Source organism: Pipistrellus kuhlii, unplaced genomic scaffold (genome assembly GCF_014108245.1).
Source record: "Pipistrellus kuhlii isolate mPipKuh1 unplaced genomic scaffold, mPipKuh1.p scaffold_m20_p_133, whole genome shotgun sequence".
NCBI lineage: Eukaryota > Metazoa > Chordata > Mammalia > Chiroptera > Vespertilionidae > Pipistrellus > Pipistrellus kuhlii.
The window spans coordinates 34,975-100,006 of NW_023425442.1; the positions used below are offsets into that span (position 1 = coordinate 34,975).

At 58.1% G+C, this 65,032-nt stretch overlaps 7 protein-coding genes across 25 annotated transcripts in view; 3 read left to right on the plus strand and 4 right to left on the minus strand.

The window, feature by feature from the left end:
- LOC118717979 (up-regulator of cell proliferation) overlaps positions 1 to 10,807 on the minus strand; it is a 13,110-nt gene extending 2,303 nt beyond the window's left edge. Inside the window, exons 1-6 of one of the 4 annotated variants that reach the window (XM_036436254.2) lie at positions 10,684 to 10,807; positions 4,314 to 4,340; positions 3,967 to 4,037; positions 2,296 to 2,346; positions 2,055 to 2,093; positions 1 to 834 (exon numbers count right to left, since the gene is read on the minus strand). The exon at positions 1 to 834 is cut by the window's left edge and continues 2,303 nt beyond it. In XM_036436254.2, the coding sequence (XP_036292147.1) occupies positions 1 to 834; positions 2,055 to 2,093; positions 2,296 to 2,346; positions 3,967 to 4,037; positions 4,314 to 4,340; positions 10,684 to 10,697 (1,036 nt within the window). In that variant the 5' untranslated portion in view covers positions 10,698 to 10,807. Of the gene's footprint in view, positions 835 to 2,054; positions 2,094 to 2,295; positions 2,347 to 3,966; positions 4,038 to 4,313; positions 4,341 to 9,576; positions 10,030 to 10,154; positions 10,178 to 10,683 lie in introns of those variants that run through there. The other 3 variants (XM_036436256.2, XM_045581089.1, XM_036436255.2) reach the window with 3 other exon arrangements.
- Positions 10,808 to 13,434: 2,627 nt separating this feature from the next.
- Positions 13,435 to 23,732, plus strand: UBE2D4 (ubiquitin conjugating enzyme E2 D4 (putative)). Of its 6 annotated transcripts, XM_045581105.1 has the most exons (8): positions 13,459 to 13,589; positions 14,786 to 14,899; positions 15,553 to 15,616; positions 15,812 to 15,843; positions 15,932 to 16,009; positions 17,335 to 17,440; positions 18,184 to 18,277; positions 22,968 to 23,732. In XM_045581105.1, the coding sequence occupies exons 1-8, from the start codon at positions 13,566 to 13,568 to the stop codon at positions 23,011 to 23,013; spliced, it is 558 nt and encodes a 185-aa protein (XP_045437061.1). In that variant the 5' UTR covers positions 13,459 to 13,565; the 3' UTR covers positions 23,014 to 23,732. The 6 variants fall into 6 exon arrangements, with proteins under 6 accessions (XP_036292197.1, XP_045437064.1, XP_045437062.1 ...); XM_036436304.2 differs by lacking the exon at positions 14,786 to 14,899 and having other exon boundaries at positions 13,435 to 13,589; XM_045581106.1 differs by lacking the exon at positions 18,184 to 18,277 and having other exon boundaries at positions 13,453 to 13,589.
- A 2,927-nt stretch (positions 23,733 to 26,659) lies between these two features.
- On the plus strand, positions 26,660 to 36,056 carry DBNL (drebrin like). Of its 3 annotated transcripts, none has more exons than XM_036436290.2 (13): positions 26,660 to 26,814; positions 30,236 to 30,291; positions 31,526 to 31,638; positions 32,002 to 32,076; positions 32,866 to 33,012; positions 33,505 to 33,582; positions 33,905 to 34,053; positions 34,125 to 34,173; positions 34,365 to 34,449; positions 34,842 to 34,937; positions 35,025 to 35,137; positions 35,335 to 35,431; positions 35,766 to 36,056. In XM_036436290.2, exons 1-13 carry the CDS (start codon positions 26,732 to 26,734, stop codon positions 35,903 to 35,905), a joined length of 1,281 nt encoding a protein of 426 aa, XP_036292183.1. In that variant the 5' UTR covers positions 26,660 to 26,731; the 3' UTR covers positions 35,906 to 36,056. The 3 variants fall into 3 exon arrangements, with proteins under 3 accessions (XP_036292183.1, XP_036292184.1, XP_036292185.1); XM_036436291.2 differs by having other exon boundaries at positions 34,128 to 34,173; XM_036436292.2 differs by lacking the exon at positions 35,335 to 35,431.
- A 1,001-nt stretch (positions 36,057 to 37,057) lies between these two features.
- PGAM2 (phosphoglycerate mutase 2) lies at positions 37,058 to 39,376 on the minus strand. Its single transcript, XM_036436297.2, has 3 exons — positions 38,908 to 39,376; positions 38,619 to 38,799; positions 37,058 to 37,257 (listed from the first exon to the last, which is right to left on the minus strand). The coding sequence occupies exons 1-3, from the start codon at positions 39,319 to 39,321 to the stop codon at positions 37,091 to 37,093; spliced, it is 762 nt and encodes a 253-aa protein (XP_036292190.1). The 5' UTR covers positions 39,322 to 39,376; the 3' UTR covers positions 37,058 to 37,090.
- Positions 39,377 to 40,990: 1,614 nt separating this feature from the next.
- On the minus strand, positions 40,991 to 46,541 carry POLM (DNA polymerase mu). Of its 6 annotated transcripts, none has more exons than XM_045581095.1 (11): positions 45,849 to 46,139; positions 45,458 to 45,638; positions 45,083 to 45,181; positions 44,755 to 44,925; positions 44,163 to 44,234; positions 42,914 to 43,034; positions 42,401 to 42,533; positions 42,173 to 42,275; positions 41,852 to 42,097; positions 41,666 to 41,749; positions 40,996 to 41,544 (listed from the first exon to the last, which is right to left on the minus strand). In XM_045581095.1, the coding sequence occupies exons 1-11, from the start codon at positions 46,019 to 46,021 to the stop codon at positions 41,185 to 41,187; spliced, it is 1,743 nt and encodes a 580-aa protein (XP_045437051.1). In that variant the 5' UTR covers positions 46,022 to 46,139; the 3' UTR covers positions 40,996 to 41,184. The 6 variants fall into 6 exon arrangements, with proteins under 6 accessions (XP_045437050.1, XP_045437052.1, XP_045437053.1 ...); XM_036436286.2 differs by having other exon boundaries at positions 41,325 to 41,560; XM_045581096.1 differs by lacking the exon at positions 44,755 to 44,925 and having other exon boundaries at positions 40,995 to 41,544.
- Positions 46,542 to 56,894: 10,353 nt separating this feature from the next.
- Positions 56,895 to 65,032, plus strand: part of AEBP1 (AE binding protein 1) — a 9,474-nt gene continuing 1,336 nt past the window's right edge. The window contains exons 1-19 of one of the 4 annotated variants that reach the window (XM_045581093.1): positions 56,895 to 57,408; positions 58,830 to 59,174; positions 59,569 to 59,631; positions 59,727 to 59,810; positions 59,951 to 60,091; positions 60,163 to 60,231; positions 61,132 to 61,209; positions 61,334 to 61,402; positions 61,519 to 61,566; positions 62,051 to 62,160; positions 62,231 to 62,370; positions 62,612 to 62,696; positions 62,774 to 62,918; positions 63,025 to 63,110; positions 63,355 to 63,478; positions 63,660 to 63,856; positions 64,198 to 64,377; positions 64,533 to 64,884; positions 64,970 to 65,032. The exon at positions 64,970 to 65,032 is cut by the window's right edge and continues 77 nt beyond it. In XM_045581093.1, coding sequence (XP_045437049.1) covers positions 57,159 to 57,408; positions 58,830 to 59,174; positions 59,569 to 59,631; positions 59,727 to 59,810; positions 59,951 to 60,091; positions 60,163 to 60,231; positions 61,132 to 61,209; positions 61,334 to 61,402; positions 61,519 to 61,566; positions 62,051 to 62,160; positions 62,231 to 62,370; positions 62,612 to 62,696; positions 62,774 to 62,918; positions 63,025 to 63,110; positions 63,355 to 63,478; positions 63,660 to 63,856; positions 64,198 to 64,377; positions 64,533 to 64,884; positions 64,970 to 65,032 — 2,629 coding nt within the window. In that variant the 5' untranslated portion in view covers positions 56,895 to 57,158. Of the gene's footprint in view, positions 57,409 to 58,829; positions 59,175 to 59,568; positions 59,632 to 59,669; positions 59,811 to 59,950; positions 60,092 to 60,162; positions 60,232 to 61,131; positions 61,210 to 61,333; positions 61,418 to 61,518; positions 61,567 to 62,050; positions 62,161 to 62,230; positions 62,371 to 62,611; positions 62,697 to 62,773; positions 62,919 to 63,024; positions 63,111 to 63,354; positions 63,479 to 63,659; positions 63,857 to 64,197; positions 64,378 to 64,532; positions 64,885 to 64,969 lie in introns of all 4 variants that reach the window. The other 3 variants (XM_045581090.1, XM_045581092.1, XM_045581091.1) reach the window with 3 other exon arrangements.
- Positions 63,136 to 65,032, minus strand: part of LOC118717989 (myosin regulatory light chain 2, atrial isoform) — a 30,682-nt gene continuing 28,785 nt past the window's right edge. The window contains exon 12 of the mRNA XM_036436282.2: positions 63,136 to 63,147. The gene's annotated coding sequence lies outside the window, so the exon portion shown is untranslated. The remainder of the gene's footprint in view (positions 63,148 to 65,032) is intronic.

The window sequence follows — 65,032 nt, forward strand, 5'->3', positions numbered from 1 at the left end:
GCAGCCAGTGAGACCCAATGTCACCTCTGAGGTTCAGAAAGGCCACGGGTTCCGGGCAAAGGTCCAGGTCCTCCCTGCCGCTGGGCAGGAGCCAGGAGACCTCCACCAGCCCGTCCGAGATCTCCCGGGAGCTGGTGCCCAGGCTCAGGTCTCGGTGCCAGAAGCAGTCTCGCTGCCTGTGGCCCGGGCTGAGCACGGCGTTGAGCAGCTGGGACTTGGAGTTGCTGCTGACCTCCATGCGCACGAAGGCGAAGGCGGGTGTCCGGGCCAGGACCACACTGTCCTCCCTGAGGCTGCCCACGCCCCTCGCGGGCTGAGCCCACCACGTCCGCACGACGCCCCGCATGGCCCAGAGCAGGAAGGTGTGGGACTGGTGCTCCGAGTCAGGCAGAACGAGTGGGAGTGCAAACTGGCAGAGAGACATCCTCAGCACGATCTCCTGCTGCAGGAATCCATCGGAGGCGAGCAGCAAGGCACAGAGCAGGTCCAGGGGGTTCACGGGCGTGTCGGGCGTGGGCAGCTCTGAGAAGGAGTAGATGTCCGCAGAGATGTCATCGGCTGTGTCCCAGTAGATGACCTCCTCCTCCATCTGGCCCTCCTTCTCCGTGGGCCGGGCATCCACAGGCGAGGCCAGCACCGTGGTGCTCCGGGCCTCGGCGCTGCGGGCCTGCAGCCTCCTCAGGAAGGCCCAGGGCAGGTCTCTGGGAGCCTGAGGCGCCCAGTTCCTCACACTGTCACTGCTGATTTGCAGGGCGTCCTGCAGGCTCAGTTTCTGGGCCTGGTGTGCCTCCAGTCCCAATAGCGACAGCATTTCCTGCAGCCGGCTCCTCTCCACTGTGGAGGGAAAGGAAGATGTAAGTGCTCGGCCGAGAGGGTGGCGCCCAGAGCAGAGGCAGGAAGGGGAGCCAGCATGGCGGAGGTGGCCCTGCCAAGAGCAGGACGCCCTGGGCCCCTGAGGCGCAGACTCACATGCATCACACCACCCAGTCCCAGCATAGGCAGACACGTGGAACTGGAGGGGTGAGGACAGGCCTCCAAGACCACATGCAGACGTCTATGTAGCTGCTTCTCAGGAACTACAGGCTCAGCAGCACCAAGACCAAAGCAGCCACCTGGGTGAGCGGCTGGATGCCCAGAACGCAGCTCCCTGCACTCAGCAGCAGTGAAGCCCCCACACTGTTGTTGTTTTTTGTTTGTTTTGTGGGGGTTTTTTGTTTTTTTTTTAAATATATTTTATTGATTTTATACAGAGAGGAAGGGAGAGAGATTGAGAGTTAGAAACATCGATGAGAGAGAGTCATCGATCACCTGCCTCTTGCAAACTCCCTACTGGGGATATACCCGCAACCAAGGTACATGCCCTTGACTGGAATCGAACCCGGGACCATTCAGTCCCCAAGCCGACCCTCTATCCATTGAGCCAAACCGGTACCAGCCCTCACACTGTTTTTATTTCTTAAGTAGTGAAGTGTAGCAGGGAAGAGCCAGCACAAACAAGCCTATTTATACGCCCACTCCTGCCCTGTGTGTGGCCCTCTGCCGTCTGTGACTAAAGCAACAGCCACACGAGTGGTGCACAGACTGGCTGGGCTTTAGAGTCCCTTAGAGAACTCGTTAAAAATAACATCCGAGCCGAAACAGGTTTGGCTCAGTGGATAGAGCGTCAGCCTGCAGATGGAAGGTCCCGGGTTCAATTCAGGTCAAGGGCATGTACCTTGGTTGCGGGCACATCCCCAGTAGGGAGTGTGCGAGAGGCAGCTGATCGATGGTTCTCTCTCATCAATGTTTCTAACTCTCTATCCCTCTTTCTCCCTCTCTGTAAAAAGTCAATGAAATATATTTTTTTAAAAAACAAAAACATCCAAAGTGCCAGCTCACTTCGTCCCTGTCTACAGGGACAGATCCCAGGGCTTGTTTCCCGCAGAAGCACACGTGAGTTGATATGAAGGGCTCCTGGGTGGAGTTTGATGCAGCCAGCAGCAGTAATGCTATTTCCTTCCGCGGGAAAGGACGTGGAGCAAAGAGCAGAAACGCCAGATAAAGAAAGCACATACCTGTTGGAAAGTCACTGTCCTGAGCCTCATTCATACCATCTATAAAAGCCAAGGAAAAGGCGTGTCAATCAAACCAGGTGCCAGGACTCACACCAGTCAGTTTAAGCTGCACTCAGAGCCCTGTGTTTCTAAGACGGCAAGTTCTCCCGACTGTTCAACACATAAAATCGCACTTAGGTTTCCCTTTGCCCATTCCCTACCCCTGCCCCCCACACCCATCACCAAACCCCATGGCTTCTACCTCCATACTGAAGCTCGCAGTCATCTCCTTCCATTTCTCTCCATTCCAGATCTGGAAGAAAAACACGTACGCGTTGAGTCTAGGCAGCAAGTCAGAGCGGTCACATGTCCAAGCAGTCCCATGCCAGGGGCACCTCCAGACACTGACACACTGTGCTCTGATATGGTTATTCACAAGAGCTAAGACATAGGAGCAGCCATGTGTCCATCAATGACACACGGATAAACAACATGGGTCTGTATCTACAATGGCAGGTTCTGCAAAATGCTGCAGCATGGAGGAACCTGATGCTGAAGGAAGGAAGCCAGTCAAAACCAGACAAATACTGCTAAGAGTCCCTCACTGGAGGTACCTACAGTACAGACAGAAAGTACAATGGTGGGTGCCAGGGTTGGGGGCCAAGAGGGGGAGTTATGGTTTAATAGGTATAGAATTTCTTATTACAGGGTGAGCAAAGTTATGGGATGGATGGTGCTGATGGGCACAATACAATGTGAACACATATAATGCCATTGAACTGTACACTTAGAAATGGTTAACACGTGTATTTAACAAAAAAGGGAAAACCATTTTACAGTGAATGATTCTGTGGCACTTAGCACAGTCACCTCCACTTCTTGTCTACCATCTCCAAACATTCCCATCCCCTGAAAGGAAGGCTCGGTCCCCATGAAGCAGTTTTCCACATCTCCCCACCCAGCCCCTTGAGCCTGCTTGTATCCACAGCAGCCGCCCCTTTACATTCCCACCATAGGGCGCGAGGGTTCCAGTTGCTCCACATCTTGGCCAACAGTGGTTCTTTTCTGTTTGTTTTTTATAGTTGCCACTCAAGTGGGTGTCAGGTGGTATCTCACTGAATAAATATTGGTTTGAATTTATACAATAAAACAAAACGTGACTGATTCAAACTTATATGCATACTTTGTGGAGTCATTTTTGTGTAACACTATTAATATCCAATAAAACACTAAATCTATGAAAGATACATCCAAAATGAGTTACTAGGAGAAATGAACATGTCTGGAGTGTGGCCACTCCTTAAAGCTTAAGTCACGAGGGGCAGTTACAGCCCACCTGCCCAGGACAGTTCCAAGATATACCTGTGGTCCCAAAAACATACACCTTTCCCCTCATGGACGCCAGCTTAGAGACTGGTCAGTCACTCCAGATGGGTCTCAGGCGGCAGTTATGATGTGGTCACACCAGAGTGAAGGACAGACACATCCTGCTGAACAGCGTGACATCACCTGTTTAAAACTAATCCTGCCCTAACTGGTTTAGCTCAGCGGATAGAGCGTTCACCTGTGGACTGAAGGGTTGCAGATTCGATTCCGGTCAAGGGCATGTACCTTGGTTGTGGGCACATCCCCAGTAGGGGGTATGCAGGAGACAGCTAATAAATGGTTCTCTCTCATGGATATTTCTAACTCTCTATCCCTCCCCTTTACTCTCTGTAAAATAAAGAAATAAATAAAAATAAAACTGAATCCTAGCTTGAATATAAAAGAGAAGTTCAAAGGATTCCTCGATGGAATATTCAGTGAAAGAAAAAACAAAGCCTATGTTTATTTACTTTTTAGGTGCATGACCCCCGCCAGGGCGGCGCTGGGAGAGCATCCCAAAGGGACAGAGGAACACGAATGTCTGCTGCAGGGGGCCGGGCACCCTTACCTGCAATGGCCACGGCTGCTGGTCTCTCAGAGGCTTTTATTTCAGGGGCCACGTCTCCTGAATCTGACTGTCTGAAAGAATTTCAGAAGAGCATCAAAATTAAAGTAGTGAAATATCACACTGGCTGCATATAAAAATCTCTTGGGGAGCCTTTAAAAACAACAAATCCTGATCGCGCCCCAGATTCTCAAAACCAGATTCTCAGAGGCTCTGAGTCTGGGCCAGGCATCGCTGCTTCTGAAAGTGCCCTCGGTAGTTCTGATGTGTAGCCACACCAAGGGACACGGGCCTGGAAAACCAGCCCTCTCAAAAACCAGGAGCCACACAAGACATGAAATCATACATACCCTCTGACCAGTAACTCCACTTCCACCCTAAGGAGATAATTAAGATTTAGTTACAAAGATGTTGATGCCAGCTTTACATATCACAGCAAACAACTGGACACATTTTAAAAGCAAAGTCCAATAACAGGGAGTTTTGTGTACCTCTTATTCTGCTACCACTACAAAGTATTCTATGGATCTCATTTTGTAGACAAAGCCATGTTGAATAAGATGTTATGGAGCCCAGTTGGTGTGGCTCAGTGGTTGAGTGTGGACCTATGAACCAGGAGGTCACAGTTTGATTCTCGGTCAGGGCACATGCCCGGGATGTGGGCTTGATCCCAAGTGTGGGCATGCAGGAGACATTGATCAATGATTCTCTCTCATCATTGATGTTTCTATCGCCCTCTCCCTCTCCCTTCCTCTCTGAAATCAATAAAAAAAATATTAAAAAAAAAAAAAGATGTTGTGGGATGCTGTTGGGGGTAAGTCAGGCGAGAGTGTGCGCAGAGCGACAACAACTTATCTGCAGTGGACACAGGCGAGCAGAGGTTGCCCGCAGTGGACAGGGTAGGCAGGGAGGTTGGTCCTAACTCCTGAGTAGGTGTGAGAAGCACAGTCCACTTCAGAATCCCTACTTCAGGTGTGTCATGGGGATGAGTAAACGTGCTGACTTGGTCAGGAGCCAGGGCCCTCAGCTGAAGACAGACACACAGACGAGGAGTGGAAGAAGTCAGACACAGGATTCACGGAGCCTCGATTGCAGGTCCACGAGTGACCTCGTTATCCCTGCCTACATGCTTGTGTGCACTTATGTTTGTGTGTGCAAACACACGTGTGGATTTCCTAGCTCTATCCACTGACAGGGCCACACAACAATGAGCACACAAGCACACCTCAGTCGTTCTTCACTAACAGGCACCCACTCTCCATGAAGAAATGGTTGGTGCCAGAACTGGGGCAGAGGAAGAACCGAATGAGCCTAAGTACCTAATTTCAGAAAACACAAAGTGCTCAAAATAAATTAATTAATTAACTCTAGGGCATATCACAGGACACAGCAGCCAGCCTGAAGGGGTCCCACTGTGACATCTGGGAAAATCTGAGCACGGACATCATTAAATACGGTAATTAATTAAAACACTGAAGCACGGGAATCGGTGAGTGCACTCAGACAACGGGCAGAGGAGCCCACGGGGACGAGGACACGGGTCACGGCAGGAGGCCCCGCGAGCTGTGGCGGCTGGAAGGGCAGCACCTGCAGGTCACACGCCCGGACACCGAGCCACCCAGTTCGGGAGGAATGTGGCAGGGACGAGGTGTCTGCCAGCCTCGCACCATCTCCTAGACCACATGTGTCAAACACAAGGCCCGCGGGCCAAATCCGTCCCGCCAGGCCTTGCAATGTGGCCCGCACCGCGCTGTCATCACTGCACTCCGCTGCGTTTCCATCACAATGACAGTTTATGACTGTTCAGTAAACCATTCGGCCCGCGATTTAGGCTGGATTTTAGATTTTGGCCCCTTCTCTGATTGAGTTCGACACCCCTAGGTTAAAGAGTTCCTCTGAGGGCAGGTATTTACAGCCAGGGGAGAACAGCAATAAAACCTCACTTTCATCCAGTGCTTTTTGTCAATCCTCACCTGAGGATATTTTCCAAGGATATTCCCCACCCCCACCCCACCCCTGATTATTAGGGAGAGTGGAAAAGAGAGAGAAAGACAGAGAGACACATGGATGTGAGAGAAACATATCCATGGGTTGCCTCCTGCACGATCCCTGACCAGGGCCTGGGCTGGGGAGGAGCCTGCAACAAAGGTATGTGCCCACCCTAACTGGTTTAGCTCAGTGGTTAGAGCGTCGGCCTGCGAAATGAAAGGTCTCTGGTTCAATTCTGATCAAGGGCATGTACCTTGGTTGCAGGTATATCCCAGTAGGAGATGTGCAGGAGGCAGCTGATTGATGTTTCTAACTCTCTATCCCTCACTGTAAAAAAAAAAAAAAATCAATAAAATATATATTTTTAAAAAGGTATGTGCCCTTGACTGGAATCAAACCTGGGCCCTTTGGGCTTCAGGCCAACACTCCATCTACTGAGCCAAACCAGCTAGGGCCATGTAGTGCTTTTCACTGACAACTCTGCTTCCAGTACCTAAGTTGTGTACTGCAAGTCCCCATGCTGGAGCCATAACCCACTGTGACTATTTGGAGAAAGCGGGCATAAGGGGTGCCCTGATCTGACGGGAGTGGTGTTCCCTCGGGCCGCTCTCTGCCTTCGGCTCAGGACAGGCCACAGCAAGGCACCTACAAACCAAACCAGCCTGCAGCGTGATCTGCAAGAGATAACGGTCTGCTGTTCAGCCCCCAGGCCTGGTACTTGGTTGGTCACAGAAACCTTGAGCAGAGAGCGCTCCTCAGGTCGATCACAGATGACCAGACCAAAAAGCAAACAACAGCCCTTCCAACGGCCTCAGTGTGGGCGAGAGGCTTTCAGCACAGCAGTATTTGAAAACCACTAATACTCTCAATATCTGTGCCTGATTCCAAACACGACTACAGAACACAGACGTACAAACAAAGGCCTTTGCTCTTTGAAAAATACTCAACATATTAACCCATCTTCTCCTTTCAATCTAGTCACGTTGCTGCAGGTCATTCCATGAACTGACAATACTCAGGACTAACTCTATGGCTTGTTTCATTGCTTAGAAAGAATAGGAAGGAGGACAAACTCTGCAGCGAGCGACGTGAGACCCAGGCCCCGGCACTGGAGGTGCATAGCTGGTCTGCGAGAGTCTGGCCAATGGAGGGTCTGGTCACAGCACAGCATCTTCTACTCACTCTCTCACAACAGCCTGGAGGAATAAAGGGAATCCCTAATGCTGTGTTCACTAAAGTCAATGCCAAATGAGTCTAAGAGTCAAATTAGAAAATGAAACAAAAAATGCACTGAAAGAAAAGAGTAAAGACTTAAAACCTCAGCCGAAACCGGTTTGGCTCAATGGATAGAGCATTGGCTTGGGGACTGAAAGGTCCCGGGTTCAATTCCGGTCAAGGGCATGTACCTTGGTTGCGGGCATATCCCCAGTAGGGGGTGTGCAAGAGGCAGCTGATCGATGACTCTCTCTCATCGATGTTTCTAACTCTCTATCTCTCTCTCTTCCTCTCTGTACAAAATCAATAAAATATATTTTTTTAAAAATACGTTTAAAAAAAAAAAAGACTTAAAACCTCAGAGTGTGGTGTGCTCAAAAGGCAAATGACAGATGGACAAAAGCATTTGTGACACAAATGACAAAAGGCTCCCATTCTCACCGAAACCGGTTTGGCTCAGTGGATAGAGCATCGGCCTGCGGAGTGAAGGGTCTCGGGTTCAATTCCAGTCAAGGGCATGTACCTTGGTTGTGGGCACATCCCCAGTAGGGGGTGTGCAAGAGGCAGCTGGTCAATGATTCTCTCTCATCGATGTTTCTAACTCTCTATCCCTCTCTCCTTCCTCTCTGTAAAAAATCAGTAAAATAAAATAAAATAATTTTTTTTAAAAAGGCTCCCATTCTCAATGTATAAACATCTATAAATCCAGAAGAGGCAGGGACACTGCATTCTGGCTTAGACCAAGTCTCAGCAAGGAACAGGTGCAGGGGGCCCTGAATTTTCATCTAATTCCCTTCCATACCTTTTGAATAGTGTTCCAGGCACATGTATTACTTAATTTTAAAAATAAGGCAACTATGCCGAGACTGGTTTGGCTCAATGGATAGAGCGTCGGCCTGCAGAGTGAAGAGTCCCAGGTTCGATTCCGGTCAAGGGCATGTACTTTGGTTGTGGGCACATCTCCCAATAGGGGGTGTGCAGGAGGCAGCTGATTGATGATTCTCTCTCATCGATGTTTCCAACTATCTATCCCTCTCTCTTCCTCTATGTTAAAAATCAATAAAATATATATTTTTTAAATAAAATAAAAATAAGGCAACTAGCCCGGCCGGTGTAGCTCAGCAGCTGAGCATTGACCCAGGAACCAGGAGGCCGTCGGTTCGATTCCTGGTCAGGGCACATACCCAGGTTGCGGGCTCCATCCCCTGTGGGGGTGTGCAGGAGGCAGCCAATAGATGATGTTTCTCTCTCATCAGTGTTTCTCTTAATCCCTCTCCCTTTCTGTCTCAATAAAAACATATTTTAAAAAATAAAATTAGGCAACTAACAATTTTATGAAAAGCTACACTATAGCAATAAAAAGAAAAGCTACAATATAACCCTGTCACTGTCTGGGCTAGAGTATCAGCCTCCGCTGCGAAGGCTCTGGGTTCCATTCCCGGCCAAGGGCATGCACCTAGGTTGCAGGTGTCCAATTGTGACCAGTGGGATGTGTGGGGGCAGCAACCAATCTCTGTGTCTCCCTCACATCGATGTTTCTCTCTCTTTCTCCTCTCGCCCCCTTCTACTCTCTCTAAAAATCAATGGGGAAAGAACAAACCAAAAAAGGGCTACAATGTAGAGAATCTACAGAACCACCACATCTGAACCACAACAGGAAAGGCCGTCCTGGGCACGGACACTCAAGGTGGATCTCAGAAAGAACAGCCTTGGTGGGAATCCTTCTTTAAAGGAAATAGCCACTTCTAAGTTACTGCCTTTCAGCCAACTTTTGTAAAGCCATAACGGATGGGACAGCGCTTTTCTCATACAGCTTCTGACACCAACGAAGAGCGAGAACACACCCTCACTTCAGCTTCACCCAGAGCACTCTGGTCAGAACAAAATACAGAGTCCGACCTTTTTGTTGGTGCTTCATTAACCAAATATAAACCAACCTTCCTCAATGTGGTTGTTCTACACCAAGTTTTAACTTAAAATGCTTAGTTAGGCCTCAGGTCCCTAACCTGTATAATGGAGATAAAAACAGGATTAAGGATAGGGTTGTGGTGAAGATTCGGTGACTTAATACATGCAAAAGCACCGCGAAGGGCTTGACAGTTCCTCCATGAACAACCAGCAGAAACCACACTGCCCTTCCCATCCGTGCCCTGGGGCCCTGCACTGCTCCCATAGCACGGACTTCAGGAGACAGAGCGGCTGCTGGTCAGCTGGAGGCAACAGGGCAGAGGATCTGAGGAAGCCACGTCTCCCAGGCTGAACTCTGACTGTCAGCGAAGCCTGCAGAACAGACACCTGGAAGGGTGGACTGCCCCAGACCTGTATACAGCATGAGGGCACAGTTCTCTTTACAAAACGGCATAGCGTGCATTGAAGGTTTTGTGACCCAGGTTTGCAATGGGCACTTACAGATTTGTACCAACTTCAGACTGGCAGGCTCATTCACAAGTAGTTGTAATGCAAACATCAAGTCTGCACTAATGCCACTTTCTACAGGGACACAGCGCAGGACCCACCGCCCCACAGAAGGGCACGCCCGCCTAGCCCTTAGTCCCCTCCTGACCATGCCTGCAAGGAGAGGGCCTAGATGCCAGAGGCACCATCCCTTTCTACCAGGCTTCATGGCTTCCCCACCCAGGCTCAGACACCTGCCGCTGCCCCGCCTGAGGGCTGGCCACAGGGGACCTTGACCCTCCGGGGTGAATCAGCACGGCCTTCTGAGGGATGGGCCCTTGTTTATCTATTTATGAGCTCAAAGTACTGGCCCCTCTGACCACTGCTCCCTAGGCCGAGAGGCAGCGGGTATGGCGGGGAGTGCCGGGACAGCCGGTCAGAGCCTGTCACGGGAAGGGGGGGTGCAGCTCCCCCATCGCTCATCCCCCAGGCCTGGCCCCCACCTCCACCCGCGGGGCAGGCTCGCACCCGCAGCCGCACCTGCACAGGCCCGAGGGGTGAGAGATGCACCACTTGTTCCAGGTCACACGCACCAGGTCTGAACCCCTGGGCAGGTGGGTGACGGTCAAAGGACGACTCTGCCCGCTCCAGCCATGACCTTGAGTCTAGTCTCCCCTCCCGGAGCCGTAGTGCAATGCCTCCGGCTTCCGACTGGATTCCCCATATAAAGTGACCATAACGCATGCATGAGGCTTCATTTGGCAAGGAGGGTTTCCTAAAAACGGCCAACTCTGTCACCATGGCTCCCAGAGGAAAGAACAGTTTGACGCGGAGTGGCAGAGGGAGGGGGGTCAGACGGGGGCGGCCGCCCAGGCCTCGGCGCACCGGTTCCGCTCTGCGCGGGGCCAGGCGGGGCCAGACCGCTGCCCTGGGGCGTCCGGGCCGCTTCCCCGCCGCCCGGAGCGAACCCACCGAGGACACAGCGGGGCGCTCCCCTCCCCCTCGCCCGGCCCCAAGGTCGCTGCGGTCCGCGGGGCCGCGCAGGAGGCCGGGGAGGGAGGCCGCCCCCGCCTCGCCCACCCGCCCGGCGCGGCCCCCGGCCCGGCCCGAGCGCGAACTCACCCCGGTGACGCCATGAGCGCGGCGAGGGCTCCGCCGCCTCCGCTTCCTCCGCGGCGCGGGGAGGGGCCTCGCGGCCACCGGCTGGGCTGTCCGCCGCCGGCGCTCCGGGCGGCGGAGCTTGGGGGGGGGGGGGCGGGAGCCCGGAGCGCGCGGGCCCGGGGGCGGGCGGAGGGGCAGGGCGGGGGGGGGGGGGGGGAGTTGGGGGACGCGGGGGGAGGATGGGCGGGCGGGGGCGGGGTACGAATCCCGGGGACAGGGAAGGAAGGGTCTGGGGAGGGGCAACGGCTGGAGTGAGGGAGGTCGGGTAATTTTTAAGCTGCTGGCCTTAAGAGATTTCTTAAATAATTAGCACAAGTTAATGGAAATAAGTATGTTTCCCAGCGCGAGTTTCAGTGGGTGCGAGGCGTCTCAGCGCTGGGTGGGCATGGCCTTCATCACAAACGGGGCGCACGGGGCACTCCTGCACTTCCATGGAGACCAGCTCCCGGAGGTTGGATTTCTATGTCAGATGATATCAGGGTTTTCAGACTTTCCAGATACCATGTCTCCGTACATACAAACATGAGTACCAGTACATGTATACCTATGTGTAGACGCCACACGCATATACATACTACATGCACACACATACATGCTGCTCCCAGCAGTCACCAACATGGTGACAGGGCCAGTTTCCCAAAACTATAAATTTCCCATGTTTGCTTATCATTGCCAATTTCATAGGTTAAAACCATCCTCCCCACAATGGCAGACTGCAAGCTCCAAGCTCTCTTTCTCCACAGAAACATGAGAACTCACCAGACACTGCCCGCTCGCTTCGCAGGGCTGTGGACTAGTGGGAGTTGTGCACAACCCAGCACAGCTCGGGCCAGGAAAAGCATCTTCACAGGACGGGATCGGTGGCCTTTTCACTTGCTTTGCCCATCCTTCCCCAGGGTCCTGGTGGCCCTGGTCCAGAGACCCCGCTCTCTGCTATCACTAGTTCAAGGGGATTCGGGCTGAAAAGGGGATGGGGAACAGGAATGGGAGCTCCAAAGGGCACGTTCTAAGCAAAGAGCCTGCCCATTGATGTGGCGAGGGGTCAGCACAGGGCTTCCTGGGCAGCAGACCTCCGCTCGGAAAGGGGGTGATGGCGGAGGTCTCAGTAAGCCCAGGTTCTTTGGTTCCCTGTAGCAGTGTTTCCCAAACTTTTGACATATGTGTACCCCTTCTATAATTTTCGTAACACTGAGTACCCCTCATACTCATGAGAATGTAGAATTAGGCGCAGCTAAGCACAGTGCAGTGCATATCCCCACCAAACTCCAGTGCAATGCGTACCCCCACCAAATTCTTCCGGTACCCCTGGGGGTACGCTTACCACACTTTGGGAAACACTGCCCTGTAGGAAAGCCGGGTCCATGGGGAGGGAGGGAAGTCAGCGGGGAGGGAGGGACTTTGGTTCTGGTTGTAAGTGGAAGAACTTTTTCTTCTTAATTGATTGCAGAGAGGAAGGGAGAGGGAGAGAATCATCCATGATGAGAGAGAATCATGGATCGGCTGCCTCCTGCACGCCCGCACACTAGGGATCCAGCCGGCAACCCGGCATATGCACTGACCAGGAATCAAGCCATAACCTCCTGGTTCATAGATTGACATTCAACCTCTGAGTCACATCAGCAGAGCTAGAAGGACATTTTTTAAAAAACAGCAAAATGGCAGTAATTCCTTCTCATCAGTAATTATTTCAATGTAAATGGATTAAACTAATCAAAAGGCAGTGATTGACAGAATGGATTTTAAAAAAATGATTCAAGCCCTAGCTGGTTTGGCTCAATAGGTAGAGCGGCGGCCTGTGGGCTGCAGAGTTCTGGGGTTCAATTCCAGTCCAGGGCACAAGCCCAGGTTGTAGGTTTGGTCCCCATTAGGGGGCGTGCAGCAGACAACCGATCAATGATTCTCTCTCATCAATGATGTTTCTATCTCTCGCTCCCTCTTTCGTTCTCTCTGAAATCAATAAAAAAATATATTTAAAAATAATTTGAACATATACAGTCTACACTCTAAAGAAACTCACTAAAGATCTAATGATAGAAAAAGGTAGGGAGTAAAAGAATGGAAAAAGAGATCCCATGCAAACATTAACCAAAAGGAAGCTATACGAATATGAAGAATAGAGCCACCCAGCAATTCCTCTTCCGGGGATCTAACCAGAAAACGTTGTGAAAACATTTATAAAGATGCATCTCTAGGTTCACTGCAGCGTTAGTCACAATGGCCAGGGCCTGGGCAGCACCTAAGTATCCTTCACCTGATGACTGGATGAAGACGTGGTGCCATGGACTACACCCCTTAGCATAAAAAAGATGGGATCCTGCCATTTGTGACAACAGGGCTAGATCGTGAGTATCAAGCTACGTAAGTGAAATAAGTCAGAACGAAAGGATGATTTCACTCATATGCGGGATATCAAAAACAAACAACCCTGACTGACTGGCTCAGCTGGAGCTCATCTCAGCGCCGCGGCCCCGCTGCCGTGCCGGTGTCCCGGGGAAAGGCGGTGAAGCCCTGCCGCCCACACGGAGGTGGAATACTTACAGACACGTTCCCAGCGGGGCTGAGAGCCGCTAGCGGCCGCCGGGGAGGCGCCCGGAAGCCGCGCGGGGCCGCGAGCCAGGCTGCGCGCTCGCTGCTGGCCTGGAGCGCCCCCTCCCGGCGACATCCGGGCCTCCGGACCGCGCCGCTCGCTCCCCGCGCCGCCGCACGCCGGCCCACAGTGCCCCGCGGCGCGCACGCGCAGGCGGCCGTTCCCCTAGCGGCGCTGCGCGGCGGCGGAGCCGGCAGCGGGCAGCCTCTGGCCGCCCTGGACCGGCAGCAGCCTGGTCCCCAGCAGCGGGGAGAGGATGGCTCTGAAGCGGATCAAGAAGGTAAGGAGCCCTTTGGTCCTCGGGCTCCTTGCGAGTCCCAAGCGCCCACTCGCCCGCGGGTCGTTGGTCCGAGTGGACGGGTCGGAAGGGCACCGAGCGCGGTGACACCTGCCCGGAGGGAGCGAACCGCCGCCTGGGCGGCGCGCGCAGGCCGGGCCGGTAGCGCCGTTGGTGCGAGGTCCCCGGGCGCCTCGATTGCGGTTGGAGCCGCTCAGGGCACGTACATACCAACCAGCAGCGCACAGATCAGCGGACGACAACCCCACGTTCCCTTCCTTCTCCTCTCTCCTTCTCCATCAATGAATTTTAAAAATAAGGGCGGGCATGGCGCGTGGGGCCGAACCAAACAAGGCCGGCCCGCACCTGTTAGGGAAGCGCGGGAACGTGAGGGATTGTTTTTCTGAAATCACATTGTTCTTCCTTTAAATGCCAGTTAGCAGCTGACGCTCCTCGATGCTGTTGGACTTCATCAAGACTCGTGGTCTTGCCCTGGCTGGTGTGGCTCCGTGGCTAGAGCCTAGGCCTGCGGACGAAAGGGTCCCGGGTTGCATACCAAAGGAACATGCTCGGGTTGTGGGCGCGATCCCCAGTAGGGGTCGTGCAGGAGGCAGCCAGTCAACGATTCTCTCATCATTGATGTTTCAATCTCTTCATCTTCCTTCGTCTCTGAAATCAATATATTATAATTAAAAAAAAAAAAAAGACGCGGTCTTTAAAGAATCATTAGGTCCCAGTAACTGTTACCCACACCACCAGAGAGGGTCTGCATTCTCGGGGGACGTGGCGAGGTGGGGGGATAGGAAGCTGGGCCTGCGTTCGGCCCTTCCCTGGTCTCTCCAGGGTTGTCCTCTGACAGCCAGCTTCTCTCTCCTTGGCAGTGGCGGTGTGGGCGCTGAGCGTGCTGTAAGCTTGAGAGCCGGGATGTGTTTACAACCAACCCTCTAGGATGAAGTGTGGCTGGATGGTGTAGTGCTTGCTGGTCACTGTGGTGTAAACACTCCTGTGTAGCCAGTATAGGAAGGGCGGAGGAGTAGACACAGGTGGCAGGAGAGCCAGAGTGTGGAGTGGGGGGACTAGAATGGTCAGCATGCCCCAGACATCAGGAGTCAGGAGGGTCTTGGTGTTTGGGCTTATTTTTAGGCTTGTTCAGGTAGGAGTGTCACCAATCAGGTGCGAGCTTTGTGCATGTTCTCCAGACCTGGGGTGTCCCCTTGCAACCTGCTGGACCTGGGTCTCTGCCTTCCTGGGCGTTAGAGCCTACTGGAAACTCCTCGGATCGCCCAGATCTGGAACCTGGGAGGACAGAGAAGGTTAGGACACGTGCACGGACATGCAAGCTCAGTTTGAGAATCACTGTCCAGAAGCTTGGGCTTTGATGCTCATGCTAGGCCAGGAAAACGGGATTGTTAATCTAGCTGTCGTGTAACTCCCAATTCTCTGCAGGTACACGGGCGGCTGCATCAGTCAGACTGACTCGTGGTCTTAGTCTCTCACCAGAGCCTTGAGCCTTGCCATACCCCATGGTGGGTCAGGTGGGAGGGGAGCCAGATGGAAGTGCAGGAGCCCAGTCCTTCACTGAGCATCTCCTCTGGGCTGAAGGCTTCTGTGCATTACCTTGGGAGCTCAGAGCTAAAACCCTGCCTTCACCTGCACGTGAGCGAGGGTAGGCTTGAGGGTGAGGCACACACACACAGCTCCTTGCGCTGCCCTCTCAGCTCGGTGATCTTGGTAGGCAGCTTAGCTTCTTCATATTTGTTTCCAACTTACAAAATGGAAAATGCTGACACACACTTGACAAGTGTCTTCACAACCACAAGCAGACCTTTCGGTCTCTTGTTCTCATTGCCAGGTCAATCGTTCCCGGGGCCTGGACGTCCTTCCCCTGGAGGAGGCACTGCTGGCCCAGGGATGTGGGTGCAGACAGCCCCCCGCACACAGCTCTGAGCCGCTCCTTGTGTTCTAGGAATTGAGTGACCTGCAGAGGGATCCTCCTGCCCAGTGGTCCGCAAGACCTGTGGGAGATGATTGTGAGTATTCCTTTCCAGCTCTGGGTCACAGGAGCCTTGCCATGTGGGCAGTCCATTTATCAGTCGTGGTCACTGATAAGCTTCCCTGGTGATAACCACTAACTGTGAACACAGAGCTCCTGGGAATCTGGGGGCCCCTGGGGTCGAGTAAACACTTTGGGGGGGTCTCTGACATCCACTTCTTTTTCTTGGCAGGGTTCTGCTGGCAGGCCACCATCACCGGCCCGGTAGGTAGTTGCTGCTGAGCGCCACCTCTATGCTTCCTCCCTTGCCGCTTGCTTCTGTGCGCACTAACTGCCTGTCTCATCTTTCCAGAATGACAGTCCTTACCAAGGAGGCATTTTCTTCCTGAACATCCACTTTCCCACAGATTATCCGTTCAAACCCCCAAAGGTGAGGCTGGGTCAGAGTGTAATGAAGGGGCCCTTCTGGTCAGTGGTGCAGCAAGCTGCACAGTCACAGCCCAAACCTGAGACCCTGGACCATGGGGGCAGTGCTCTGTCTGATTGTAGCTACATCTGGCCCTTCTCTGCAGTCCCTCTCAATCTCAGCCAGGAGTCCTCAGCCCTGCCCCAGGGACAGTGGACACAGAGCTGGGATGTTTGGGCTGTGAAAACGGGTCAGGCGGGGAAGGGGGTTGCTACTGGTTTCTGTAGGGGAGCCCAAGAATGCTGCTCATACTCTGTGGGCTCAGACCTGAGTGTCAGTGGGCCAGGAAGTCACCTCCCTGCACACACACCATCCCAGCCACGAGGCCTCGGAGGGAGGACCGCGCCACCAGCCAGAGGGAGAAGGCGGGAGGGTCCTCTCCACACCCTGGCCCAGTAGGGGAGCTCATTACTCACCAGGTAGAGCCCAACTCAGAGGAGCCCTGCCTCTTACGGGAACAGTCCTGTCTGGTGGCCAGTGCCAAGAAGCTCGTCCTGAGCAGGTCAGGGGCCACAGGGTGGGGAGGCGGCCAGAAGGGCCCAAGGAGTTGTTCGCTGAGGTGGAGGCCAATGGGGTGGAGGCAATGGCAGTGGGCACATGAATCTGGGGAGAAGAGGTGCGTTTTGGGTGCTCATGGTAGAGCCACCAGGACAGGGGCAGTCACAGCAATGTGTGTGGGTTCACATTATAGATTGTTTATGTTTCTGACTGCACAGCTGGTAGATTGATTATTTTAAAATTAGAACCTTGGTGCCATAGCCGGTTTGGCTCAATGGATAGAGCATCAGTTCGAAGACTGAAGGGTGCCAGCCTTGATTCTGTTCAAGGGCACAAACCTCAGTTGCAGGCTCCATACCCAGTCCTGGTCAGGGTGTGTGCAGGAGGCAACCAGTCGATCTTTCTCACATCAATGCCTCTCTCTTTCTCTCTCTTCCTCCCCTCCCTTTCTAAAAATCAATAAAAGCATATCATCTTGTAAGGATTAAAAGAACTGGTGCCTAAGCCCCTTACCTAGGAAACTTCTAGTGTGGCTGCCATCCTTCTTGTCGCTCCTCAGAGCCCACTCACTGCTTTGGGGGAAGTGGGTCAGTCCCCAAATCAAAATGAATGAGTTAGGACTTCCTTCGGCTGTCCCACCTGAGTCCTGTCAGGGTTCAAGGTGGGGACCCAGCTCACCCAGGACCGTGTAGCCAGCATCGGCTTCTTCTTCCTGCCTCGGTCCATGTTCCAGACAGACGCTGTCTAGAGCATTCCTGTGGCCTGTCTCACTTGAGGTCTTGTCTCTGCAGGTTGCTTTCACGACCAAAATTTACCACCCCAACATCCACAGCAACGGCAGCATCTGTCTCGACGTCCTGCAGTCCCACTGGTCTCCATCACTGACAGTGTCGGAAGGTAACCTCACAGGTCCTGTCCCACGCTTGTGGCTCTCACAGCAGCCCTTCCGCCCCCACATCCCTGGGTTGAGACTGAGGCTCAGAGACAGCAGGCAGCTTCCCACAGCTCCTAGTGGAGGAATTGGGAGATGCAGTTCCCACCCCGACCAAGTCCACAGAGTTCAGTTGCCTACATGAGGTTATAGAAACCAGTCTACAGGGGGCTTCAGAAATGCAGATATTCCTTCGGAACCTGAATGTAAACGATATGAGTGTCCTATCACTGGAGTGGGTGGGATGGTAAAAAAAAAAAAAATCAGACAGAGAGAAACAGGGTCCCAGAGCCCAAGAAATAAGCTGAGGGGTGTGAGGCAAAGAGGGCAGCAGAGCCTGACAGGCAGCTGAAGGGAGGGGAGGGGAGGCATGGGCAGCTGGAGGGCCAGGTTTTCAAGCTGAATGGTGAATACAGAAGGAAATCTGCCACCCCACTCCCATTCCAGAATGTTCCGAGTTCCCATATCCTGATTAGCAAACAGGCCCCTGGGAATACACACCAAAAATCTGTGGCAACTGGGCCCTCCCTGGAGCAGCTGTGTCTGGGACAGCTCGGTTCAGCTGATAGATGAGCAGAGCAAATCCTTTCATGACTTTTGGGGTGCCAAGCAGAATAATTCAGACGGAAGAAAGTTTGAGTTGGGGGGCTCACCAGATCCAGGCAACCAGGCAGCCTCAAGGCTGACCCAGCTCCTCTTCTCTTCCCAGTGCTCTTATCCATCTGCTCCCTGCTCTGCGAGCCCAACCCTGACGACCCTCTGGTGCCAGAGATAGCTCACACCTACAAGGCCAACCGAGAGAAGTACGCGTCCTCTTCGGGCTCCTTTGGGCCTCAGCGGTACCCACCATGACCTGGTGCCTCCTAGCAGACCAGGTTCCCTCAGACGTCTTTCTGCCCTGCCCAGGGCATGTGGGGGTGCAGGGGGTGTCCCTTTGCTCAGACTCCTGACTCTCTCATGAACATTCCGTTTGGCTCTGAGAAAAGGGAGGAGATAAAAGCAGGTCACCCTCCTTGGTAGCTCATCAGCTGCTGCCACAACACCCTAAACTTTTTTTTTTTTTAAGAGGTTTTAAAGCTAACACTTTAATTTTAATGGAGAAAGGGGAGGACATGCCCTTCCCACCCAGAACAGGTCCACCCTAAACTCTTGATGCCCAGCCTGTCCTTGAGGTCAGCCGAGTCATGGTCAGCCAAGAATGATCTCAGAAGAATCTGACAAGAAAATGCTGGATTGCATTCTAAACTTGATAGCATAGGACAGTGGCTTCTCAGATATGCCAGGGTAAGGTGGAGGCGTTCTGATTGAGGCTCAGTAGTCAGCAGTGTGTCACCCTCATGGCCAGCCCTATTTCATTTTTTTTTTTTTTTAGATTCCTCTTATAACTGAGATTATTTGGAATTTGTCTTTCTTTGACTTATTCACTTAGTGTAATACCCTCCAGGTCCATCCATGTTGTCACAAATGGCTAGATTTCATTATTTTTTATGGATGAGTAATATTTCCTTATACGTACCACACCTTCTTTATCCAGGCATCTATTGATGGATACTTAGGTTGCTTCCATATCTTGCTCTAATAACTAAATAGAGGCCCAGTGCACAAATTCGTGCATGGGTAGGGTCAGCTGGCCTGGTCCAGATCAGGGCAGATCGGGGCTGGGCCTGTTGGGAGGAGGAGATGGTAGGAGGTTAGCTGGCCAGTCTGTCCCAATCTGGGCTTAATCAGGGGCTGCAGGAGATTGACCCCTGACCCCACACTATCAGGCTGGGTTCACGGGCCACCATGGGTATCATAGTAATTGGTCATTGCAGTCATTACAGCATTCAGTTGCTGGATTTTCTATATATATAGATGCTACCGTGAGCATAGAGATGCAAATCTCTTATTTATTTATTTATTTATTTATTTAAAATATATTTTATTGAATTTTTTTTGTTTTACAGAGAGGAAGAGGAAGGGATAGAGAGTTAGAAACATCGATGAGAGAGAATCATTGATCAGCTGCCTCTTGCACACTCCCCACTGGGGATGTGCCCACAACCAAGATACATGCCCTTGACTGGAATTGAACCCAGGACCTTTCAGTCCACAGGCCGATGCTCTATCCACTGAGCTAAACCGGTTTAGGCCAAATCTCCTCTTGAGTTGGTATTTTCAATACTAATACACAGAAGTGGAATTGCTGGATCATATGGTAGCTCTATGTTTATAGTTTTGAGGAACCTCATGCTCTTCCATAGTGGCTGCACCAATCTGCAGTCCTACCAACGATGCATGAGGGTTCCCTTTCCCCACATCCTTGCCAGCCCTTTTTATTGATTATTATTGGTAGCCATTCTGACAGGTGTGAGCCAAAATTTTATTGTGGTTTTAGTTTGTATTTCCCTGGTGATTAGTGATGTTGAGCATTTTTTCATGTCTATTGGCCATCTGAATTCCTCTTTGGAGAATGTCTATTCAGGGCTTCTGAATAAGTCCATTTTTGAATTAGATTGTTTGGTGTCTTGGTGTTAAGTTGTCCCAGTTCCTTATTTTAATGTAGCATTAGCAAATATCTTCTCCCATTCAGTAGGTTACTTTTTTGTTTTGTTGATGGTTTCCTTCACTGATATACTCCCATTTGTTTTCTTCTTGGAGTTTTATAGTTTTAGTCTAACATTTAAGTCTTTAATCTATTTTGAGTTTATTTTTGTATATTGTATAAGAAAGTGGTCTAGTTTCATGGGGTTTTTTTGCATGTATCTGTCCATTTTTGCCAAAACCACTTCTGGAAGAGACTGTTGTGGGGTAACCCCCAAGAGATGACCACCAGAGACAGATATCAAAATTTACGAGCCTTTATTAAGCTGGACAACGCCTCCAGTTGCAGGACTTCACCGTGGCAAAGGCTGAACTGCAGTGCAGACGACAGGTGTTACAGCAAATTTATACTCAGAATCCACAAAAGGGAGTTAGGACAGTTACAATGACAATCCAAAGATTACAAAAACTAGTTCAGCGGTTTCCAAGAAACTTGGGGCACAGGTGCAACGCCTGGACACACTTGGCCGGAGTGTGAACCACCACCTCCCTCCAACTCCAACCGACCCATTGTTTGGTGACCTACTCTACCTCCCTCTGTCCCAAGGCATCTTGCCTCCAGGCAGCGGAGAAGCTGTGCAAGGTTTGCAGCCCAGAACATGACAGTCTTTACTCCACTGTATATCCTTGCCTTCTCAACTCTGTTTAAGCACTGATGACCAAACCCAGAGTTGTAGAACTGCACCCATTAGACTAGCGTAATCAAGTGCACTGTAGTCTGGGAGGTGTCTTTGAGGGAAGCAGATAGAGGAAAGGACTGGGCCCTCACGTCCCCATGGGAAAACCTCTGGCATTGACAGTCTGCTGAGAAAGGGCCAGCCTGGTGAGGCCCTGGCCTTAGGAGCCTGGCCTGTGAGCAGTGCACGGTGTGAAGGTAGGAGGGTGGGATGATTGCTGGCTCTTTTTAAAAATGTCTCCAGTGAGTCTTTATCAGTTCTGAAGAGATTAGAATGGAATGTGATTTCTTTCAACTTACATTAATCTTGAAAGCTTTATATTAGGTCTAGTAATAATTAATGTCGTTTTCTAGTACTTTTTAAAATCAAATTTATTTAAACAATACAACAAAACTTAATCAACAATATAGTTGCCGTTGTTTTCTACTACTTGTGCCCAACGCTCAGGAAGCATTTTAATCCCTCTGTTGTAAAATTCTTGTGATTTTGATGCAAAAAATTTGGTCAATGCATTTTTGAGGCATTCTTCATTATTAAATTTTTTTCCAAGAAGACAGTTTTGCAAAGAACGAAACAAATGGTAATCAGAAGGGGCAATATCAGGAGAATATGCAGGTTGAGGGAGAACTTCCCATTCCAACTGGCGCAGTTTTTCAGCAGTGATTCTTGCAGTATGCGGTCGTGCGTTATCGTGGTGAAGAATTACGCCCTTCCGATTAATCAGCGCGGGTTCTTTTTCTCTTAAAGCTTGGGCTAACCTTTCCAATTGGGCACTATACACTGCACTTGTAATGGTTTGGTTAGATGGTAAAAGTTCATAATGAAGAATTCCTTTAAAATTCCACCAAACACACAACATCACTTTTTTCGCATGCAAGTCAGGTTTTGGCGTGGGCTGCGGAGCCTCATTTTTGTCCAACCATTGAGGCCGTCTTTTCAAATTAACATACAGCACCCATTTTTCATCTCTGGTAACAATTTGCTCTAAAAATGGCAAACGGTTTTGACGAGAGAGGAGCGAACTGCAAATTGTGACTCTTTGATTACGGTTGTTGTCGGTCAACTCATGAGGAACCCATTTTCCAAACTTTTGGACTTTGCCAAGTGCACGCAATTGATTGGAAATTGTTTTTTGTGAACAATTTAAAGTTGTCGCAGGCTCTTGTTGGGTAATTTGAGGATTTTGCACCAAAAGAGCTTGAAGAGCTTCTTGATCAAAATTGGACACACGGCCTCGACCACTCTTGTCATCTAACTAAAAATTTCTCAAACCAACGCTGGCATTTTCTGGCGCTAACTTCGCGAAATCTCTCAAACCAACGCTGGCATTTTCTGGCGCTAACTGCATCTTGACCAAGAGCACTACAGATGTTTTTTGCAGCCTCACTTGCTTTTCTTCCTAATTGGAACTCGTGAAGCATGCAGTGCCGAATATGCTCTTCATCCGCCATCTTCTTAGCCCTAGTTTTGCAACAAAAACCAAACCAAACACAAACTTTTTCAAGCAAAACTTGTTAATTGCACTTCACACGTTCTGTAGATACCACGTGTTTGAAGGTTATGTCAATACAAGTCAACGCCAAGCAAGATTTTAAACGAATGTTTAAAAACGACATTAATTATTACTAGACCCGATAGATATCATTATTTCCCTCATTAAGTTTTCCAGAATTACAAAGACATTTTTAATTGACTAGATTACAAACTGCATTTACTTATTTTAACACTTATGAGATACTTTAGAAATACCAAAAGTGGTTTTTTTTTCATTGCCCTCTAAAAATCTGTCTTACAACCCCAAGGCACTAGATCTCATAATGATTATGAGAATAAACGTACATGCCATGTACTTACATATCCTTCCATGGGCACCAAGCCTGCAGTATGGCAGGCACGACTCACTCTCTGGTGGCCAGGCTCCAAGGCCTGCCTCCTGCACTCTGACCGGGCAGCCCCTTTCCTGATCCTCCTCATCGGGTTGTGGGACAGGAGAGAGGAAGAGAGATGGCCGGTGCATTGCCACATCTTCCACAACAGGCGGTTATGGAGAGCATCAGGACTCCCCACGTGAGGAGGCTCTATGCCATAGCCTCGTTCCAGGCAGCTTTGTTCCACTCCATAGTCCTCCATGTTTGCCAGCAGCAGTGCCCTGCATTAGTTCTGTTCTCTCCTCGACATTGAATGAAGTGGCCATTTTGAATAAGCACATCATTCCTCTGCTTTTTTCTTCCAGATACAACAAACTGGCGAGAGAGTGGACACAAAAATACGCTATGTGAGTGCCTTGGAGGTTGCACAGGGGACACTGCTCAAGAGAAGCTGAGCCCCTGGCTGAGCCTCCCATAGGGTGCCATCTCTTCCCCGAGCAAAAGGGTCCCACCCTCTCCAGGCGCAGCATGTTGCTGCCACTCAGTTATCGTGGCTTTGACACCGTCTCATCCATCCTGATGCTAAAGCAGTCGTCACCGTTAGATCTGCAGCCTCCTCGCTACCTGGAATCAGTCCCTCCACCTGACTCACTGCTGGACTCCTGGGGGACAGTGTGCTGTTACCTCCCTACTCTGCCCACTCATGGTGGCATCATGGGCCATGGCACCACACAGCCTGGCCCTGACCTTCCGGACTCAGTGCCAACCTGGGCATCCAGGCCAGAGTGGGCAGGCTTTCCTCACAACCTGTCTGCCATAGACAACATCCCAAGGAGTCTCAGCTCATCCCTGAGGCTCCAGGGAATTGGGAATTGTCCCTCACACCGAGAAGCAGCAAACAATGTCGGGGTAGGAAGCACAGAACACCCAGATGACTGTCTTCAGAAGTAAGACCTAGAGAGACTGGGGTTTCGCCTTTCCATGGGAAGAGGTTTTTCACCACCTCCCTCCCTCCATGGAGCCTACACTAAGTCCAGTGTGTGCCACCCACAGACCAGAGCACAGGGGCAGGAAGAGACTTTTAAATGTAAATAAAATGTAATTCATGCATAACCCGAAATGATAACTGACAGTTGAACCTACCTTTTTTTCCAGGCAAAACATAAAATATGGAAACTTGTAGCAGGTTCTTTGGAACTTTGAATTACAGCAGCCTGTTGAGTGGCTGAACACCTCATAGTTTCTGGGGTAACACATTTTAAGGGTTCTGTTAGAGTTCAGAGCTTTGAGATTAGATAGAAGGGCAGGTGGAGTGTTCTAATTAAACCTCCTGAGAAGAGAGGAAATTTGAAGGGTTTCAAATTTCTAAAATCAAATCTGACCTAGTATTTTCTAAGTGGTCCCGTCCAGGACAGCCATAGAAGTACCTTGGGTGAGTAGAAGCAGGGGATGAAGCATGAAATTCCGCCCCCAAATGGCCAGGTGGGGCCTCTGCAGGCTGGTGGGATGGAGGAAAGGTGACGGCAGGAGGTGAGCCTGCTCCAGGAGCTCCCCAGTTGTCACACAGCTTCATTGCTGAGGCTCCCTGAGCAGCAATCTGGGCCCTTCTGCATTTCCTTTAGGGGGGGTCACCATTCAGAACCACATCTGATACCATAAGCTACTTTGGGGGGACCAGGGCCCTGTAACCATGGTGAAGATTGCCTTTTTAATTTTTGTCTCTGCCACCCCTTTGGTCTTTGCTTAAAACAAAATGTTAAATCTACCGAAATCGGTCTGGCTCAGTGGATAGAGCGTCAGCCTGCAGACTGAAGGGTCCCAGGTTCAATTCCAGTCAAGGGCACACACCTTGGTTGCGGACACATCCCCAGTGGGGGGTGTGCAGGAGGCAGCCGATCAATGTTTCTCATCAGTGTTTCTAACTCTCCCTCTCCTTTCCTCTATGTAAAAAATATATTTTAAAAAATGTAAAATCTTCATAGACAGGAAAATGAAATTAGCATGACCCCAGAGAAGGCTATCAGACAGTGGTCACTGCACCTTAGCCAAGTGTCATAAGCACAGGAAGTGGGGCAGGTGCATGTTTCAGAAGTCAGGATCAGAGGGGAAATCCCAGCCCGATCTGGTGTTGAGACTGGGGGTCCATGCTGATCTTGAGGCTTCCTTGCCTCCCTTTGGGTACCACAGACAGACCTCAGGCCCGGAGTTCTGCAGGCATGTAACAGTGTAATAGGACTCCCAGAAGCTGGTGAATTTCCTGAGTCCCTTCAAAATTCCCCTCACCTGCTGTCTCCATTGGAGACATGGTGGAGAAAGTGAAATCAGCCCTTTAGGATCCCAAGTGCAAATTGCTGCTGTGGAGCTCCCATGTAACCCCTGTGTGCAGACATCCCATTTCCAAGGTGTGATCCAGGTAGGCAACTGGACAGCAGATCCAGAAAGCCAACTGGGAGGTAATGTAGCTTTTTTTCCTCTGTGGACCAGAGACATCAGGGAGATACATGACCTTAAGCAATCAATCCACCGTGAACAAGTGACTATTAACTATGGCTGGAAGCACCTCGGTTTGGGGGATAGCGCTGAGATTGTGATCCTCTGTCAGGCTCCAGGAACTCAAAAGAATATGGCAAAAGGTCACAACCTCCTGACCAGGGATAAAGTGTTGATGCAAACATCCCCGGCCTCACAGCTCAGAGCTGAAACTGTCCCACCACCTCACTGCAGATGTTTAAGGGGGCAGGTTTCTGTCTGTGAAATTCAAGAAAGAGTTTCCTTAAGTAGGCCTCCTGGCCGGAGGTCTGCCTGTGGTACCCAAAGGGAGGCAAGGAAGCCTCAAGATCAGCATGGACCCCCTGGTCTCTCCTGCCCCCAGACCCTCCTTCCTGTGCCTTTTATCACTGTAGCACACACTTCCTCCCCAGCGGTGCTGGACAAGGCTGGGCCTGGATTAGACCTAGTCATGAATGCGGATCCTCTGGAAGTGGAGGGAAGGCAGCCAGCGCCCATGACGGCAGGAGTGCTGGCCTCGCTGTCCCTACCACCCAGGTTTCTCCCTGTTGACAGGCTTTTAATAATAAAATCATAGAACTATAAAGAATCTGCAAAATCTATCAGACTATATAGCAGCTTCTTAAGTCTTCTTAAAATGTCCCCTTCCTTTCACCCCTTCTCCCAGACCTCCACTCCCCACCTTCTTCAGGGCAAGGGTTTGTGTGGCCATTTCTGCATCCGAGTCAGGTGCCCAGCAGTGAAGGCCTTCATTCTGAAGCAGGAAGGACTGATAGTTTGCTGACATTTTGGGGTTAAAATGGCAGCAAAGTTGTGATTTCCCCCACTGCCTGTATGTCCTGTTCCTCCTTGTGGTTTCTGCTGGCTCCTGGGAGCCCACACTTGACAGCAGGAAGCTGGTCTGAGGCTTCAGGCAAGACCTGAGAAGCAAGAGACCCTCAAGGCAAGAGGGTAGGTGGTGGGAGGGCCTTCACCCTCCTATGAGCCATCTTGTCCTGGATGGTGGCTGCACTCAGCCCTAAAAGAGGAGGCCCTGCAGCCACTGCCCCCAGAAGGCCTGAGTCCCAGACCAAGGCCAGGTCTGCAGTTTGCCCTCCTCCTGCCTCTGTTCAAACCCACAGGGACTCAGTGAGGTTTTCTTCATCTCTCAAGCTGTTAGGCATTTGTTCACTGGCCTCCACTTCCCATGCGGCATAAACTCGGTTTCTTTTTAGGGCAATGGTTCCATTTCTCTAGCTCTGTAGTACTGAGGCCACGTGGGGCCAGAACAGATGCAATCCTGGTGGTTTTAGGAAATGAGTTTCATAGTCACTGTGTTTCTGTGGATGCATACTTTGAACACACAGCTACCCTTTATGATTGGTTGCTTTGGTCTGAATGCCTGTCCCCCCCCCCCCCCCGCCGCCCCCCAAGTGCCCACGTAGAAGTGTTAACACCCCCCCCACCCCCCCCCCCCCCCCCCCACACACACACACGCTGTTAGGAAGTGGGGCCGCGCCCCCAGAGTCGCGCGGCCCCGCCCACTTCCCCGCTGGGGTGGGGCTTTCCAGCGGGATGGGCGGGCTTCCGGCCGCGGGGGCGGGGCGGGCCCGGAAGCGGCGGCGCTGGGACGAGCCGGGCCATGGCTGCGAACCTGAGCCGGAACGGGCCGGCGCTGCAGGAGGCCTACGCGCGCGTGGTCGCCGAGAAGTCCCCGACCGACTGGTGGGCGCAGGGCCGGGCCGGGGCGGGAGCCGGGGCGGAGCCGCGCGGGCGGGAGGGCTCACCTGGGCACCCGCACCTGCGCCGCGCCCGGAGGTGGTCCGGCCCGAGCCCGCTGCGTGCGCCTGGTTCTCCCCAGCCTCCCTCCCCTCCCCTCGGCCTGGCTCTCCGGCCGGACTCCGCGCTGGCTGCGCTCGGGGCTGCGCCGGGTTCTGCTTTGCAGCCGGGACCTCCCAGCCCCTGAGAAAGCGGAAGCCACGCCCGGCTTCTTGCAAATGCTGAGTCCCCGACCGGCCTCCGAGAGCGGCCGGCGGCCCGGCGGGACCGGAGCCCTGCTCGAAGGCGTCAAACAGGGAGGTCGGGGGTTGGGTCCCTGCTCTGTGCACGTAGGTGTCAGCACCGCCCTTTCTGCAAGGAGACCCTTCCTGTGCGAGCCCAGGGGAGAGGACTGCTTGTCGGTGCTGCTGCCACCCTGCTCACCCTCCATCCCCACCCCTCACCCCCCACCCTCCACCTCCGGTGACTTCCTCTGCGAGGCGGCTACTCCTGAGGCTGGGGCTTCATGGCCCCTGGAAGCCTGATCCGAGGCTCTGGGTGACTGGGCAGCCCCCCGGGCTGGTTCTGGGTTGATCCGGTTAGAACGCCAGCTGCGGCGGCTAAGAGGCCCCTCTTCGGGGAGGCCCGCTGGGTGTAGCCGTGCTGCTGGACCGGTCTCCACCTGTCACGTGCTGCTTCCTCCTCGCTGCCCCACCTGGTGCCCAGCAAAGTGGCTTCACACAGCCTGACTGCAGCCCTCGCCGGTCTTCCTGGTTAGGGCTTTGCTCCTTTGCGCTCGGGTGCAGCCCTGTCTCATTTACCTAAAGGACTCTCGGTGTCCTATGGGCCTTCCAAGTCTCTGTCCTCAGTCTTCTCAGCGACTGTCCCTGCTTTGGAGATGATGCAGTTCAGGGATCCCTCTGAACTGCATCATCCCTCCCATGTTTCAGCCTTTCCTTGAGCTTCTTCCCCAAAGCTGCCTGCTACCCCCCTTCCCCACCCCTGAGGGTGCCAAGCTTCCTCTTCTAATCAGTCAGAACCCATCCATCTCGCCAGCCTCCTCACCCCCAACACCCCCCCACCCCCACCCATCGGGCTCCAGTGGCTGCCCCTGGCCTCTGCCCTCATTGTCAACAGATACTGTGTGGCAAGTTCTCACTCGCTGAAGTTGCTTCCCTACAGTGACTTCCGGTTGCTCATTAAATAAAGCCCAGTCTCCAGCCTGGCTGACAGATCCTGACTGCCCAGCTCCTGGCCTCCACTCCCAGGGCCCTTCCGTTGAACACACTATACACCTCTTTTTCTCTTCCTCAGACTTGCAGGCCAGTCCCTCCCCAGAGGCTGCCTCTTCTGCTGGGAGCACCCCCTTCCACATCATCCCAGGGCCCCCCCAAAGTGGTTCTTAGCTCCCCAGTGGCCTTCTTGCAGGGCTTCCTCACTGCCTCTGCCCCGGCTTTGGTCCCATTTTCCCAAATTCTCCAGACCCATCCAGGCATCCTCACTGGTTTTGTGTGGCCTTTCTCTCTTCCAGAAGCGGCAGGTGGGCCCTGACTGTCCTGGGTGCAGGGCTGTGGTGTGATCAGTGCTCGGGAGGAGGGTGGAATGAGGGAGACAGGAAAGTAGTATCCGAGCAAGAAGAGGTGGTCTCCGGCGTGGTTCGCAGACTGGGGGACCCTGGAACAGGCCTGAGGCCTGTGGGGACGTCAGCTCTGCTCCTCGGCTCTCGGTTCTCCCTGGTCGTTCTCCCCAGATCACAGCCTGGATCAGCTCCTGCACTCCTCCTCCTGGCAGTGCCCATGCTGCTGTATGCCCCTCTCGGAGGCTTTCTTGTGGCTCCGTTCCCATACCAGCAGCAGCAGGTCCTATGTGTGTTTGGAAGGAAGGGCTGGGTTATAAGGTGTCAGTGCCCCACGCTTCATGTGCCATGAGCAGGCCGGGAACCCTGTTCATGTTCATCAGAAAGAAGGGGGACCTGATGGGATGAGCCTCTGAACTGGAACATCCGAGAATGGCTAAGGCTGGGGCCCAAGGTGGGAAGCAGTGAGGCCAGAGGACAGGGCGGACACGGAGCCTGGCTCCTGGGAGCTGCTGTCCCTTCTTGGAAGAGCCCGCTGGGCGGCCATTGCTGTCCCTGCTGCTGGTCTGTGCCGCTTACTTCGGTGGCCTTAGGGGGAACGGAGTTCTCCGATGGAGGGGACGTGCTAGACCCTTTGACTTGCTGTTCCACAGCACGGCCTGGAGCTGTGCTACAGAGTTGGTGCTGGTGGCTGCGTGGCCGGGAAGCCGCCTCTTCCAGAATGTTCTCCTGGAGGTCTACCACCTCCCAGGTCTTCTTTGTCTCTGTTTCTCTCCTCCCATATTCTCTCTCCTCTCCTAGGAAGCTTTGTTCCTTCCTGGCAGCCTGTCCTCCCTGTCAACCAGATCCACTGGGCCTGGATCGAATTTCGTTTCCTCCACTTTCTTGGGTTGAGGCAGCTCTGCTCAGTGGTGTTCGCAAGGCTGTGGGGAGCCGAGCGGGAGCTGACTTGGTTCCTTCCCTCAGACTGTTTGCCCTGGCGCACGGTCCATCCAGCTGGCTCCGGAGCCTTCCATAGATTTCCCTCATTGAGTAAAATTTACCCTATATCCTACACTACACACCTCTGAGGCACGTGTTATTAAGCCCAAATCAGGAAGACTCTGGTTGGTCTAGATCACATGTGTCAAACACAAGGCCCGCGGGCCAAATCTGTCCCGCCAGGCCTTGCAATGTGGCCCGCACCGCGCTGTCATCACTGCACTCCGCTGCGTTTCCATCACAATGACAGTTTATGACTGTTCAGTAAACCATTCGACCCGCGATTTAGGCTGGATTTTAGATTTTGGCCCCTTCTCTGATTGAGTTCGACACCCCTAGTCTAGATCTTGCCCCACAAGGAACCTGTCCCCTGAGGACCGGTGCCATGCCGAGTCGTGACCCCTCTGGTTTCTGGTGCTGCACGTTTTTGTGAGGGGAGTCCCGACCCAGACAGACCTGCTGCATCACCCTGCGGGCAGACGTGCCAGTTCTTCCTTCCTGTTTCTCTATGCTTTGGGTTCAGGAATGTGCTGGTGTCTGTCTCTTCAAATTCACACACCTGGCAGCCAGGGGGTACTTCACGCATGCAAGTGTCAGAGGCTGCCATGACACTGTAGCCTCGGCTTCCTCAGGGTGGGTGGATGCTCCCATCTTCCCTGTGGTCAGGCAGGCCAGCGTTGTTGCAGTTCGGAGCTGAGAAGGTGCACTCCGGCAGGCACAGTGGGTCACAGTGGGGCCCGTGCTGGCCCACAGAGACTGTTGTGCTGAGCTGTCGGGGATGAGGGCAGACAGCACCCACGGCTGTCTACAGCGCCCCCTGCTCTGTTTCAGGGCTCTCTTTACCTATGAAGGCAACAGCAATGACATCCGCGTGGCTGGCACCGGGGGTGAGTATGGCCAGGGGGTCCCGGAGGGAGGGTGAGGCGGTGGAGGGAGAGTGGCTGTCAGGGCCCCAGTCCCGATGGTATCTCAGCCCTCCCAGGAGGAGGAGGGCTCGGCAGGCAGTGCTGAGGAGTTCTCTGGCCCCTGATCAGGCAGGATGGGGTTTTTGGGAGTTGCCAAGTGAAAGGAAGCCCTCCTCCACGCTCTCGGCCTGAGGTGCTGGGCAGGGCTGCCCTGTGTTGTAGCTGAGAGAGCTCACAGGGCCAGGGCTGGGGGGAGGGGGAGGCAGACGTACTTTTCCCTCCACCCCATCTGATGGGTCGGGGTGACCTGGAAAAGTGCTGCTGGCATGCGGTAGGTGGGTGGTCTGTAAGGAGGGAGCGGGGCGAGCTGCAGCCCCCGGAGGTGCCAGGATTCGTGTGCCCAAGGCCAGCTCCCCGACCTGGGCCAGGCACAACTTTGCCCCCAGCGGCTGGTTCTGAGGGTTTATTGGTAGAGAGTCCGCTCTCTCTCCAGCACCTTCCCCACGGCCACGGCCTCTTTCTAGAAGGACTGCCACTGTGGTGGCGACCTGCGCTGGGTGCCCATGGCGCTGGGGTGCCACAGGCGACAACTGCAGTTTAGCTGTTGAGCCCCTCTTCACAGTCGGGAGGTGTGCAAGGCGGGTGAGAGCCAAATCCTGGCACATGGTGGGCCTCGGCCTCGAGGTCCAGAGAGAACATCCCGGGCAGCCCTTCCGCCCTGTCACTTCCTGTGAGCATCTCAGAGCGGAGCCTGGAGGGTGGTCTGTCTGCTCACAGCCCTCCAGGTGGCCCTTTGCAGCCTCGTGGGCAGGGCCCTTTGTGAGGTCCAGGAAAGGAGGGAGGTACGGGGAGAAACAGAGAAACCCATCGGTGGGTTGCCTCCTGTACAAACCCAGACCAGGGCTGCAGATTGAACTGCTACACAGGTACATGCCTTTGACCAGGAGTCAGATATGTGACCATTCAGTGCACAGGCTGGCACTCCCAGCTGCTGAGCCACACCAGCCAGGGCTCGTTTCTACTTTACAAAGGGTTGTTTACACTAGTGCGATCAAAGTCACTGGCGTCTCGTCAGCCCAGTCCTGCATCAGCCTGCTGGCCCTTCAGACCAGGATCTCGCTCTGATGCAGGAGGCAGCTTGACCTTCCTTTCCTGGTGGGTGGGTGCTAGGTGGGCGGGGTGCCTGCTGCCTGTGACCCTCCTGTGCCTGCTGCAGAGGGGGGCCTGGAGGAGGTGGTGGAGGAGCTCAGCAGTGGGAAGGTGATGTACGCGTTCTGCAGGGTGAAGGACCCCAACTCTGGACTGCCCAAGTTTGTCCTCATCAACTGGGTATGTGACACCTGGGCTCGGGGCTCGCCTGGGTGTGAGGAGGAAGTGCTCTCCCTCCTGCTCCAAGTGCCTGGAGCAGAGGGTTCACAGCAGAGGGCTAGCTCACTGTGGCCCAGAGGCCCTCACTCCCTCCAGCCCGGAATCGCTCCTGCAGAATGAAGTGCCAGCAGCCCCAGGCACCTGTTCTCTGCCCTGGGAGCTGAGGCTCGGAGAGGCCGGGAGGCTCTGGGAGGGCAGGGCGGGACTTGAGGGGATGAGGATGTTCGGTGCCCCCAGTGGAAGCTGCCCCAAGAGCCCGCCAAGTCCCTAGAGGGCGGTGGCTCTAGGGAACGGGCGGGTCATGCTGGGCGTGTTGTGTTGCAGACGGGCGAAGGTGTGAACGATGTGCGGAAGGGCGTGTGTGCCAACCACGTCAGCACCATGGCCAGCTTCCTGAAGGTGAGCCTGCCACTGCAGGGCCCCTGTTCCTCAGGCCCCAGGTGTGTGGAAGGTGCAATGGGACCCACAGCCAGAGGGAGGTGTGCCCACGTCCTGCTCTGTCTGAGCCTCAGGGTGTGACCGAGGCTGCTCAGCGAGGGCCTGGGGTGTCTTCAGGGGAGGCGGGGCCGAGGACGGCGAGGAGCACTGCGGGGCGGGAGCACCGCGTGGGCGGGAGCTGGTCCTGGCAGGTCTTGCTCCTGCCAGCCTCCTGAGTGCTGTGAATGGGACCTGGCCATGTTGCAGGGATCTGAGGAGGCGGGGATTGCAGTGCCCACACATGTCCCCCATGACTGGTTTCCATCTGTGTCTGTGTGTCAGTCATAAATGGAACCTCTATGGTTTCAAACGCATTTGTTTCTGAGGGTCAGGTGACTGTGTTTCCTTGGTCACTGTCAAGGAGACTGAGACTTTGATTTCCAGTTCTGTCAACACTGCCTCAGCTGTGCCTCCATTTCTCCAGCTAGGAGCTGGAAGAGAGAGTCACTGGGTGTTTGGTGGCAGGCAGAGGCCATAGCCTGGCTCCTCTGTAGTCGGTGGCCATGTAGGAGATGTGTGCTGGTTTCTGCACGTCTATCAGGGCTGGTGTCCCTGATGAGAAAGAACCCTCTGATGTCTGAGCCATCTGCTCAAGGCTGAGCCACAGGACACACTTTGGCCACAAGGGCCTCCCACACGAACAAGACAGGTCCCAGCCTGCAGACAGGCGTGCATTCTGCCCTGGAGCTGCAGCAGCTGTCCTCACTGTAGGGCGCCCACGTGACCATCAATGCGAGGGCCGAGGAGGACGTGGAGCCTGAGTGCATCATGCAGAAGGTGGCCAGGGCCTCGGGCGCCAACTACACATTCCACAAGGAGAGTGGCCGCTTCCAGGACACGGGCCCCCAGGCCCCAGTGGTGAGTTGGGGCAGGGCCGCGGGTGGGGGCATTCCCAGTGACCAGACACTGCCTCGGCCTCAGCACCTGACCCCTCGGGCTGTCTCCTCCTGCCTGCCTGGTCTCAAGGCCACAGCACCAGTGTGCCCCATGTGGTGGCCGCCATGGGGGGAACAAGGGGCAGACAGGGCAGGCCCCTCCTAGTCGGGCAGATGCCTGTGGGCCTGTGGCCTTGGTGCTGGGTGGGGGTCCATGGGGATGTGGTGGGCCCTGCCAAGGTGGTCAGCTATCTGCGCTGGGGAGCCATCCTCCTAGGAATGGTCCCTGGCCAGAGGTAAGCCCTCAACCTACCCTGGTTTCACCCAGAGGGCTGGTGCAGCCAGAGACCCGCCCTGCTGTGTGGCTGCACCTCCTGCTCAGCAGTGTCCAGGCTCCTTCGGGCACTGGGCCAGGGACACTGTGCCTGCCGGGTGCCATCCTGACTGGCCCTGCACTCTGTCCCTGTCCCCACAGGGCTCCGTGTACCAGAAAACCAATGCCGTGTCAGAGATCAAGAGGTTCGGCAAAGACAGCTTCTGGGCCAAAGCGGAGGTGAGTGCTGCCGGCGTGGCGATCGGGGCGTCTGTGGAGCGTCCGGTGTGTGCCAGGCGTGGAGTGAGCACGGCGCGCTCTCCCGGTTTTCTCGTAACAAGCTCCTAGAAGCACGTGGGCCAGGCGTGGTGTGGTGAAGGCCAGGGGGACTGGAGCGCGGGGGACTAAGGGGGCACGTCTGTAATACTTTCAACAATAAAGACAAGTTAAACCAAAAACTGTGCGAAGTTCTTGTCGGTGCCGATGCACAGATGGCCCTGGGGCTAGTGGGTTCGGGAAGGAGGCTAGAGCTGCGCTGGTCGGGCTGACACACTCCCTGCAGGAGGAGGAGGAGCAGCGGCGGGCCCAGGAGAAGCGGCGGGCGGAGCAGGAGCGGCAGCAGCTGGAGCAGGAGCGCCGGGAGCGGGAGCTGCGGGAGGCCGCCCTCCGGGAGCAGCGCTACCAGCAGCAGGGCCAGGAGGCCAGGCAGAGGTGAGCCGCGGGGCGATGGGGCTGCCCGGGGTCAAAGGGCAGAGGCTCAGCGCTGCCCTCTGCCCTCCCAGCAGGAAATATGAGCAGCAGGAAGTGGTTGAGAGGAGCAGAGAGGAGCAGGTGAGGGGTGCTCACACTGAAGGGCCCGTCCCACACTGGGTGGAGGCTGTCCACTGTGAGCTGCCCTGTAGGTGGGATCCTGGGATGTGTGGGCGCACCTCACCCGGTCCTGGGAGGCTGTGAGCCCCAGCGCTGTGGGAGGCGGGCAGGCTCACGGTTCCTGCTCACCCTGGGGCCATGCGTGTCCCCAGGAGCCTGGTCATCAGTCACCTCGGGAGATGTTCATGCAGAAGGAAAGAGCCGTGTCTACCGCACCCACCTCCAGCCCCCAGCCAGGTGAGACTTCTCTGTGCCTGGCCCTGCCCTGCGCAGGGCTAGGCGAGGGCATGCAGGGACAAGTGGGCCAGGAGCGCCTGTGTGTGAGGACAGCGTCTGCCCTGACCTCCTGCAGAGCCAGGCCTGGAGGAGAGGATGGGGAACCCTGGCCCCGTGAGCCCTGGCAGAGGTCACACTGGCTGTCAGCTGGGTCCCAGGGACCCACACAGTCACCTCTCTGGCCCCGAAAGGACACAGGACTAGTCCTCCACTCTGCTCTCCTGTCCCACACTGCACATGCCCCGGGGGCTACTGGGAGAGAGTCCTGTTCACTCCTGGTGGGTGGGCAGGGCTGGGAGAGGGCAGGGTTGTGCTCTCCTCCCGCTGTGAGTCGGTTCACCGTCCATTTGCAGGCAAACTGCGGAGCCCCTTCCTGCAGAGGCAGCTGCCCCAGCCAGAGAGCCCCCCCAGCGGGGAGAGGGCGCAGGCCGCCGCCAGGCCCAGCGCAGGCAAGGCTCTCGCCCACCCGGGGGGGTGGTTGGGGGAGACGGGGTGTCCTCCCTCCCCGGTCCGAGCCGGCTGCACCGCTCTTGCAGGTGTCTGTGAGCCGCTGGCGCCCAGTGCCCCTGCGTGCCCGGGGCAGGCGGAGGAGGAGGCCGTGTACGAGGAGCCACCAGAGCAGGAGACCCTTTACGAGGAGCCCCCCGTGGTGGGTGCCCTGCAGCTGGGTCAGGGCTGCGAGGGCCTGCGCCCTGAGACAGCTTCCCAGCCACACCTGGGGGCTCACCACCTTGTTTAAATGTGGAGCTGCGTGTGCAATAAGTCGTGTGGTGTGTGGCGTGTGGCGTGTGCCGGTGGGGAGCACGTGGGGGAGCCAGGACCCTGACTTCCTTCCGGTCCGTGCAGGGGGAGCAGCAGGACCCTGGCTCTGTGCACCTGGACCACGCCCCAGGGCTGAGCGGGAAGGGGCTGTGTGCCCGGGCTCTGTACGACTACCAGGCAGGTACGTGCCAGACCTACCACCACAGGCTCCTCGGGCAGCCCCGGGGGGGGGATAAAGGAGGGCGCGGAGCAGGCCCCTGGGTCCTGGCAGCTCCTCACCACAGCGTGCTCCCTGTCCAGCTTCGTGGTGGAGCTGAGGGGGTGGCTGAGTGGTGGCTCTGGGGTGGCCTCGGGGAGCGGGCAGATGAGCTGGAGGAAGTGCTATCTCAGCCTTTGGCTGGGACGGGCCGGAGCCAGGCCCCAGGGAAGGTGTGTGGGGAGAGGCCCCTGGCACAGGGTCTGGACGGTGGCTGTGCCTGGGCTCCCAGTGCAGCTCCGGCCTCCCCTCCTTTCAGCCGATGAGACCGAGATCTCCTTCGACCCCGAGAACCTCATCACGGGCATCGAGGTGATCGACGAAGGCTGGTGGCGCGGCTACGGGCCTGACGGCCACTTCGGCATGTTCCCTGCCAACTACGTGGAGCTCATCGAGTGAGGCTGCCTGTGCCTCGTCCCGCCCATGTGGCCTCGCTGCTGGAGGTGGCGGCGTGACACTGCGCCCCCCCTCTTTCCGGCGTGGCCGCAGGTGCAGCAATAACCCGGTGGTTCCCACACGCTTCTGGCCGCCTCGCACAGGGGCCTCTGCCTTTCCTGTTCCCTGCAGCTCGGAGGGGTGGTGGGGGAGCCGTGGACCTCAGTGGCTCATGTCCAGTTGGTCCCGGCAGCTCTGGTGGCGGACGCTGGTCTGGGTCCTGCTCCTCTGTCCCCTGCCTGGCTCTGGGCACAGGGGTGGGACGACAAGGCCCCTGAGTCCCTGGGCGCAGCGGCAAACACATCTGTGCTCAACTCTTGTCTGCTGGCCCTGTGGGGACACCAGCCGTCTCCCCGTCCCAGACACCCCCCCCTATTCGTGGAGTCAGCATTGCCCACCCAGGCCACAGCTCTGATGCCGTGACAGCCTGCCAGCCCCGGGTGAGACCCACCCTCCTGGTGTCTGAGAGTGCGTGTGCACCTCAGGCTGCTGGCTACAGCCACCTGAACGAGGCATAAAGATTAAGATGTGACCGATGTTTCTCTCTCTCTCTCTCTCTTATCAATAAAAAACAAAAAAAGATTAAGGTGTGAGCCTCCTGCACTGTTCACTGGGCGGGTAGAGGCCTGCCTTGTCCCCTCTACAGGCCTGTGCCCAGGTGGGGCTGTGTGTGTACGTGTGCGAGTGTGTGTGTGCAATGAGGCGCCTGGCACCTGGTGACACGGGGAGGGCCTACTTCCGTGTGCCCTGGGTGGAGGCAGGTGGCCGCCCTGTGTGCCTTTGGGCAGGCCAGGCTGCATGCAGGCCTTGATTTCTCTCCCACAAAGATGATTGTGGAGGCCCCGTTAGGTCCCCAATTTTGAGGCCATCTGTGGGCACGTCCCCAACAAGGGGACTCGCAGGCAGGGGGACTTGTGGACCGCAGAGGACAAGCGTCTGAAAGGAGGGGGCCAGGTCACTCAGCCGCCTGGAGCCAAGTGACAAGCGGGTCTTTTGCTTTGGGAGCCCCCACAGGAACTTGTTAGAGCCACCTCCTGGCCAGGGATGGGGGTCAGGTCCCCACACAGCATGTGTGCATTTCGGCCCCGAGTGAGCGCGGGGCACGTGGACACGAGGTGGGGGAGGAGCCTTTATTGCCAGAGCGATGCTTCACTTGGCCTTGCCCTGGGCGGCCACAGCCTCCATGGCCTTGCGAACGGTCTCCTCGTCGCCCAGGAACTTCATGGGCTTGGTGGGCTTCAGGGTGTGGTCCAGCTCGTACACGATGGGAATCCCCGTGGGCAGGTTCAGATCCATGATCGCCTGGTCCGACATCCCTGGACGGGAGGAACCAACGGCCTCAACCCTCCTGGCCTGTCCACCAGCCGCTGACCTTTCTGAGCCAGGGCTGGTCGGCAGACACAGCCTCCCTGCCAACCGCAGGGCTGGAGAATGTGCCTGAGAAGGTCAGAGCAGACCGGAGAAGAGGCTACAGAAATAGCCGGCAAAACCAAGGGCTGTGTCCTGGGCCAGCGCCTGGTCTCAGCCAGTGTGGACTGACCAGACGGCCGATGCTTGGTTCAGTTGGGACATTAGCCATTTGTTTCCGGGGAGTGCTAAGCTGGGGCTTCCCGAGCAGGGGAGCAGTGGTGCTGCTACCCAACAGGGTGGGTGACAGGGTAGGTGAGGAACAGCAGGGGGCACTGGGGCCACAGCGGGCAGAGGTTCTGCCAGGCGGAAGGCTGTGTTTTCTGAGGAAACTCGACCCAACTGCTCCCGCCTGGAATAGCTCGCCCTTTGGTATTTCCACTCCCAGGAAGCGAGGAGCGGGTTCCCGCATGCTGGCACGAGGAGGCACCGTCTGCCTGACTGCTAGGCTCAGTGCCCACTGAGGTGTCTGCCCACCTGACATCCCAGGCAGAACAGGAGCTGGCCAGGCTTCCGGCCGGCCTGTCTGATGGGGCAGCGGCCCACCACCCCACCTGCCTTCCTCTCTTCTTGAGCCCAAACTTGAAGGATCAGAGGCTGACAGACTGTCCCACTGCCTGAAACTCCGGAGGGCCGGGTCCTGTCAGGGCGCCCGGAGGAGCCGCCATGCGCTGCGTCGGGAGCCTGGCTGTGAGCCTGGGGTTTCCAGGCCGTGCACCCCTTCTGAGTGGCCTCACCTCTGCCTGAGTGGGCGGGGCTTTGCCCTGGGCCCTCACGAGCAGCCACAGTGCCAGGTGTTGCCCCAGAGGGTGGCTGAGGCCCAGCAAGTGACACGACTGGACCAGGGACACCCGGCAAAGCAGGGTTTGGAGCCAGAGGGCCCTGCTTTTCCTGGCGTGCGCCTGGGCAAGATGCCACCCCAGCACCCACCTGCCCAGGGCTCATGTCCAGGAAGCTGGGGGCCCGGGGCCTCAGCCCTGTGCAGGGCCTGGCCTGGTCAGAGTGGGAAGCCTTTCCACCTTCAGTCTTCAAAAGGAAATGACACCGTGTCCCAGGACATGCTCAGAAATGAAACCAAAATCCCACAAAGCTGTCTCCTACATGGTGTGTCCAACCCTCCCCGTCCAGCGCCGTTGGAAAACCCCTCCCTGGGCCCTGAGGCCTGAGCGCTCCCAGCCAGGCCGCAGGCACCTGCAGAAACACAAGCTGGGCAGGCTCAGGGCCCGGTGTCACTCTCCCTCCCCCACCCATGCCCCACGTGGGGCCTCACCTTCCAGGTGCTTGACGATGCCCCGCAGGCTGTTCCCGTGAGCTGCAATGAGCACCCTTTTGCCGGCCTTGATCTGGGGGACGATCTCCTCGTTCCAGAAGGGCAGGGCCCGGGCGATGGTGTCCTTGAGGCTCTCACAGGTGGGCAGCTCCCAAGGCTTCAGGCCTGCGTACCGGCGCTCCTGAGGTGTGCAGGGCGCAGCTCACATCCCGGCCGCCGGCCCCCCACCCGCCGCCCCTCCCCAAGGCCCCTGACCCCGGGCCTGCCCTCGGCGCCCCGAGCGGCTGACCTTGCTGATGACGTTGTAGTAGGGGTGCTTCTCGTCCATGGGGGGCGGCGGGATGTCAAAGGAGCGCCTCCAGATCTTCACCTGCTCCTCGCCGTGCTTGGCGGCCGTCTCCGCCTTGTTGAGGCCGGTCAGGCCTCCGTAGTGCCGCTCGTTGAGGCGCCAGGTGCGCACCACGGGCAGCCACATCTGGTCGGTGCCCTCCAGGATGAACCAGAGCGTGCGGATGGCCCGCTTCAGCACGGACGTGTAGCAGATGTCGAACTCCATCTGGGCGTCCTTGACGGCCTGGGCGCCCCGCCGGGCCTCCTCAGCTCCCTTCTCGCTCAGCTCCGCGTCGAACCAGCCGCAGAAGCGGTTCTCCTGGTTCCAGGTGCTCTCGCCGTGCCGGACCATCACCAGGCGGTGGGCGGACATGGCTGCGGAGGTGGGGACTGTGGCAGGCTCCCGAGGAGGACGGCTGCCTCTGCCCCGGCACCGGCTTTATAACAGTCCCTCCCCACCCCCGCCCGGCCAACTGCCAGTCTGCATTCCAGGCCGACAGGCAGCCGCAGGTGGCCAGCAGCAAACTCTCCAGCTCGCAGGGGAGGGTGGGCCAAGATGGACTTAAAATAGTCCCACAGCCACTGGTCCCCGCATGTCTAGAGCCCGGGGAGGAGGGGCCCACTGGGAAGGCTGCTGGGCAGGGCTGGGAGTGGAGGACCGAAGCCCTAGCCTGGACCAGCCTGAGGGGTGGACGCAGCAGAAACAAGGCTCCCCAAGGAGAGCTGGCACATTGGCGCTCCAGCCCCCGTCAACCCTCCCGCCGAGGACACAGGCACACCCCCCCCCCCCCCGGCTTTCTCCTGTCCCTGAGCACAGCTGGGCGCCCACCAGGAAGCACCTGGAGCCAAGGGGGCTGAGCAGGTGTGTGGACGGTACATACGTCCATCTGTGCTGCACACACATCTGTGCTGCTTGTGCCTGCAAGTGCGCATGGGCCTCTGTGTGAATGTGCACGTGTGGACTGTGTTGTTTAAGCCTGAACTTTCCGTATCGTCTGTCTGTTGTGGAGAGGGGGTTCTGAAGTCCTGCTGGTCCGCACCCGTCCTTTCTCCCTCAGGTCTGGTCATGTGTGCTCATCTGTGTCGGCGCTCCCGTGTGTATGTTCTCCTGCTGGATTGGCCCGTTTATTACATAACAACCTCTCTGTCCCCTTAGAGACATTGAATAAAGCCGGTTTTGTCTGATGTAGGTCTAGTCCTGCTTCCTCTTGGTTTCATTTGCATGCAGTATTGTTTCCCTTCCCTTCACTTTCTCAGTGTGTCCTTAAAGCTGAAATGAGTCTCTCAGAGGGAGCACACAGGTGGGACTTGTTTTTATAATCTATTCAGCTACTCTACCATAGATATATATTTTTATTGATTTCAGGGAGGGAGGGAGAGGGAGATAGAAACATCAATGATGAGAATCATTGGTCAGCTGCCTCCTCATGCCCCACACTGGGGATCAAGCCTGCAGCCCCGGCATTTGCCCTGAACCAGGAATCAAACCTTGACCTCCTGGATCATCGGTCAATGGTCTACTGAGCCATGTTGGTCAAGAGACAGTAGGTGGGTCAGAGCAACTAATGTTGCTCATCTTTTTATTAGAGAATTTAGTCCATTTACACTTGAGGTAATTATTGACAGGTGTGAACTGTTGCTATTTTATTAATTTTTCAGCTGCGTTATGATCTATGGGCCACATGGTGCCTGCAGTCCATGGTTGACAGAACTGTCATGTGCGGCCACCCCGGTCCTAACAGTGACAGACTGAATGGGGACACGCTAGTCCTAACAGTGAAATCAGGACATGCAGGGCCTAGCCTCAGCAGTCAGGCAGGAAAGGGAAGGAAAGGGAGAAGCAGAGAACTCTGCCCGATGGCATGGCCTTGGACACAGGAACCATAGGAATCCTCCAAAAGGTGACCTTTTTAGAGGATAAAAAGCTCAAGGTCCCACGATACAAAAATCAACCACATGTCTACACACTAGTGAACAAAATTAATAAAATTCCACTTAAATGACATCAAAAGAATAAAATACTTAGAATAAATTTAATAATTTAATAATTTATTAAAGCTTATAAAATTTTAATACAAATTTATTCTGAAAACAAATTTCAGTTTTAGTTACAGCATCACTAAAACTAAGGGAGATCGAAACAAAAGGAGAGGCTCCTGTGTTTATGGGTTGGAAGGCAGCACTGTTACCAAGGCAACACTCTCCAGATGCCCAGCTCACCCTTCAGGACCCGGGGTCACACGGCCATAGGACCTCCCTCACCCACAGCGGGTGGTGAGGCACCCCGGCCCCCTCCCCTCCTACACAGCACCACTTTCAGAAAACAGCCTGGTCTGCTCCGTGTTCTCACTTCACTGCTTCCTGGGCAGGGTGCATGGGGAGTGGGGGTGCACAAGGGCTCCCCCAGGAGGGTGAGGAGTGCAGCGGCCTCTCTGGCCTGCAGATGGTCAGTGTCCAAGGCATCCACGGTCAGGCTGGCTGAGCAGCCCCCATCCACGGAGTGGCGAGGGCCGCCGCGGAGCGGATCAGGCGTTTCTCTGCTCTGGGGGAAGGTACGCCAGGCCCAGGTGTTTGAAGACATCCTCCTCGGCAGCCGCTTGGAAAAAGGTCTCCTGCAACAGAGTGTGGGCCTCGGTGCTGGGCCCTCCACCACGCAGCTGCCCCCGGGACCCTTCCTGTCGGGCCCGGCCCCCCTGCCTTCTGCCCCGGCCACACACCTGCTCCGGGTCAAACAGCCCGTGGCTGTTCAGCCACAGACCCCGCTCCTTCCGGCTGAATCGGCGAAGCTCCCGCTCAAAGTGCTGGGGAGGTGGGGGGAGGTGTCAGCAGGGCCACAGCCCTGACCTCCCCCGTCCCCCCGTCCCGGCACCCCCCTATCCCCCCGTCCCCCACACACTGCCTACCTTGGAGCCCGTCCAGCCCAGCAGGGCAAAGGGGAACTGGCTGATGGGAGTGACCACCAGGTCCACTCGCACAGCTTTCCAGGAGGGGTGGGGACTCGGGGTGCCCTCCTCGGTGGCCCTCGGGGGCCTCGGCAGACGGAAGATGCAGAAGCTCCGCTCAAAGGTGTCCATGGAGCGGCCCTTCGGGGCCTGGTGGACAGGGTCTCCACTGGGGCGGCGCTGATGCTGCTGATACAGGACGAGGCCCTGGGGGGGGGCAGGAGTGACCCGCTGTCCAGGTGGCAGGAGGAGGGCCCAGCCTGGGGGGCAGGACGCTCTCACCTGCTGCTCCAAGTAGCCCATCACCCTGGGCAGCAGCCCCGCCTCCTGGCCCTCCTCGGGGTGGGTGATGAGGAAGTCCACATCGTGGCCCTGCAGCTTCCCCCTGAGGGTCGGGTCTCATGTCCAGCGGCCAGGGACAGGGCAGCCCAGCTCCCGCGAGACCCCTGGGCGTGGGAAGTCCCACCGCAGGCCGCCCGGAGGGGCCCAGCCTCCGGCACACGGCCTTACCTCCGGAAGCCTCCAGCCAGCGTGACGGTGGCCCGAGGAAGGGCCCGCCCCACAGCCTCCGCCACCACCTGCCGCAGGGCCTCGGCGTCCGGCCGCTGGACGGGGGCGCTCAGGTCCTGGTAGTGCTGGAGGCCTGGGGGCACGGGCGCTGCTCTGACCCACCTACCGCCTCTCTGCCCTCCTCCCCACCACCCTCCTCCCCACCACCCTCCTCGAACAGAAAGCTTCCTTTGAAAGGTGACTGTGTATTCAGGGCAGGTGAAAGAAACCTGAGTCCCCTGGCCCCTCCCGGCTCCCGACCCCAGATCCTACGCTGCAGTGTGCTCAGGTGCTGCGTCGGCGAGGTGGGCCGAGCTGATAAGAGGCACAAGGAAGACGCTCCATCTCTGAGGAGCAAGCACCATCTCACCCGTGCCCCCACGTCCCTCTGCTCTGACCCCACCACGGCCTCGGCACTCGGCGTGGGAAGCTTCAGGCCCAAGTGGGGAGCGGGGGGTGGCGCGGGGCGGTCACCTGCTTTCTGCTGCTGGGTCAGCCTCTGCACCTGTGTCCAGACGTCGTCCAGCGTCCGCAGTCCTTCCCGGTACCACTGGTCAGCAGTCCGCACTCCGACTCCGAAGATCCGGGTGAAGAGCTGTTGAGAGGGTAAGGCAGCCCATCAGGCCTGAGTCTCCTCCCAGCCCGGACCCCTCCAGGAGAGGTCTCGCCCAGAACCAGAACCAGCACCGGCCCTGGCACCAGCCCCCTGGTGGCGGCTGAAACCCATCACTGGGTTCTTCTCCTTCAACAGCCCAAACACAAGGCCGTGGGAGGCAGGGTTGGGGGACGCAGACAGCGTCAGCACAGAATCCAGGCAGCAGGGACAACCCTACCGGAGCCGACCTAGCCCTGACCCCTGACCCCGGCCCAAGAAGTCACTTGTCTCTTACAGCTGCTGGCTGGGTAGGCACTGCCACTCAGAACCCCTCCGGGCATTTCTGGATCTAACCAAGGCCAGGCCCTCACTGGTGGAGCTGTACCGTGGGTGTGAGCACCGGCCCTTGAGGCTGTGCGGACCATCCTCTCCTGATCCCCTAACCAAGGGCTCGCTTGCATACACTGGCTCACGGTCACAACAGAAACCTCACACAATGTTTATAAAAATAACCAATGGTTAGCATGCTTCCCTGCAGGCTCAATGCACCATGGGATGCCCACAGGGAGGCAGATGGCTGTCCTCTGTCCACAAGTCCCCACTCACTAGCTCCTACCTGAGCCCCTCCATCCTTCACACATGCCCCCCTCCTCAAAGCCCCCTGGATCCTCACAGCATCTGGGCAACCCCAGGGCAGCGTTGACCCCGCCTGTCAGGAAGCCCACTGCCCACAGTGGCCCATCTGACAACCTCGGCCACGCAGCAGGAGGACATGGCAGCTCCACCGCAGACCAGAGGTGAGAGGCAAGGGCAGGTGCGCCGTGGACCAGGGGACACACCGGGAAACGCAAGTGTGAGCTCAGGACAGACAGCCCAGTGAGCCCGCGCTCCTTTGTCCCCACGTTCGCGGAGGCTCACAGAGCCGGTCCCGTGCCAGAGGCCGGTCCATCGACAGTCCAACAAGGACAGGCAGGGCTGAGGGACCTAGAACACCCCTGTGCTCAAAACAAGCTTCTCCCTCGGTCTGTTTGGCTGCCTCATGCGAGTCAGACATCAGCTGCCACTTCCTCAGAGGCCCCCTCTGACCTGGGCGGTCCCTGGGGAGAGCAGGGTGTGTCTCTGGTGTACCTTCATGCTCTGGTACCGCTCCGAGCGCTGGACTCGCTCCACCTCCTCACACACGCCGTGTTCCAGCAGCTCCTGCGGCCGAGACAAAGCAAAGCCCGGCCTGACCACCGGGCAGACCCCATGCTCAGCAGCGGCCCCTGCAGGTCGGGATCTGAGGGACTTGCAAACGGAGGCTGTGCCTCAGAGCTGCTCCCTCGGATAAGTCGCAGTGGATAGAGATAAATTACCTTTAACGCATAGGTGATGAGTTCAATGCCACTTCATTTAAAAACTGAATTCAAAAGCATCTCTTGCCATGTCCTCTCATGATGACGTGCACAAAAGCATGGCTTTCCTCAAACACTCTGCCTTTAGAGAGGGGTTCCCACTCTGGCTGCTCTGTCACGTCCTGGACAGCACAGGCCGATGCCAGCAGTGCCCAGACGGCCTGCAGCCGCCCTGCCAGGTGCTGTGGCCCTCATTCCCGAGGTGTCTGGGTGAAGGGGGGCATCCCAGATGGAGCCTGCGGCTCCTCCCCAGCTGGGCTGCACACAGAGCCAGACACTGTCCCCAGGCTCCCCTACCTCCCTTGCTAAGTGCGCTGAGCACCTACCTGGACGACCCTGCAGGAATGCTCTCCGAGATGGGGCAGGCCCTGCAGCTGGCTCAGGGCTGTGACGGGGCAGGGCAGCGCCTTGAGCGTGGAGGCTGCTCTGCAGAAGGAGAGGAGGCGGCCCTCACTGCCGTCAAAGCCCGCTGCTTCTGCCAGCACCTCCAGCGCCTCCTGCAAGGAGGGGCCCTGTGTGAAGGCAGGGCTGGTGGGGAGCCTCACCCATCCCTCCAGCCTCAACGCCCCTGTCCCCAAGGCTGGGACAGAGTGGGGCCTGCTCACAGGAGCAGGTCCGGCCTCAGCTCAGGGAGGCTGGGAACCCCTGGCTTACCGAGAGGCGGGTGTTGTGGTGTGTGAGGGGTGTGGGACGCTGGCAGGCATAGAGTGGCATCCATATTGGGTTTGGCAGTACCTCCCTCGGCACAGCCACCTGGGGACAAGCAATGAACAGGCCATGTGGAAGCGTTAGGACTGGTAGCCACCAGGGCTCTCAGGTACACAGGACAGGAGCCCCCTCTGAGGGGATGAGACTACTGGGGGCTCCAAACAAGTGGGCCCCAAAAGAAGCTGAGAGCAGAAGGTGGGATGGCCTGTCATGGCGATCTGGGCAGAGCCCTCGCTGCCCCCCTCATGTGAACACGCCTGCCCATCACCTGTCCAGCTGAGCTTCCACCTGCTGGGCCTGCTAATCCTCCACCCAGCTCACCTGCAGGCAGTGCCGGCGCTCCACCGGGACCGGCTGCCCAGCTGCCATGCTCTCTGTGAACCAGCTGATGTCCAGCAGGGCTGGGCGGGTGCAACCTGGGGGAGGGGCCGGCCTGCTGTCCTGCCAGCGGACGGCCTCCTCGGCTGAGGTCTGCTCCATCACCACATGAGTCACCTCGGAGCTGGGCAGGAAAGAAGCAGGCCTGCCACCTCCCTGCTTCACGCCAAGCCTGCAAGCCTTTGCTCAGCCAGGGGAGCACTAGTCTTTCTTCAAATGGCCCCTTCTGGTAGCCGGCCCCGCCCCCAGGCAACAAGCCCCGCCCCCAGGCAGCCGGCCCCCGACCCCAGCAGCCGGCCCCGCCCCAGGCGGGTGCCCCGCGGCAGACACGCACCTGTAGGCGTCCAGCACGCAGAAGCCCTTGGACAGCGCCAGGCGCGTGAGGAAGGCCCGGCGGCTGCGGCCCATGCGCGGTTCCGCCAAGTAGATGGCGACGCCGGGGAAGCGCACGACGGAGGAGACAGCGCAGGGGGTTCCGACCCGCGCCTGCCGCCGTCTCGGGAGCATAGGGCCTGGCCTCGGGTGCGGTGGAAGGCAGCGGGCAGCGGGCAGCGGGCAGGCGGCGGGGAGGAAGGAAGGCGGTCGGAACCCACTGGAAGGGGCAGCGGCGCGGGCCTCCACACCGGGGCCGGCTCGGCCTATGCAAATGAAAGCTCAGTGGGGCGCCGGAGGCCCCGCCTGGGTTCAAATAGCACCGGAGGCCCCGCCTGTATGCAAATACGACGTAGGCCACGCCTCTATGCAAATAGAACCAGGGGACACGCCTGTGAGGGGCGGGGCAGGGCCGGTTACCGGGCACCCGGCGGCCGGCGCGGGTCTCGGGAGGCGGGAGGCGCAGCGGAGCCTGGGACGCGCTGGTGCAGCCGCCGGGAGGAGGGTTCAGTGGAAGGGCGTCGAGACCACTGGCAGGCCATCTGGAGGAATGGAAGTCGGGCCCTCCCTCACTAACACCAGAATAAAATCCAGATGGAGCAAAGAAAGAACATTCTGGAAAGGGGATGAATGTTTTCATTGTCTAAGTGTCACAATAAACATGAAACACTGTCCAAAATTCTACAAATTTAGAATTTAAAGTAACCCAGAGGAAAGTGTCTGACACATTTGAAGTTAAGTCTAACTCATGGAATTATGAAGTTGTCCACAGATAAATAAGGAACAATGATCTAATAGAAAAGTTGGCGAGAGCAGCAGTCGGCAGGTCACAGAAGAAACGGTGCTCATAAACGGATGCCACGCCGCCTGAGCTGCCCATCACTGAGAAGAGCGCACACAGGTGAGACAGGTCCGCCTGCTGCATTGCCGCGCGTGTGTAAAGAGTTAGTCACACATGCTGACAATGTGAGGGAACTGGCAATTTGTAGGAAGGTCTTTTGGAAACCAATTCGGCAAACATTTCCAATTTTAAAAATCACAGCCAGCAATTCTTCTTCCAAGACTGGGATTTCGCGGAATCTACAAATCGGGTTGGGAAAGCTGGCGTTGTGGAAACACTGAGCGTTCCTGTGTGCACTGCGTTCTGGAGTCTCTTGGTCAGAGCAGTGTAGCAGACTAGGTGGGACAGGCCAAGTGGGGCCAGTCTCAGCCTTCTCCTCCATCACCTCACATGCAGTGGGCATGGGGCTGAGGGAGGCAGGTGCCGCAGCCCAGGGCTCAGCCTCCCACACCGGCTCCCAGCCTGCCCTCCTGAGCCCCCGAACACACATCCAGGAGACTCTGTAAAGGGTGGGAGCCTTGGTCCCCACCGGTGGGTCCCACCTCTCCTCAGAGAGCAGCCCTCTATCCCTGAGACCATTTCCTTTTCTTCTGATGTCCACTGTCTCTGGCCAGGGCTCCTGGGTTCTGTCCTGGGGGCAGAGGCAGCTTTTAATGACCCATCACACGTGAGTATTTAAAACACTGAGCAACTTGCACAACTGAGGAACACAGTGCTCCCTCAGGTGCCGCGAGGTTTTGTGAGAGCGAGGAGAGCCTCAGTGCCCACTGCGTGGAGGCCTGGCACCAGCAGGCAAGGTCACGGGTGGCATGCTCCTCTCCCTGGACCACCAGGTCACTGTCCAGCCAGATAGGAAGCAAAGACCCTATTTCCAAAAACCGGGCTTGGGATTCCCAAAGGCCTATGGCCCCAGCCTTCTGCTCCCCACACCAAGACCACCCCAAAAAAGTCATAGAGGGTGCCCAGATGAGCTCCTGGCTGGCCCTTCCGGCTGCCCTGAGGGTTGCCACCCCCTCCCTGTCCCATGCTGTGCTGTCTCATCCTGTGCTTTGGGTTAATTTTACCCAGATGTGTGAGTTCGTATTTTCCAGGATGAATTGGATCCAGCTATTTCCTGTTCCCACGTCCAGCTCCTCGTGGTCCCTCGTGACCGGTCCTCATGATCTCAGGGCGCACCGTCCTGGAGGTTCACATCAGTGCTGCTGGCACAGCCCTTGGTCTGTGGGGCCAGGACTCTGCCCGGGATCTCGGGCCACCCCTCCAGGTTCCTGTCTTCTGTGGCCTGCCCGCCAGCAGTGTTCCAGGGACACGTGGTCAGACTGCTGCTGCTGCTGGATAGAGCTGCTGAGGGCCGCTGGCCTCACGTGCTGGCCTCTGTGCTGGCCCCTGTGCTGGCCCGTGCCTTCCTGAGCTGTCCCCACTCCCTGAGGGTTGGATTACCGGGTATGTCAGTCAGCTCGGCTGACATAACAAAACACCACGAACCGGTGGCTTAAACAACAAACTCGTGTCTGGTCGTTTTGGAAACTGGAAGTCTGCGATCAGGTGCTGGTGAGGCAGTTCCCCTCGGAAGCCTCCTCTCTTGGCTGGTAGGTGGCCACCTGCTCTCGCACGGCCTCTATGCATCGTGGAGACCGACAGAAAGATCCTCCTCTTCTGAGGCCACCAGTCCTATCGAACGAGGCCCCCACCCTATGGCCTCCTGTAACCTATCAGCCCCAAGAGCCCCACCTCCAGACGGAGTCACATTGAGGTCAAGGTCCAACAGAGGAATTTGGGGGCACTCAGTTCAGTCTACGGTACCTGGTGTATCTGTGTCCTATGGTGCTATCCAAATTAGCACAAACAAGCCGCTTAAAACAACCGACATTGATTCTCTCCCAGGTCTGGCGGCCAGAGTCTAAGGTTAAAGTGTTGAAAGGAGTTTGGGGGGTCTTCCTGCTCCTTCCAGCTTCCAGTGCTCCTGCTGTTCCTGGCTGTGGCCGTGCCCTCAATCTCTGCCCCACTTCTAATGGCTGCCTTCACTCTGCCTTCTCCGTTTCTTCTTTAAAAACATGTCCCCTTTATTGAATTTTAGATAGAGAGGAAGGAAGAGGGATAGAGAGAAAATAAACATTCATAAGAGAGAATCTGCCTCCTGCACAACTCCACTGGGGATGAAGCCCGCAACCCGGGCATATGCCCTGACCAGAAATCGAACCATGAGATCCTGATTCATAGGTCAATGCTCAACCCCTTAGCCACACTGGCTGGGCTCTTTTCATTTCTTATAAAGGTACCAGTCATTTGATTTAGGTCCTACCCTAATTCAGGATGACCTCATCTTGAAATTCTTAATTATGTGTGCAAAGATCTTTATTCCAAATAAGGTCAAATTTGAGGGTCCACATGAACATGAACCCTGGAGGCCACCATTCGCCCTGCTCTCCTGACCCCGGTGCACCTCTGGCCTCTGTGACAGACTCCCAATGTGTGTAAGCAAGTGCGGTGCACATAACAAGGTCAGTGCTCTGCCAGGCACTGTGCTAGGCCCTCCCCCGGCTCCAGGGAGCTCACCGGTGCCCAGCCCGTCACTGTCAATGGCTGACGTCCATGTTCCATTGTGCAGAGAGGATACAGACACAGGGGCCAAGCCGCTGGCCTGCGTTTCTCACAGCTGGTGCACAGCAGTGTGGGGTCTTGTCCTGAGCAGCACGGCTGTGCTCTCCACTCGACACAGCACTCCTGACGCCATATGCAGGCTTTGCACACGAGCACCTCCATGACACCAGCCGAGTGATGATGGGGGGGAGCCAGTAGGGCTTCAGAGAGGATATAATTAAGATGAACTTGGTGACAGAAAATGTTGCGATTATGAATATCTAGAGTAAAATTAGTATAGTGCCCTCTAATTTCTTTTGTGTCTGGGATTCTTTGTCCAGGTGGAATTGACTAGCAATAATTACAAGTGGCAACAATCAAGTAGATAGTAGAGTAGTGGAGAGGGTAGAGAGTCAGGAAAGCATATTGTTGTTAGGTCCTACAGTTCAACTCAGTTGCCACACGCGTACACACACACACACACACACTTAGATGCCAACCTTGTGTCCAGATTGGCACCTGTGCTTCTGACCAACCAGCTATAAATTGGTCAGTCAGAAGCACACATGAATTGGATAATTTGTTAGAATGGGCTCACAGGTAAACACTTTATCTGCTAGATTACCAGCTTATTACCAAGGACACAAGAAAACCGTCAGATGAAGAGGTGACAGGGTGAGACCTGGCAGGGTCCTGAGCCCAGAGGCGGCTGTGCCTCCCTCACACAGACGAGGGACAACACAAAGCTCCCTGAGCCCTGCCCTCAGGGACTGCCAGCGGCTCGTCACACTGGGGGGACCATCGCCCACGGCCTCCCTCCCTTTGGGGGGCAGGGCTGAAGGTTCCAGCTTCTCCTCCTGGCCTGGTCTTCGTGGCGAACAGCCCCATCCAGGGACCCACCCAGATGCCTCTCATCAGGACAAAGCTCACTCCTTTCACCCAGGGAAGTCCCAGGGGTTTCAGGAGCTCCGTGCCAGGAACTGGGGCAGAGACAGGTGTGCATGTTTATTATTATCTCACAGATGTGCCCCGGTGCTCCTGGCTCCACCACAGACCTCCCGAAACACCTGGCCAGGCCTCTGACAAACTGTTACCCGTTCTCTCTGGGAAGTGGGGTGGTCTGAAATGCGGTATAACTTACCACAAGCATTTATTATAATAGAACTTAGCAATTTATTACTTTACCTTTCTGTGTTTTCTGATGTTTCTACAATGAGCACACATCAGTTGCATTACAAAGAACTTTGACATAAGAAGGTGTCCAGAAGCTTTAGCCAGGAGGGGTGCCAGCCAGGGTGGGGGTGGGAGCAGAGCGGGCACTGGGGCTTCCCGGTCTGCAGCCCTGTCTCTGATGACAGAATCCCAGTCCCAGAAGCAAGGTGCTGGACCACCCCGTGTCCAGTCCGGCCGACAGGAGCCATGCACAGGCATGACCATGTGGCCTTGCAAGTCCAGCTGCACCAGCTCCTGTGGAAGGTGGCATCTGAAATGACATCGAGCGGCCAGCAGGGGGTGCTCTCGGCCCTAATGGCTTTCAGCCTTCAGAGAAAGTCCATCAGTTTCCTCTCCATGACTGGCCATCCGGCCCCATGTTCTCTGTTGTTCCTGAATAAACCGGTTTTGCTGGAGAAGTATTTGTTTAGGTCAACAGTGGCATCAGGCACCACCTCACATCTGGTCTGTCACCAAACCTGGTGGGCAGGCTCACTGCCCACTCCCCACACACTCAGTCCTAGAGCCCATCAGCCACCCGTGTCCGTGCTGCCTGTGCGTGCCCAGCTGTCCGAGGAGCAGCCCACGCTAGCCTCCCCTCCCCGTCCCTGTCCTCCCAGGCCCTCAGCACCCACCTTGCAGCTCCCAACCAGTGAGTGGCTTTGCTGGCTCCTCCCTCCACACCTATGGGCCCGGGACCCGGGCCCTGCCCAGCCTCGTCCCTAAACCAGCACCCTGCACCACAGCCCCTGGCCTCCCTGTCTGCACTCAGCTGCAGGAAGCCCCATGGCCCACAGGATAGAACCCAACCAAGTGCAGGGTTTTCAGAGAAAGAGAAGCTAAAGGGTGTGGAGAGACATTTATCACGAAGGACTGGCCACATGATTACGGAGCCGTCTGCTGTCTGTAAGCCTGGGACCCAGGAAACCTGGTGGTCCGAACCCAGAAACCTGAGAACCAGGGACTGCCACCTGACCCCCCCCTTTCCTCATCCCCCTCCACACACACACACACACACACACACACACACATACACACTCACACATACACACTCACACACACACTGGCATCGTTTTCTCAGCTCACAGATTCAGAGGGGCTGTCCTCACAGCCACACCCACAGCTGCCCGGGGGCCCTGGCTGCCCAGTGAACACACGTGAGCCGTCACAGTGGGTTTCTCTTCTTTGCAGCCAGAAGGCCTGGCTGAGAGCTGTTCCCAGCTGCCCACCCCGGGACCTCTGCTCGTCCTTGAGGATTCAATCTAGGAAGAGTAGTGCTCTGCGTGTCTTAATCTGCATTTTCATGACTTTAGGAAGGTCAACATGTTTGCATGTTTACTGTTCACATATGTTTCTTCTTTTGCGAATGGCCTGAATAGGCCTCATAGCTCACTTTTTTTAAAAATATATATTTTATTGATTTTTTACAGAGAGGAAGAGAGAGGGAGAGTTAGAAACATCAATGAGAGAGAATCATCGATCACTGCCTCTTGCACACCCCCTACTGGAGATGTGCCCACAACCAAGGTACATGCCCTTGACCGGAATTGAACCCGGGACCCTTCAGTCTGCAGGCCGATGCTCTATCCACTGAGCCAAACCGGTTTTGGCTCATAGCTCACTTTTTAAAAATGGGAACAAAATCAAATTGGCTTGAGGGTGTAAAGAACTTTATTTAACATTTTTCCTTTACCTAAGACTTACTGTTTTTCAGGCATACCTTCTCAGCGTGCAGAATCCCAGTCCCGGAAGAGGTGGTGTTGTTGTTACCCACTATTCCGAGGAGAAACTGAGGCTCTGGTCTTGGCCATCTCTGACCCGGGCATTGCAATCCCTTTCCTGGGCTTTTGTTTGCCTTTTAATTTCATTTTCAGTATTTTTTGGTCAGTAAGCTAAAAGTTGTATGCAACCAAAACGCTCGATCCTTCTTTCCTCCTACAGCCTCTGCTTAGAATGTGGACGCAGCTTAGTTTTCTCCGAACCCACGGTGTTCTCTCTAACCCTGGACTGGCGGTGGGAGTGCAGAGGTGACGGTGCTCTTTGGCTCGGGGACCGTCTGGAGCTGAAGACCCCCCTGCCTCCCCCGGGCTCACACGGGTCTCCTCGCATTTCCTCCCACAGCCCTGTCTTCCGGCTGCGGATTGCTCATGGCCCTGGAAGCCAGCTCCCGCCCCCTCAGCCAGGCGACTCCCCTCCCCAAGGCTGCGGTGACCCCCCACTCTCCCAGGGGCTGGGTCCTGTGGTGAGTGGAAGGAATTTGCGTGAACTCTGCTAGCTCAGCAGTCTGGGCCTGGGGAGCCGGGCGGGGGCACTGACAGTGGAAAATCCCAAGTGCTTTTCAAGTTGTCAGAAACCAAGGAAATGTTCTGCGGGTTGTGCACATGGCAAGACCCCATGGGGAGACCCAGGTCCCCGGCTCAGGAACCACCTCCTGTGGCCCCAGTAGCCAGATTGCAGACAGGGCTGCTTCCAGGTCCGAGTCCTGGAGGCAGACCCAGAATTTTAGGAGGCTGGGAGGGGGCTGGGGCTTGACCCTGGAGCCTGCTGTCCAGAGGCCCGGGGTCTGGGTCTCCACCCCCGGTGGTCATGCTGGCGAGCTGGGCCAGGGAGGAGGACACCTTGTGAGACCCACTCAGCCATCTCAGCATCAGGGCTTCCCACCCGTTGGGGCCTGGCCTCCATTGACTGAGTCGTTGCCTCCCTCTGAGGCCTGAGCACCCAGGACAGTCTCCTCCAGGCCTCCCAGACCCTGTCCCTTGCAGCCCCTCATCCTGCGGCTGCCCAGCGAGAACTCGGCACCCTGGCCCTGCTAGCTGGTGGGGTCCCACCTCTGCCCAGGCTGAGGCACCAGCAGGAGGGCCCAGTGCCCGTAGCTCCATGACCCTAGTCTAGGGAGCCTCAGAGGCCTCGCCTAACCCCTTCCTGTCACTGAGATGCTGTGACCTGGACGCTCACTTCTGCGCCTCAGTTTCCTCATGGAGCCACAGGGAGGATGGCGCCCGCACTCAGCGAGCTTCAGTCACTGCCCATGTGCTACCGTGTGCCGGGGCCTGTACTGGGGACTACTGTGGGGATCAGCCTGGGCAGAGCCACCCAGGGCCGGACTCCGCTCCTGGTCAGTGCCCCCTATGCCGTCCCAGGGCCCCTCGCTGATTCCTGTGGGGATCTGTGTCCTCCGCCTGACCCTCCAGGGGGAGGCTGCCCCTCTGGACACCCTGCTGACTGCTCCATAGAGACCCGCCCCTCAGGGAGCCACAGGGACACGTGCTCCCATGTGCAAACGGCCTGGGACCCAGGTGAGGGGCTGGTGCCATTGGAGAGAATGAGGGCAGGGTAGGGGGTGGATGGTGCTGATTCCTCTCGCTTTCTAGCCACAATGGCGTGAGATAGATGGCAGCTCCTGGCAGGACAGCCTGGAGCTCAGGAAGCTGAGGTATGGGACCAGTTGCAGAGATTTCTGGGAAACCTCTCAATGGGGGTAGGGATGAATTCCCTGCGGGGGTCTGTAGAGGATCTTCATGGAGAGGCCCCTGAGTCAGGACCTGTCCCCCAGGCCCTGCCTCCTGGGTGTCAGTAGATGGAGGCCCCGCGAGCAGGCCCAGCCCCTCCCAGGTTCCTGCAGCTCACAGCTGAGATGGGACTGACCTTAGGTCTCCCAGGCCCAGCACTGCCTCCAGGTTCCAGCTGGGCCTGCTCGATGGGAACGTGCAGACAGGAGACCCTGCTCTTAGGGGCAGAGGGTCCACCCGGAGTCTCTGACCCCTCACAGCTGAGGGAGGAGCTGAGATGGGGAGGAAGAAGGAAGCCCGTGGAGGGTGAGGGGGAAGCTGTCCCATCTGGCAGGGTGAACAAGTCCAGCTCTTTAAGCAGCTCCCCACTGTCTGCGGGCCTGACCCCACGCAGCTGGAAGAGGGTGGGCTCCATTCCTGCTCACTCTGGGTGTGGGAACTGCCGGCTCCGCTGGGCAGGGGGAGGGGCAGGAGGTAAAGCAGCCCTGGGCCTGTGTGCCAGCTGTGCCTACATGCAGACCAGAGTCCTTAGACAAGGGCACAGATGCCCCGCCCAGGGGTGGGCCCTGGGCCCTGGAAGGATGAACAGCAGCCACAGGGGGCGGGACCTCCCACCCCACCTGCCTCTCCCCAGGGAGTAGGTTTCCATGCTGCCTCCTCGGCACATGGCACACGGGGTCTCCCAACAGGCCCTGGCTGCCTCCCTGCACCCTGATACAGCCTGGGCCTGAAGGGCTCCTGGGTGTGGTCTTAAAGCTAAGGGGGGTCTCAGCCCCACCCACCTCTCCAGCATGGAGAGCATTCACCCCTCCTCTCACCTGCCCATTCCTTCGGGGTGAAGCCCCCCCCCCCGCCGGCCCTCACCAGGGTCCAGGCCCCCAGAGGCCTCTGCTCGCATTCCTGCTGGTGAGTCACTGTGGCTGAGAAAAGGCTTTCTGTTCCTCTCAATGCTTCCATGGCTTCTATTTTCCCTGGCAGAGCTTGTGGGCCCAAATCTGATCCATGTGGGAGCCAGCTGAGCCGGCCTGGAGGAGTGACGCTCCCAGCCTCGGCCTCCCTGCCTCCAGCTCCGCGGGGGCCAGAGAGCAGATTCCATGAGAGCCCGAGCTTGAGCAGTGTGATTCAAGGCTCGCCGAGGACATTTATGGTAAGAGCTGGCTTTGTCAGCCTGCTGCCAGGCCAGCCTGGGGACACATGGCAGAACGGGCACAGCCAGGAGCAAGGCCTGATGGGAGCTGCAAGCCCAGCGCACTGGTCTCCCAGGGGAGGTGGTCCTGAGGTTTTACTAGGCACAGCTAAGCAGCACCAGTACAACCTGCAACTGGAAGACATAGGTGAGGAGCAGAAGTGACACGGCCACCAGAGGGCCCAGCTCTGACACGGTCCCACTGCCTTGTTAAGTCAGTACAAGGCTGCCCGGCCAACGTGGCTCAGTGGTTGAGCATCAGTCTATGAACCAGGAGGTGACGGTATGATTCCCCATCAGGACACATGCCCAGTTTTGGACTCGATCCCCAATAGGGGCGTGCAGAAGACATCTGATCCATGATTCTCTCTCTTCGTTGATGTTTCTCTCTCTCCCTCTCCCTTCCTCTCTGAAATCATTACAAATATTTTTTTAAAGAGCGAAAGTACCTGGCCGAGCCCGTGGGAAGCGAAGGAAGGGCCTGGCAAGGAGGTGAGAAGACAAAGCCCTCCGGTCCTGCTCCAAGTCCCAGGCTGGCCCAGCAGCCCCCTCACAGCTGCTGCTGCTCCCGCTGCCCGGCCCTGCAGGGCCAGATGCGTCCTAGCCTGTGTTCTGGGTTCCAGTAAGCGGAGAGGAAGGAGAGAATGACTGTCTGACACCCCACCGTAGAGGTGAGGCTGTGTCCACTGGGAAATAGTGAAAGAATGGGGTGGGGAGCCTGTGTCCATTTGGGTGGCACATAATGGGCAATCCCATGCGGCCTCCAGGGTAAAGGCACTCTCCCCAGCTGACCGCCTCCTCTGGGCACAGTCCGCCTCTGCCCTGATGCCCCGGTCTTCCACGCGGAGCTGGGCTCACAGGTGTGGCCCCTAATACCCGCCCTTGATCTGACCTGAGGTCACCCGAGGCTGTGCCACCCAATCAAGAGAGGCCACAGCCTGCCACCTCCTGGCCAGGTTCTTCCCTGGGGTCCAGGCACCCCACCCCCTAGGTTGTGGGAGTGCAGGAGTGGGCACCTGTGCACCTTATGGAGATCGCTGTGTGAGCATCAAGTTTCTCAACACACACACACACACACACACACACACACACACACACGGACAGCCTATTCCTGTGATTTACAGACAACCTCATAAAAGGCTCTTCCCCAACCTGCTCTGTCTCCGGCTGGGCCAGGACCTGAGATGGAAGGGGACCCTCACCTGGGCTCCCAGCCGCAGAGCAGCTGGCCGGCTGTCAGGGACCTGGGCGGTCGGCTGATGTCTGAACCACAGAGCTGCCAGCCCAGGCTCCCGCGCTGGGAGCACGGGCTGGCGGCGACCACAGGACCCTCCGCAGCTGAGGCGGGAGGATCCAGCGGCCAGAGTCCGCGCTGGGCGCCGCTCTCTCCAGCGGGCGCGGTGGTACCTGGCGTCCGGGTTCCGCGGGAGGAGCCGTACAGGGACCTCAGCTCCCTGGTCCCGCACCCGCCCGACATCCCATCCACTCCCACCGCCTTCCCGCCCGCCCTGCCTATGAGGTGCAGGCCTCCAGCCCGGACGCCGCCCCAATCCCGCTCCGGGAAGCGCCAAGCCGCTGCGCCCGGACCGCTAGCCCCCCCAATCCCCCAATCCCGCCTCCGCCCCCCGCAGCCCCTCTGTCCAGGCCCGGCTCCGCCTCCTCCCCCAGGGGTTGGGAGCCGGTTCCGGAAGCCTCGACGCCCCCGCCCAGGCCGCCGCGGAGCTTGGAGAGGGCGGTCCGCGCCAGAGCGCGCCACGCGGGCCGAGCTCTCCTCCGACCAGCGCTGCGGAGCCCCCGCCTCGCCCGCGTCCCGCGTCCCGCGTCCCAATCCCGGGGCCTCCGCATCACAACCCGATTCCTCCTGCGCCCCACCCCGGATTCCTCTCCGCTCCACCCGGAGATCCCGCACTCCCTCCCCACCCACCCCGGCCCCCGGCGTGCGCCATGGCGGTGGGGCGCGGGGCGCCCCTGCTGGCGCTGCTGGCGCTGCTGGCGCTGCTGCCCACGGGGCGCCCGCAGACGGTGCTCACGGACGACGAGATCGAGGAGTTCCTCGAGGGCTTCCTGTCGGAGCCGGAGCCCGGGCGGCAGGACGAGGGCGGCCTGGAGCCGCCTCCCGCGCCGGAGCCCACGCTGCGCCCGCGCAAAGCCCAGGCCGCGGACAAGGGGGCGCGCCTGGGCGCGGATGGAGAGGGTGAGTGCCCGCACGGTGCCTCTGGCCTGGGTGCCTCTGGCGGGATGGGGCCCCGGCACCCGCGCCTCAGGTGGGGCTGGCGCCTCCCCAGGGCTGGCTGCTGTCCCTCCGCCTGGCGAGAGGAGCAGCTCTGTCAGGCACGGGACTGCCCACATGTCTGGGGACTCCGTGCCAGGCCGCCCAGCGCTGGCCCGCAGCCCTGTGGGCACCAGACGCATGCAGCAGGTCTGCTGCCCCGCAGCACTGACCGCCCAGCGCCTCGTCCAGCTCCCAGCCACCCAGGGGCCAGGCCCGGGCCACAGTGGACCTGGCTGCACCCCCAGTCTGCTCTGAGGCTCGCCTGCTGTCCCACGGGGGGCCCCCGGCCACTGTAAGGCACTCACTGCTCCTGGCACCGCCAGCGCCCCCGACTCAGCAGGCACTGGAGGTGCCCTCACCCTCCTGCCGGCCCCCACCCCAGAGCTCAGAGGCGGGAGGACGCTCCCCCAGGGCGCTGGGAGGCTCAGTCAGATGATGCATCCCCAAGGCATTCCGAGGGCCTCTTGCGCAATCAGTGGTCGATAAATCCTAGCTGCTTGTGTGCTCTGGGAGGGTGGCAAGGTCTGCTGGTCTCTCTTCCAGGAGGCCAACCCCTCTCCTTCAGCAGCCTCCGCCCCCACTCTAGCTCTTTCCTGGCTCCTACCCTTGTGGGGGGGCAGTCCTGGGATCCTCTGTGCCTCCCCCACCTCCAGCTCACATTCCAGCCCTGTTTCTCCCCAAAGTCTGCATTCTGTGCATTTTCCTGTTTCTCCCCTCAGCCCCCAACCCCCTCTGAATTCTCAACAGCATTCAGGCCCCCACCCCATCCCCAAGCAGCTATTGGCTGTCCTCTGTGTGGCCCAGACCCCTGCTGGTTATGGTTCCAACCACCCGGTCCGGCCGTACTTCTCATAGGGCTTTGCCACAGGTGCCCGGAACTTTCCTTGCCCCTGAGAGCACATCTGAGGCCCAGCAGTGCCACCGTGCCCTTCGTTTTGGTGGCACTTGGCAGGAAGGAGACTGCCTCCCCCTTGAGACTGGGGTGCCCCCCCCCTTCCCAGACCGGGAGGGCCTAGTCACCTGGCGCTGTCTCTGTCCAGCACAGAACAGCACTCCCTGACGGCCGAGGGGGCGTGCTGGGACGGTGCGTTGTGCCCGGCGGGAGGACAGGGGCCTGCTCGTGGGAGCGGAGCCAGCGCGGTGAGGGTGGGTGTGCCCTGAGCCAGGATGCTGACAGCAGTCCTGCAGACAGAACCTGGGTTCCAACGCCAGCTCTGTCACGGGGAGGTGACGTCATCTCCCATCTGACCTGGGAGCCCGGCAAACGGGAGCGTTTGGGTTGGGGGCCCGGGGGCCCAGAGCGGCTTCTCCGCTGATGAGCCCTACATCTGCATCTTGGTCAGCACCTCCGGAAAAGACCAAAGACAAAGGGAAGAAAGGAAAGAAGGACAAAGGCCCCAAGGCGGCCAGGAAGCTGCTAGAGGGCTCCCCCAGGCCACCCAAGGCCACAAAGAAACCCAAGGAGAAGCCACCCAAGGCCACCAAGAGGCCCAAGGAGAAGCCACCCAAAACCACCAAGAAGCCCAAGGAAAAGTCCCCCAAAACCACCAAGAAGCCCAAGGAGAAGCCCCCCAAAACCACCAGGCGGCCCTTGGCCGGGAAGAGGCCCCTGACCCCGACCCCCTCAGAAGCCCCGTGGTGGCCACGGCCCCCGCCCCTCAGCCCCAAGGAGCCGCCGCAGGAGGAAGGTGGGTGTCAGCCCTTCCAGGTGGTGGCTCTGCCCCGCTGGGCTTCGGGGAGCGAGGGGTGAGGGGTCCCTGGAGGGTCCTGGGCCCCTGCTTCCTGCAGACCCTCAGGCCCCACAGTTGGGATGGAGCTCCTCAGGTGGCTGGGTGGGTGGGGGCTTGATGGCCTCGGGGGGTTGCTCTCCACTGTCCCCTGGATCCCACTCAGAGCCACCCTTTGTGTGTTGCTGGGCTCCCCATGTTCCCACCCAGCAATCACCCTGGGAATGCCAGCAGGGTGCTGAGGGCAGAGCTCCCAGGCCTCCTGGGAGTGAGGGAGGCCTCAGGGTGTCAGCAGGGCCCAGGAGCGCCCCCTGGTCCACAGGCCTCCATCTACTGGGCTGGGTTTGTGTTGCAGGCGAGGCCCTCCCAGGCCCCTGGCCCGGTGCCGGAGGAGAGACCCCTGTGGAGCACCACCCTGGTGAGTGAAAACTGACCACCCGGCTTGTTGGCTCCTAGGGGCCGGTGGGGGCGTCAGCGAGTGTCTCAATGGGCAGCGCTCCTGTCTCCCCCCAGAGCCGGAGGAGGAGCCGGAGGAGGAGCCAGAGCAGCCCACCCTGGACTACAATGACCAGATAGAGAGGGAGGACTACGAGGACTGTGAGTAGCACCCAGCTGTCTAGCCACCGCTGGCCCCACCTCCCCCTCAGATCCAGACCCCTGCCCTGGGCGTCCCCGGTGATCCCCCCAGTACCCCTATCCCTGCTGCCTCCGCCCGCTCAGCCCACCCTCTCCCCCAGTCGAGTACATCCGGCGCCAGAAGCAGCCCAGACCGCCCCCCAGCAGGAGGAGGCCCGAGAAGCCCTGGCTGGAGCCCCCCGAGGAGAAGGCCGAGCCCCCGGGGCTGGGGGTGGAGACCCCAGAGGAGAAGGAGAGGATCGGTAGGATGGGGCAGGGGGGCGGGGGAGGTCCTCCCAGGAGCTCGGTGCCCACTGCCTGCCCATCTCCACAGAGCCACCTGTGAAGCCCCTTCTGCCCCCCGACTACGGGGACGGCTACGTGATACCCAACTATGACGACTGTGAGTGCCCGAGGCCAGCTCGGCGGCAGTGACCTGCTCTTCCTGCCCCACCTCTCCTGCCCTCTGCACCCCTCCCTCCACTCCCTAACCCTAACCCTAACCCAGCCCACCTTTCCCCAGACCGAGCCCTGCTGAGGGGGGCAGGGGGCTGCTGACTTCCTGGGGTCTTTCAGCCCCAACTGAGCCCAGGTGGCCGCTCGGGCCAAGAGGATCTCCCCCTCCTCTGGGCCTGGCCTACTGACCCTACTTCTTCATTGTGGCTGGTGCCCAGGGCTGGTCATGCCTACTCTCACTGTGGGCCCTGGGAGTAGCTGGGGGTCCTGGGAGTAGCTGGGGGGCCCTGGAAGAAGCTGGGGGGGGGGCCCTGGGAGTAGCTGGGGGCCTTGGGAGTAGTTGGGGGGCCTGGGGTGGTCCTGGGAGTAGCTGGGGGCCCACGGAGTAGCTGGGAGTATTTGGGGGTCCTGGGAGTAGCTTGGGGGGCCTGGGAGTAGCTGGGGGCCTTGGGGGTAGTTGGGGGGCCCAGGGAGTAGCTGGGGGGTCCTGGGAGTATCTGGGGGTCCTGGGAGTAGCTGGGGGGGGCCTGGGAGTAGCTGGGGGTCCCTGGGAGTAGCTGGGGGCCTTGGGAGTAGTTGGGGGGCCCTGGGAGTAGTTGGGGGGCTCTGGGAGTAGCTGAGAGCCCTGGGAGTAGCTGGGGGGCCCTGGGGGTAGCTGGGGGCCCTGGGAGTAGCTGGGGGCCTTGGGAGTAGTTGGGGGCCCCTGGGAATAGATGGGGGGCCCTGGGAGTAGGTGGGGGGCCCTGGGAGTAGATGGGGGGCTCTGGGAGTAGCTGGGGGACTCTGGGAGTAGCTGGAGTCCTGGGAGCAGCAGATGGCCATCTCAGCAGGGCTCTCCCTTCCCCAGTGGACTATTACTTCCGACCTCCCAGTCCCTGGAAGCCTGACTCTGAGCTGGAGACTGACGAAGAGAAGGAGGAGCTGAGTGAGTAGAATCAGGCTGCCCCCCATCACCCACCTCCACCTCCCTCCCAGCTCAGCCTGCCACCCCAACAAGCCTGGTGAAGCCTGGGGCTGAGCACCAGGTCCCCCCACCTTCCACTTTCCAGAGAAACCCAAAAAGGAGGGCAGCAGCCCCAAGCAGGAGGAGACCGATGACAAGTGGACACTGGAGAAAGGCAAGGACCACAAAGGTGTGTGGGGCCGGGGTGGGGCCTCACAGCCGGTCCTGGGGGCAGGACTCGGGCTCCTGGCACCCCAGGATGCTCGGCACCAAGTTCTCTCTTGTGCTCAGGGCCCTGGAAGGGTGAGGAGGAAGAGTGGGCTCCAGCGGAGAAAATCAGTGAGTAGGGCCTAGGAGTGTGGGAGCAGGGTGTGCATGGGGGGCCTGGGGCACGCAACCCCCCCAAGGGTGCACGTGGGTCCTCAATCTGGACTTCCTGCCAGCGGTCCAGGCCTCCAGAGCCCTTTCCTGCTCCTAAGTTCTCAGGGCATGGAGGGAAGGGGCCTGGAGGGGCTCTGCCTGGGCCCAACCCCAGGGCACAGGCAGGTGTGCAGACGCCCGAGTGGGTGAGGCCTGGGTGGCTGGACGACCTGGGTGGCTGTCCCGTGATGTCCTGTGCGCCATGGCCTCTGGAGCAGGGCGTTGTCAGCCTGTTCTCTGGGGAAGGCCGAGGCCGGGGAAGGGAGCACAGCCTGGGTGGAGCTGCCCTGACCACCACCCCCCGCCCCCCGCACATGTGAGGGGAGAGGGCTCTGGGGTCCTCAGTTCTGAGCTGGGTGGAGGGAGGAAAGGAGCCACAGGCCACCCCCGGGTGTGTCTTCAGAGTGCCCCCCCATCGGGATGGAGTCGCACCGCATCGAGGACAACCAGATCCGCGCCTCCTCCATGCTGCGCCACGGCCTGGGCGCCCAGCGGGGCCGGCTCAACATGCAGGTGGGTGCGGGGAGGGCCCTCGCCGAGCCGGCCGGCTCCTGCCCCCACTCAGCCTCCCGCCGCCCTGCAGGCCGGCGCCGTGGAGGACGACTACTACGACGGGGCGTGGTGTGCCGAGGACGACGCTCAGAACCAGTGGATCGAGGTGGACACCAGGAGGACCACCCGGTTCACGGGCGTCATCACCCAGGGCCGCGACTCCAGCGTCCAGTACGTCGTCACGGGTGCTTGGGGGTGGGAGCCCCAGGCCCACCTCCAGACACTCCTGAGGCCCCGGGCCTCAGCCCCCTGCATGGCCGTGGTGGGCAGCGGGCACGGAGCCACTCCTGACACCCGGCAGCACTACCCCCTGCCGGCTCTTAAGCGCTTGGGCCGGAGAGGGGCCTCAGCCACTGGCGGCCGGGGACCAGGCGGAGACCAACCTGGCCGCTGACCGCTGTCGCTCCCCCAGTGATGACTTCGTGACCTCCTTCTTCGTGGGCTTCAGCAACGACAGCCAGACGTGGAAGATGTACACCAACGGCTACGAGGAAATGGTGGGTACCTGCGCCCTCTGCTCGCGCCCACATGGCCGGCCCAGCGCGGGGCTGCTCTGAGGCCTGCCTCTCCCCAGACCTTCCACGGGAACGTGGACAAGGACACGCCTGTTCTGAGCGAGCTTCCGGAGCCAGTGGTAGCCCGTTTCATCCGTGTGTACCCCCTCACCTGGAACGGCAGCCTGTGCATGCGCCTGGAGGTGCTGGGCTGCCCCGTGTCCCGTGAGTGCAGGCGGGGCGGGGGCGGGGGCGGGGGCTTGGAGGGGCGCTGGAGGACGGGGCTGGGCTGGCAGCTGACCAGCTCAAGGCTCTGTTGTCCACCTGGCAGCTGCCCACAGCTACTATGCACAGAACGAGGTGGTCACCACCGACGACCTGGACTTCCGGCACCACAGCTACAAGGACATGCGCCAGGTGGGTGCTCGTCCGCGGGCACGGGGTCCTGGGCGAGCTCAGGCTCCTGGCTCGCAGGCTCTCCTCCCTGACACGGCCCCCGCCTCGGGAAGGAGAAACCCTCCACCCCACACCAGCACCTGCGGCCGGGCTTCCTGCAGGGGCCATGCCTACCACGGAGGCCTTCTCAGGGAGCAGAGGGCGACGCGGGGGCACGGTCCCTGGGGAGGTGGGTGCTGGGCTGACGGGTCCTCTCCCGTGCCAGCTGATGAAGGTGGTGAACGAGGAGTGCCCCACGATCACCCGCACATACAGCCTGGGGAAGAGCTCGCGCGGGCTCAAGATCTACGCCATGGAGATCTCGGACAACCCCGGGGACCACGAGTTGGGTGAGGCCCCCACAGCCCCTGGGCCTGGCCTCCCACGACAGCTCCCCTCTGCCTGCCCTCGGAAGCCCTCTTGCTGGGCCCAGCCTCAGCTGCCCAGCCCTCACAGTGAGGCCAGCCTGTTCCTCCTCAGCCGCCTCGCCCCTCGGTGGGCTGAGCGGCTGCTGAGGCCCTGCCCTTGCAGGGGAGCCGGAGTTCCGCTACACGGCCGGCATCCACGGCAACGAGGTGCTGGGCCGCGAGCTGCTGCTGCTGCTCATGCAGTACCTGTGCCGCGAGTACCGGGATGGCAACCCCCGCGTGCGCAGCCTGGTCCACGACACACGCATCCACCTGGTGCCCTCGCTGAACCCCGACGGCTACGAGGTGGCAGCGCAGACGGTGGGTGCCGGGGAGAGGGTCCGGGCGGTGGTCTGTGCAGGGGCGGGCAGGGGCAGGGGCTAGGGGCAGGCAGGGGGTGGTGCTGGAGAGAGGGTCCGGGGGGCGGTCTGTGCAGGGGCGGGCAGGGGCGGGCAGGGGCTGGGGGCAGGCAGGGGGTAGTGCCGGGGAGGGGTCCAGGGGGCGGTCTGTGCAGGGGCGGGCAGGGGCTGGGGGCAGGTAGGAGGTGGGTGCCGGGGGAGGGGTCCGGGCGGTGGCCTGTGCAGGGGGTGGGGGCTGGGGCAGGCTGGTGGGCGGGGACGGCCTGGACCACCTCGTTGCTGACACCCCACCCCCTGCACCAGGGCTCGGAGTTCGGGAACTGGGCCCTGGGGCTGTGGACCGAGGAGGGCTTCGACATCTACCAGGACTTCCCGGACCTCAACTCTGTGCTCTGGGGCGCGGAGGAGAGGAAGTGGGTCCCTTACCGGGTCCCCAACAACAACCTGCCCATCCCCGAGCGCTACCTCTCCCCGGACGCCACGGTGAGGCTGCCGCCCGGCCAGCGGGGTCGGGAGCAGCGGGGCCCTGAGCTCCGGGCTCTGCTGCAGGGCTTTGGGCGGACGGGGCGGGAGGGCCGGCACAGGTCTCCACAGAGGGCGGGAAGCCGTGGCCCGGGCCTCATGCGGAGTCGCCCCAGGTGTCCACGGAGGTCCGTGCCATCATCGCCTGGATGGAGAAGAACCCGTTCGTGCTGGGGGCGAACCTGAATGGCGGCGAGCGGCTGGTGTCCTACCCCTACGACATGGCCCGCACACCCAGCCAGGAGCAGCTGATGGCCGCAGCCCTGGCGGCCGCCCGCGGAGAGGACCAGGACGAGGGGTCCGAGGCCCAGGAGACCCCAGACCACGCCATCTTCCGCTGGCTGGCCATCTCCTTCGCCTCCACCCACCTCACCATGACCGAGCCCTACCGGGGAGGGTGCCAAGCGCAGGACCACACCGGGGGCATGGGCATCGTCAACGGGGCCAAGTGGAACCCCAGATCCGGGAGTGAGTCGACGGGGGTGGGGGTGGGGGGGCGCGGCAGGGCGTGTGGGGCGGGGTGAGGGTCACGGTGGCTGTCTGTTCCCACCAGCCATCAATGACTTCAGCTACCTGCACACCAACTGCCTGGAGCTCTCCATCTACCTGGGCTGCG

Coding starts and splice junctions, on each gene's coding strand:
- UBE2D4 (XM_045581105.1), top strand. CDS start 13,566: ATGGCTCTGAAGCGGATCAAGAAG. Junction 14,900..15,552: donor AACCTGGGAGGACAGAGAAG/GTTAGGACACGT, acceptor CTTGTGTTCTAG/GAATTGAGTGACCTGCAGAG. Junction 15,844..15,931: donor AGGCCACCATCACCGGCCCG/GTAGGTAGTTGC, acceptor TCATCTTTCCAG/AATGACAGTCCTTACCAAGG.
- DBNL (XM_036436290.2), top strand. CDS start 26,732: ATGGCTGCGAACCTGAGCCGGAACGGGCCGGCGCTGCAGGAGGCCTAC. Junction 33,583..33,904: donor GCTTCTGGGCCAAAGCGGAG/GTGAGTGCTGCC, acceptor CACTCCCTGCAG/GAGGAGGAGGAGCAGCGGCG. Junction 34,450..34,841: donor CACCTCCAGCCCCCAGCCAG/GTGAGACTTCTC, acceptor GTCCATTTGCAG/GCAAACTGCGGAGCCCCTTC.
- PGAM2 (XM_036436297.2), bottom strand. CDS start 39,321: ATGTCCGCCCACCGCCTGGTGATGGTCCGGCACGGCGAGAGCACCTGG. Junction 38,800..38,907: donor ACTACAACGTCATCAGCAAG/GTCAGCCGCTCG, acceptor TGCACACCTCAG/GAGCGCCGGTACGCAGGCCT. Junction 37,258..38,618: donor CATCGTCAAGCACCTGGAAG/GTGAGGCCCCAC, acceptor CCTCCCGTCCAG/GGATGTCGGACCAGGCGATC.
- POLM (XM_045581094.1), bottom strand. CDS start 46,526: ATGAAAACATTCATCCCCTTTCCAGAATGTTCTTTCTTTGCTCCATCT. Junction 42,276..42,400: donor CTGGCTGGAGGCTTCCGGAG/GTAAGGCCGTGT, acceptor CCCGACCCTCAG/GGGGAAGCTGCAGGGCCACG. Junction 41,750..41,851: donor TGGGCTGGACGGGCTCCAAG/GTAGGCAGTGTG, acceptor CCACCTCCCCAG/CACTTTGAGCGGGAGCTTCG.